Source organism: Notolepis coatsorum, assembly GCF_963971535.1.
Source record: "Notolepis coatsorum genome assembly, chromosome: 1".
NCBI lineage: Eukaryota > Metazoa > Chordata > Actinopteri > Aulopiformes > Paralepididae > Notolepis > Notolepis coatsorum.
The window spans coordinates 54614831-54686919 of record NC_140165.1 but is presented as its reverse complement, the minus strand read 5'-3'; the positions used below and the strand labels follow the sequence as shown (position 1 = coordinate 54686919).

At 45.0% G+C, this 72089-nt stretch overlaps 1 protein-coding gene across 2 annotated transcripts; it reads right to left on the bottom strand.

Annotated features, from left to right (window-relative positions):
• Positions 1–41161: 41161 nt before the first annotated feature.
• Positions 41162–70348, bottom strand: adarb1a (adenosine deaminase RNA specific B1a). Of its 2 annotated transcripts, none has more exons than XM_084323128.1 (9): positions 70278–70348; positions 67117–68060; positions 60069–60183; positions 59297–59465; positions 56732–56910; positions 55406–55574; positions 48362–48543; positions 46340–46518; positions 41162–45689 (listed from the first exon to the last, which is right to left on the bottom strand). In XM_084323128.1, exons 1-9 carry the CDS (start codon positions 70279–70281, stop codon positions 45513–45515), a joined length of 2118 nt encoding a protein of 705 aa, XP_084179254.1. In that variant the 5' UTR covers positions 70282–70348; the 3' UTR covers positions 41162–45512. The 2 variants fall into 2 exon arrangements, with proteins under 2 accessions (XP_084179254.1, XP_084179255.1); XM_084323129.1 differs by having other exon boundaries at positions 56756–56910.
• Between the last annotated feature and the right edge of the window lie 1741 nt (positions 70349–72089).

Sequence of the window (72089 nt, the reverse complement as noted above, 5' to 3'; positions counted from 1 at the left end):
TACTGCGGTATAGCCGGTGTATACCTGCAGGTGTGTTTGAGTTTTTTCTTGAGGGGTTATAGGAACAACCACCGTCTGTACCGAGATGGTGGTTGATTCCCTGGTGTGTTGGAGGAGAGTCAACTCCCGGGTTACCCGGTTGAGTGTGCCCCTGCACGTTCATGACGTCTGCCAATCATGTCAGCCTTCTCTGCCTCGACCCCTCTGGGTGTGTTTTTTTTAATGGAGGCTTTGTCATGGTGATCAACAACGCCAGCATACGCCCCTTCCGCCGGGGGGGCTGTTTTCAGCTGACTCCTTAGGCGCCTGTCTCGTCCGCAGTGCTCCAGGCTCAGGTTACAGCCTGCTGCCTGGTTTCCCCGGTGCGCTGCCTGCTTCCGTTGGTTAACCTTTTTGAGTGCTTACGGCCATGCTGACTGCCTGTTCTGCAGGGTCAGTGTGCCAGGCAGTGTGCTATTGGGGGGAAAGGGCCCGCTCTTGGAGGGGCCTTATCCGAATACGCTGGCGATGTGGGGGGCGGTGTCACTAAGTGACCACCTGGTGGGGTCTTGATGCCTGGCGTCATTGACCTCTCCGGGCCCCCTTTTTCCAGGGGATCCAGTCCCTTCAGTGGGTCTGGGTCTTCCTTCGCGCTGCGCTGCTACGGCCTTGCCACGGGGTTGGGTTTGCTCTTGACCCCGTGATTTTGGGGGCAGTAACGAGGTTTGTTCCTTCCGTTCGTTCTCTGGTGGCATGCGGGTTGTGCGTGTGTAGTCGTGGGGTCAAGCCACGGTCTGCTCACCCTGTGCGTTGAGTTGCTTGAGTTCCTCTTCGCACGGTCGGATCCGTCTCCCTCCCGTAAGCCTCCAATAGGGGGGGTATCCTCCATTAGGGAGGGTCGGGAGGCTCGGTCCTCCCTGGTCTGATGGTTGTGGGGGGCCTCAGTGGGGTACATTTGTCGGGCTATGGCTCCCGCTCAGCTCCTGTTGTGCAACTGGTGCTGAGCGAAGCCATAACGAAACAGAACGTAAGGTTATGTATATAACCAAGTTCTGTGAGTTATGGTGCGCTCAGCACCAGGACGCCGCTGCCGCCCTTGATCTCGCCTTATGGTGAAAGTTTGGGAAGGAGGCGAGTAGGTGACCACACACAGTGGTGCAGTGCTGGGCAACCGTGGTCAAACGGCGTTTGGGCTTCGAAGTGCGCGCATCCTATTATTATGCAAAGTCTAGGTGATAAGTGCCTAGACTTTGCATAATAATAGGATACCGTTTGGCCTCCGCCCATATTACGACTGCACCCCTGACCACACACCTGCTTATGAAGGTAAGCGGATGGGGGTGTGGCCAGACGAATGTTGGGATGTAAAGGTACATGGTGGAATTTTTTATTCAGTGCTCGTGCACGAAGTGAAGTACAGTGCAACTGGTGCTGAGCGCACCATAACTCACAGAACTTGGTTATATACATAACCTTACGTTAACCTTTAACTACCACACTACAGGTTAACCCTTTCACTACCCCTACACGGGGTTAACCCTTTCACTACCACACTACAAAGGGTTAACCTTTCACTACCACACTACAGAAGGTTAACCAGCCACTACCACTACAAAGGGTTAACCCTTTCAAGACCACACTACAGAAGGTTAACTCTTTCACTACCACACTACAGAAGGTTAACCTCAGCTTCTTCTGTATGGTACAGTAGCTCACACAGAGAGGACCTGAGGGCAGCCTAATGTATTTGTAACATGTTGCTCTTTATGCCAATAAACCTGTGTTATAAAGAGAATTATAAAGAGCCAGTGTGTTGTATATTATATCTTAAGGGGAGATTTCATTCCAGTGATTTACTTCAACATCCAGAGTCCTGTAGGAAGACCGGATCAGTGACATTAACACAGAGTCCTGTAGGAAGACCGGATCAGTCACATGAACACAGAGTCCTGTAGGAAGACCGGATCAGTGACATGAACACAGAGTCCTGTAGGAAGACCGGATCAGTGACATGAACACAGAGTCCTGTAGGAAGACCGGATCAGTGACATGAACACAGAGTCCTGTAGGAAGACTGGATCAGTCACATGAACACAGAGTCCTGTAGGAAGACCGGATCAGTCACATTAACACAGAGTCCTGTAGGAAGACCGGATCAGTGACATGAACACAGAGTCCTGTAGGAAGACCGGATCAGTCACATGAACACAGAGTCTGTAGGAAGACCGGATCAGTGACATTAACACAGAGTCCTGTAGGAAGACCGGATCAGTCACATGAACACAGAGTCCTGTAGGAAGACCGGATCAGTCACATGAACACAGAGTCCTGTAGGAAGACCGGATCAGTCACATGAACACAGAGTCCTGTAGGAAGACCGGATCAGTCACATGAACACAGAGTCCTGTAGGAAGACCGGATCAGTCACATTAATCGAAAGTCATCAAAATCTAACAACTGCAACGAACGAAATGATCAAAAAAGAAAAAAGTCTGTATTGTTCCTGTAAATGTGTTCATTTTTTTTTTTTTACGTTTGAAAATATTGGAGCACAGAGCGTGACGAGGTGGAACTTTGCAGGGATTATTTTTCCATCAGAAAAGACTATACCCTTCAAGAATCTCATGTGTAGAGTCCTGTAGGAAGACCGGATCAGTCACATGAACACAGAGTCCTGTAGGAAGACCGGATCAGTCACATGAACACAGAGTCCTGTAGGAAGACCGGATCAGTCACATGAACACAGAGTCCTGTAGGAAGACCGGATCAGTCACATTAATCGAAAGTCATCAAAATCTAACAACTGCAACGAACGAAATGAGCAAAAAAGAAAAAAGTCTGTATTGTTCCTGTAAATGTGTTCATTTTTTTTTTTTTTTACGTTTGAAAATATTGGAGCACAGAGCGTGACGAGGTGGAACTTTGCAGGGATTATTTTTCCATCAGAAAAGACTATACCCTTCAAGAATCTCATGTGTAGAGTCCTGTAGGAAGACCGGATCAGTCACATGAACACAGAGTCCTGTAGGAAGACCGGATCAGTCACATGAACACAGAGTCCTGTAGGAAGACCGGATCAGTCACATGAACACAGAGTCCTGTAGGAAGACCGGATCAGTCACATGAACACAGAGTCCTGTAGGAAGACCGGATCAGTCACATTAATCGAAAGTCATCAAAATCTAACAACTGCAACGAACGAAATGATCAAAAAAGAAAAAAGTCTGTATTGTTCCTGTAAATGTGTTCATTTTTTTTTTTTTACGTTTGAAAATATTGGAGCACAGAGCGTGACGAGGTGGAATTTTGCAGGGATTATTTTTCCATCAGAAAAGACTATACCCTTCAAGAATCTCATGTGTAGAGTCCTGTAGGAAGACCGGATCAGTCACATGAACACAGAGTCCTGTAGGAAGACCGGATCAGTCACATGAACACAGAGTCCTGTAGGAAGACCGGATCAGTCACATGAACACAGAGTCCTGTAGGAAGACCGGATCAGTCACATTAATCGAAAGTCATCAAAATCTAACAACTGCAACGAACGAAATGAGCAAAAAAGAAAAAAGTCTGTATTGTTCCTGTAAATGTGTTCATTTTTTTTTTTTTTTACGTTTGAAAATATTGGAGCACAGAGCGTGACGAGGTGGAACTTTGCAGGGATTATTTTTCCATCAGAAAAGACTATACCCTTCAAGAATCTCATGTGTAGAGTCCTGTAGGAAGACCGGATCAGTCACATGAACACAGAGTCCTGTAGGAAGACCGGATCAGTCACATGAACACAGAGTCCTGTAGGAAGACCGGATCAGTCACATGAACACAGAGTCCTGTAGGAAGACCGGATCAGTCACATTAATCGAAAGTCATCAAAATCTAACAACTGCAACGAACGAAATGATCAAAAAAGAAAAAAGTCTGTATTGTTCCTGTAAATGTGTTCATTTTATTTTGTTTACGTTTGAAAATATTGGAGCACAGAGCGTGACGAGGTGGAACTTTGCAGGGATTATTTTTCCATCAGAAAAGACTATACCCTTCAAGAATCTCATGTGTAGAGTCCTGTAGGAAGACCGGATCAGTCACATGAACACAGAGTCCTGTAGGAAGACCGGATCAGTCACATGAACACAGAGTCCTGTAGGAAGACCGGATCAGTCACATGAACACAGAGTCCTGTAGGAAGACCGGATCAGTCACATTAATCGAAAGTCATCAAAATCTAACAACTGCAACGAACGAAATGAGCAAAAAAGAAAAAAGTCTGTATTGTTCCTGTAAATGTGTTCATTTTTTTTTTTTTTTACGTTTAAAAATATTGGAGCACAGAGCGTGACGAGGTGGAACTTTGCAGGGATTATTTTTCCATCAGAAAAGACTATACCCTTCAAGAATCTCATGTGTACTGTACATATACATATTCATAAACAGTCAAAAATAAATCTGCTTCGGTCTGGCATGGAGTGGATGCTAACTATACACAGTTACAGTAGAAATCAAGCAGTCACTAACGGTTAATGTCCGAGAGAGCGGGACCGTCAGACGTGACTATTAGGCCGTGAGCCAGGGCCTCAAATTTGGGCCACGGGTACCATCTTGGGGGACTAACTTTCATAGTGATTTTTGGGAAGGTATACACCCCTACTGCTAGAAAAGATGTGATAGCAATGCAGCAGTTGCCTCCAAATGTGTGCCATCACCCATTTTATAACACTATACAAGCATATTTTCCAGGCCTCCTGTCCGAAATGACATGCCCCAAATTAATTCATGATAGCTCCTGAACCACAAGGCCTATATGCATGTGTCTGGTCTCCTTTGATAGGTAACAAGCTAGGACATGTGAATCCAGTGTAAGTAAACCATCTATTACCATTCCAGAGTAAATGGAGATACAATGAAGGAAAACATAATATTTGTACCCTCACCGGGTACATATTCTACATTTAAAAGGCAATATCACCATTATAAGCAAGATCCCATGGATAATAATGCAACTGAATGTGTCCTCCTACTCATTGACTACAAATATACTGTAACTCTGGATGTGATGAAAATACACAAAAAATACAACATTTATGGTACAATTTATAAAGATATCCCATTCGATCCATGGACATGACTTTTCAAGGCTGTCTAGATCTATAATTATTGTCATCTGACTCCACCCACCCATATGAAGCCAACCACTGTTCCACATCATCTAAAGTGGAGAGCCACACCCCTCGTTCATCAAGCATGGACGATTGTGATGCTAGGAGAAAGCGTAAGGAACATTTTAATCAATTAATCATGTTTTAACATGTTACTGTGCAGGTTAAGAGGTTAAGCTGTTACTGTGCAGGTTAAGATGTTACCATGTTACTGTGCAGATTAAGATGTCAAAGTACATCATCTGTGTTTAAACTGCATTTAAAGTAAACATGAGATGTTATATTACTTATACATGTCAAAATATCATGAGAGTGGATACTAGGTGTAAACGTAGCAAAGGTTGTGCATTTTAAAATGAAAACATAGTGTGGAATGTAGCCATAGATTAATATCACCTTTGCAGCACGTGATTTTTAGTGATTATAATTTTTTTTGGTTTTGTTTCAGGTACTATGGTGAGAGAGACGAGTAGAGTAGATTTGGTTCTGGAGTAGCTGAATCAATTTGCATCAGAATGGAGAGCCATACACACAGAGATTATACAGATTATACAGTGTATCATACACCAGGACACATCAAAAGAAGATGATGACCATTTAGTTAGTCCTCAAGACTATGCATCCTGGGAAACATTACTTGAAGCAGCCAAAGTGAGAAAGTATGCCCCTATTTTAGATGGTGCGAAAGAACTTGAAGAAAAAGAAGTCCCAAGAAATTTTATCTACTATCACCGAAAATGCCGAAGCCTATTCACCATGAAGAGAGACTTCAAATAAAGCATTACTGATGAAGCTGGTGAGACATCAAAAGGCCAAGGAGATCTTCATCAGAAGCAAGAGTGTATGATAAAATCAGCATTTTTTTGTGATAAGATGAAGAAGGTTCTAAAGGGCTCCCAGATGCGTGAAAAGCATCCACAAGGTCCACAAGTACATCTATGAAGCACTGATGAGGACAGTGTTCCAGAGAAGAGTGGGATGATCAAATCATTCTTGGATCATGTGAAGGACATTGATTGATTAATTGATTGAAACCTTTATTTATACTCAGGTGACCTCTGAGGCGAGGCCACCTCATTTACAGAACTGCTGAGTGTACAACAAGATAAAACAACACAACAATGTGCAGTGCAATCAGTTAAAAACAGTTACAACATGACATGGCCAGTGACTTGAACCAACAGACGGCGAACAATATGCTGCAACGTCCCCTCTTAGCTGAGCTGATAACCCTGTGGACAGACTTTCTGGAACACCTCTGTCACAACAATGGAGAGCTCTCTGCATTCTGGATGTCATACATTGACATGGTAGAGGACGTAATACTTGGCCTTCTGCGTGCCTCTCGTGAGGGGGACTGGGAGTTGCACCTCCATGCTATAAGAACCATGGTGCTTTGCCTATGATAAGATAAATTATGCCAGGTACCTGTCCCCTTACTTTGCTCAGATGACAAACCTCCCAGAGAAGCATCCTTCTGTGTATGAGGCCTTCAAGACAGGCTCATTCTCGGTGCAGCTGTCAAGTAACAACCCCTTTGGACGGATCCCTGTAGACCAGGCTAATGAAGTCACAGTTATATTATCGTACTTGGCCATCGCGTCCCGCTCTTAAGCCTATCGAGATATACCTCATCTCATGTACCTATTGTACTCCATCAACGAAGAAAACAAGTACACCCACACCTGCCGGGTCCCGCCCCTATGGAGGCGTAGCCTATAAGACAGTAGGCATGGTCACCAAACACTCTTCCTCTATTTTCGTTTCCATCATAACGGTCGCAGTGCACTTTATGTAAACTAGTTGTTATGAAAAGATTATGAGAAATTGCGTAATGTTGAAAGTTACCGGAGGTTTGCTTACCCCTGGAATCTTCGGGGCATGTTTCAGCGACACGTCGGGCCTATGTTGATGTTTCCTCGTCTGATGGCAGCAGACCAAGGATCAGCGTGCAAGGTTTCCTGCTCGGGCCAGCTTGTACACAGGTAGGCCCTGTGTCATCAGAGGCATTGATGTTAGTGTTAGTAATGCTGGTTTGTTTTGTTACACAACCATGTTGTGTGTCGGCGCCAGGGGCGGGATGGTTTGGTGAACGGTTCACTGCAGTGGACGGGTTCCAAACGATCCTGGAAGCGTGCTGCTAAACAGCTAATGCTAACGCTACATGCTAATGCTATATGCTAACACTACTGCTACGCTGTTCTAATGTCTCCGCCGTGGGATTTTTGCTGCTTTTCCCTCCTCTTGCCCGGTTCATCAATGAAGGTCAGTCGGTAGCTAATGTGGGGGTTTTGCTGAGTCCTATTTTACCCTTTTTACGGGTAAATGGGTTGTCAACAGGTTGTGCCATGACTAGGTAGGCCTAGCCAGGTAGTGTTAAACCTGTGCCCCGGCGGGGCTTTGAACGCGGTTTCCACCCGGAAGCCGATGCTTGAGGCTCGGCGGGTGGCAGTAGATCTATACTACTGCAGGACGGGACTTAGCGGCGGCCCGTGTTGTGGCTCAGCTGACGGTTTTCTGTCCATAGTAGTGTTGAACGCTATGCTATAGTAGTGTAGTGGGCTACTGTTTTGTTCTGTCTCTCCGCTACGAGAATGTCTGTCTATGCTACAGCTTTCTCTCCTCTCAACCATTCCTGCTGACGGTCAATCGGTGTCTATTGTGGGAGTAGTGCGGGGGGGGCTTTGTTTACCTTTTGGGTAAATGGGCTAAGCTAGGACTGGTGTGCTGTTGTGAATATTATGAATGAATGCGGGACTGGTTCTCTCTGGTCCGCCTCCCCTTAACGTTGTGTACATGGGCTTGCTCATTCTACAGTATTTGTGGTGTTAGTTATTTTATTCATTTAACCCCTTCATGGTGCACACCACAGTGGAGGTTGCTGTTTGCAACCACCAATGGTGCTCCGTGTTAACATCAGTCCTTTGCTTTTGACATATTGAAACAGTGCCCCGCCCGGCCGACGCCATGAGGTGGGTCGGCCTGGCGAGTGGCTGGTGGGCTGCTAAAGCCTGTACCGCCATGGTATGGAATTGGCAGCGATTAGTAACTGTTTTCGAATTGCTGTTTTTTCTATCAAAAAAATTGTGTCTGGTGGCGGGGCCTTGAGGGCCAGCCGACGTCGACACATCGGAGGTTGTTGACGTTATTAGCTTTGACCTAGCCGCAAGCTATAACCGCTCAGGGTTCCCCTCTCCGCAGGGGATTTTGGTCTTCTGCTGGAGCGCGGGCGGTATTGTCCTAGGCCCCACACCGCCTCACACCGCGCAGCCAGAAGAAGAGAGAGCACGGCCTCGTCAGCGGCAATGACGAGGCCCTCGACAGGCGGCCATGTTTCCCCCGCCAGAGGTATCCTGGGCATTGAATCGACAGGTGTCCACAAGGCCGACAGCCTTGGCGGCCGAGGGATCGGCCATGTTGGATGGGCTCGGCTTGAACAACAAGCCGTCGCCGTCCTGCCGCGAGCAGCCCGCTCTCCGATCACTCCCTCCCCCAACACCAGCGGAAAAAGGGGGCTCTGATTGTTTCCTTTGGCTGCGGGCCGCGTGCCTTCGTTGAAGCGAGGGCGGCCCCACTTTTCGCTTCTCATGGGGACAGGGGCTGACACCCAGTTGATGGCTGAGCCTGGGTCTGTCCGTGAGAATGTTGTGCTGTCAAGCGGCTCCCACACCATAAGCTGTGTTGGTTGAGCCTGGTGTTACGTCTGTCAACTATAAGTGTTGTCAGCAGGGGGGCTTGAAACCTTTTGAGGCACACAGTGCGGGCTTCCCCGGCCTCGCCTTCGCCAGGCCAGGTATCATGTTGGTACCTCCCACTCCCGCGAGATCGGCAGTGGTCTGAAATGAAGAGGTGCGCGTGATTTAGGTGGTAGTAATATCACTGCAGGGCTACGGTGTGTAGGAACCCATGGGGTCCTCACGCTTTGCATGTCCGGCTGCAGAACATCTCCTCAGCATGTTCTGGAGGGGTGTTCAGTGGGGGGGCTTTTGTCACCTAGATTGATGTCAGCTTCCCCCGTATCAAACCGGCCCTTTCTGTCGGGGTCCCCCCTTGGGTGCGATTGCCTCGTGGCTAGTGTCAGGTTCCGACCCGACTCCACGGAACGCTCTGCTCGCAAGGGTCCAGGGTTGGCTATGCACAGCGGGTGGGACCGGGCCAACTATCTACAGTTCCTGGCGGACCTGCGCCACATGGCGGCGGGTGCGTTGTGAGTGTCATCACATATGACTGCGGCAGTACCATATGTCGAGGTGGATGGAGAGAACGCTGAGGCGGGGAGTTGTGTTTACACAACCCCACCCGTTTTCGGGTTTGGTACAGACCCTATTGTCAGGGTCACCAGCAGTGACAGCTCTGGTCAACGAGATCCAATCTCTGTGGACGAAGCAAGCCATCGTTGTGGCGTTCTCCTCCCGGTGTTCTCTGGTGAGAAATCGGGAGGGGGGGGTGTCAGACCCATGCTGGACCTGTCCCATGGGAAGGTTCAGCATTTTTTGGATCGTCTCCTGCCTGTTGAACACTGTCAGGTGGGGGTCTGGTTCTCCTCCATAGACCTGTAGGATGCGTTTTCGCATCTCCGATCTTCCATCCTAAGGCTTACCTACGCTTCCTTTGCAGGGTTAGCGTATGAGTACCAGAGGCTGCCGTTCGGTTTTCTCTGGCTCCCCGCATCTTCACCAAGTGTGTGGAGGCCGCACTGGGGCCTCTGCGTCGTCAGGGGTTACGAAGTGTATTCTGCCCTGACGACGTTCTGGTCCTTCGCGGTCAAGGTGGATCGTCGGGTCTCGTACCAGGCAGGTCCCTACCAGCCTGGGGGTTTGCTGTAGACTGGAAGTAGAGTACTCCTCTTCCCAGTCAACGGTTGGAGTGCTATGGGCATCCCTCTCAGAGCGTGTTGTCGACACGCTCGGGAGGTTCCGTCCTAGGACGGTTACGGCGCTGTCTCACGTCACGTTTTTCACCGATGCCTCCCTCGCTGGTGACGCGTCGGGCCAACGCAGTAGGGGGCAGCTGGCAAACCATGCTGCCCGGTCTGCGCTACGTTCAATGTGTTGGTATTGAAAGCGGTCCTTCTGGTCCTCAAACGGTGTTGATCAGGACGGACAATACGACGTCAGTGTCGTATATCGACAGACAGGGAGGAGTACGCTCCCCCGTCTGCATCAGGCGGCGGGCGGCTGGCTATGGGCGTCCTCCATCTGCGCGGCCTGAGGGCTCCCCACATCCCCGGCAGGGTGAATGTGGGTACCGGAGTACTGTCGCGGGGCGGTCCTCATCCTGACGGGTGGGGATTACGTCCAGACATAGCCAGGCAGGTCTGGGACCGATGCCGTGCCGCCTGGGATTCTTCCCCATACATCTGTTAGGTCAGTTGTTGGGACGGGTACGTTGAGGGGCGCAGGTTCTTGATCCTGATGGTGATACCATCCGGAATACGCATGCTCCCTCCACTGTCGCGCTTTACGCGGGCAGATGGCGTATGTTCCAAGTGTGGTGTAAGGCGGGGGGCCGGGACCCAGTCTCCTGCCCCCTGGATGCTGTCCTTAGTTACCTCCAGTCTCTCCTTGATAGACTGTCGGCTTCGACGGTGAGGGTATATGCAGCAGCTATATCCTCCTATCATGAGGGATTTGAGGGGGATGTCTTGTGAAGCCACCCTCTTGTGAAGCGTTTCCTGCTTGGCGCTCGACGCGTTAAGCCGGTGCTACGCTCTTTGGCTCCGAGTTGGGATCTTCAATTAGTCTTCGGTCGGTTGTCCTTGGCCCCGTTTGAGCCTCTTGAGCAAGCGCCGTTGGAACAGCTGTCGTTCAAGACCGTGTTCTTGCTGGCCGTCACCTCCACTGAACACGTGGGTGTGCTTTGTGCTCTCTCGGTACAACCAGAGTGCCTGTCTTTCGTTCCGATTGAGGTGTCACTCTGCGGCCTAATCCTGCCTTCGTGCCTAAAAATATCCGGAGTTCTTCCGCTCCAGGGATATTGTGGTTCAGGCGTTTTCATCCGCCTCCTCACGCTAGTGAGTTAGATGCAGGCCTTCACCTGTCATGTCCGGTCCGTGCTTTGGGAATTTACCTCAGCCGTACTCAGGACCTCAGGGTCACCGATCAGCTTTTTGTCTGTCACGGTGGTTCTCGTGCCGGTAAGGCACTATCGAAACAGCGCCTGTCCCATTGGTTGTGCGAGGGCATTGCCCTCTGCTACACGTTGGCCGGGCTGGATCCCCCTGGGGGCGTCAGGGCGCACTCCACTCGTGGGGTGGCTGCCTCTGCCGCTCTCCTGGGTGGGGCCTCGGTGGAGGACATCTGTGCTGCAGCTTCATGGTCCTCCCCGGGCCCCTTTGTAAGGTTTTACCTCATGGACATGACCGGGGGTTCTGTCTCCCAGGCGGTTCTGGGGTCTGTGGCCTTTCCTGCTTCCCGTCCTTTGGTAGGGTAGCAGGAGTGTGTGGGTATGGGCCACAGTGTGTTAGGTCACACGTGGTTCCGCCTGTGCTGTGTGTTCAAGGGGTTCTAGTTCCCTCTTGCTCGCACTCAGGTGGAGTTGACTGCGCCCCTTCTTCATTAGGAAGGATGGGGTGACGGGGCTCCCCAACCCCTTGATGTGGGCTTACGGGTCCTCAGGGGGTACATTTGTCGGGCCTCGCGTCCGCTCTACCGCATATCTCGATAGGCTTAAGAGCGGGACGCGATGGCCAAGTACGATAATATAACGTAAGGTTATGTATATAACCTAGTTATATGAGTACTGGCTAAGCGTCCCGCTCTTAAGCGGCCCTGAGTTCCCTTTTGAGGGATCTTTTACTGGAAACGGGATTTTTGGCGAGGAAGAGTGTTTGGTGACCATGCCTACTGTCTTATAGTTGATGGAGTACAATAGGTACATGAGATGAGGTATATCTCGATAGGCTTAAGAGCGGGACGCTTAGCCAGTACTCATATAACTAGGTTATATACATAACCTTACGTTAACAAAGACACACAGACTCATGGAAGACATGGAAGACTTGGAAAATGATTGTGATTATTAGGTTATTAACATATGTAAAACAAAGTATGGTAGGTTTTGTATTATTATTATTATATGTTGTTCTTTACGTCTGTATAGTCTTGGCTCCCAGATAATTGGAGAGCGCCGCCAACAGCACCACAGATAGAGACTGAGAACTGTATGTACTGACGGAACTTATACAAAAAGTTATTAGTTATTTGAATTCCTGAATCAATTCTGTGATGTGATTATATGTGCCCTGGGTTTTGTATTGAGTTTTCCAAAATAAACAAATATTTTTCTGAAAACCAATAAGCGATATATCATTGTATAGGTCTAACTGAGCTGAAAATATTGATAGGTCACATGGTATGAAGCTATGTGGCCCATATATGAATGTTGAATATGCATATTGATCAATATTCATCGTTTTTTTTATTACTATTTCAATGTTTTGGGGAGATTTATGTTTTTGTAACATGGCTGTATTAAAATAAATAGTGTTTTGAGTAAAATGACCAAACAGTCAACATGTAAACGGTAACCATGGCCAAAACATCTACATCATCCGAGTAGCCTATACCTTTTTAAACGGTATCATAAATGTTGTATTTTTAATGTATTGTCATCACATTTACAGTTACATTTGTAGTCAAGGAGTAGGAGAACACATATTATCCATGCAATATTGGTTATAATGGTCATATTGCCTTTTAAATTAAGATTATGTACCTGGGAGGGTAAACATATTATGTCTTCCTTCATTGTATCTACTTGTATTGTATTTACTCTGGAATGGTAATAGATGTGGGTTAGCCCCCTTTTGTGACTGTGATGCACCGAGTGACTCGGCGTCACGAAAGGGGATAGATGTGGGTTTACTTACACTGGATGTCCTAGCTTGTTACCTATCAAAGGAGACCAGAAACATGCATATAGGCCTTATGGTTCAGGAGCTATCATGATTCATTTGGAGCATGTAATTTCGGACAGGAGGCCTGAAAAATATGCTTGGTAGTGTTATAAAATGGGTGATAGCACACATTTGGAGGCAACTGCTGCATTGCTATCACATCTTTTCTAGCAGCAGGGGTGTATACCTTCCCAAAAATCACTATAAAAGTTAGTCCGCCAAGATGGTACCGACCAACCCTACTGGCTCACGGCCTATATGAGGTAGAGCGCAAATATATTAATATACAGTATACGGGGGCTACAGTGGCAGAGGAGGTAGAGCAGTCTTCTGGTAATCCGGAGGTTCCCGGTTCGATTCCCACTCCTCCTGGGCAGTGCGTCGAAGGGTCCTTGAGCAAGACACTTAACCCCCAATTGCTCCCGGTGAGCAGGTTGGCACCTTGCATGGTCACCTCCGCCGTCGGTGTGTGAATGTGTGAGTGAATCTGAGGAACAAAATTGTAAAGCACTTTGGATAAGAGAGATATATAAATGCACCATTTACCATTTATATTCACCCACACCACAAGAAAAAAAGGTAAGTATTAATTACGAAATTACCTTGACACACACACACACACAGTATTATAAATGGGCTGAGCAGGAAAAGACGTCAGAGTCAAGGACAAGGTCCATTTTAAATTTCACCTCTCTGAGACTTACCTGCAGGGATGTCATTTGCAGATAAATCAGGAGGAAAAAAAGCAGTGTGGAGGAATATAGTGTGAAGTGGCATTTTTCACTAATCCCTCTTCACCTTGAAGCTGGTCCACTCTCCTGACAGACGGGGGGAGGGAGGGGGGGGGGATTATTCCAGACCCATCGAGCCCCTGAAGGCCGTCTGAGATGAAAGAGAACATGTCTTCTATATACTTTTGTTTTATGCAACATTTGAGCTACGGGGGAAAAGGTGGTGAAAAAAAAAAAATAAAAAAAATCATTATGGGAAGGTGCCTCGTTCTGTGTGTGTGGGGGGGGGGGGGGGGGGGTTCAGCGGTTCCCCTGGTGACGGGGAGGACAGGTAATCCACAGTTAGATTATCTCTGCCTCTCATGCTGCACAGGTGCCGACGGCTGATAGGACTCAGCAGTAATATAGGACTCAGCAGTAATATAGGACTGAGCAGTAATATAGGACTCAGCAGTAATATAGGACTCGGCAGTAATATAGGACTCGGCAGTAATATAGGACTCGGCAGTAATATAGGTCTCGGCAGTAATATAGGACTCAGCAGTAATATAGGACTCAGCAGTAATATAGGACTCAGCAGTAATATAGGACTGAGCAGTAATATAGGACTGAGCAGTAATATAGGACTCAGCAGTAATATAGGACTCAGCAGTAATATAGGACTGAGCAGTAATATAGGACTCGGCAGTAATATAGGACTCGGCAGTAATATAGGACTCGGCAGTAATATAGGACTCGGCAGTAATATAGGACTCGGCAGTAATATAGGACTGAGCAGTAATATAGGACTCAGCAGTAATATAGGACTGAGCAGTAATATAGGACTCAGCAGTAATATAGGACTGAGCAGTAATATAGGACTCAGCAGTAATATAGGACTGAGCAGTAAGGACTCGGCAGTAATATAGGACTCGGCAGTAATATAGGACTCAGCAGTAATATAGGACTCAGCAGTAATATAGGACTCGGCAGTAATATAGGACTCGGCAGTAATATAGGACTGAGCAGTAATATAGGACTGAGCAGTAATATAGGACTGAGCAGTAATAGGGCGGCTAGGTGGTGTAGTGGGCAAGGCACTCGCCACCAGTGTGGAGACGCTAGGATTCGCGTGTTCGAATCCAGCTCTCCACATTGTTTTCAGTTTAGCTGGTCGTCCGCAGTAATACACATTGGCCGTATTACGGGGAGGGAAAACTGAAGGGTGGGGATCGAACGTTGTGAACAAGCGACTCCTACAAGTCGGTTGGTGCGCCTGCGCAGTAGAATCAGGAAGTGTCGGGGGCAGTGTGAGCCTCCCACGCGTTACTCCTCGACACTGAGAGATCGAGCTGCGCAGGTGAAAAGATGCGACTGCTGTTACCTCAAGTACCGGAGGGGACTTGTGCTATGTATGACTTAGTCCACATTGCAGCCGGCTTGTGGGAGGCAAGAAACAGCGTTCGTGACAGGGGAGGGTTGAATTGGATGATACGAAATTGGGATGGGAGAAAATATAGAAAAATGGGAGAAAAAGTGGATCAAAAAAAAAAAAAGGACTGAGCAGTAATATAGGACTGAGCAGTAATATAGGACTGAGCAGTAATATAGGACTCGGCAGTAATATAGGACTGAGCAGTAATATAGGACTCGGCAGTAATATAGGACTCGGCAGTAATATAGGACTCGGCAGTAATATAGGACTGAGCAGTAATATAGGACTGAGCAGTAATATAGGACTGAGCAGTAATATAGGACTCGGCAGTAATCTAGGACTCGGCAGTAATATAGGACTCGGCAGTAATATAGGACTCAGCAGTAATATAGGACTGAGCAGTAATGTAGGACTGAGCAGTAATATAGGACTGAGCAGTAATATAGGACTGAGCAGTAATATAGGACTCGGCAGTAATATAGGACTGAGCAGTAATATAGGACTCAGCAGTAATATAGGACTCGGCAGTAATATAGGACTCAGCAGTAATATAGGACTGAGCAGTAATATAGGACTGAGCAGTAATATAGGACTGAGCAGTAATATAGGACTGAGCAGTAATATAGGACTGAGCAGTAATATAGGACTCAGCAGTAATATAGGACTCGGCAGTAATATAGGACTCGGCAGTAATATAGGACTCGGCAGTAATATAGGACTCAGCAGTAATATAGGACCCAGCAGTAATATAGGACTCAGCAGTAATATAGGACTGAGCAGTAATGTAGGACTGAGCAGTAATATAGGACTCAGCAGTAATATAGGACTGAGCAGTAATATAGGACTCAGCAGTAATATAGGACTGAGCAGTAATATAGGACTCAGCAGTAATATAGGACTGTAATATAGGACTCAGCAGTAATATAGGACTCGGCGGTAATATAGGACTCTGCAGTAATATAGGACTCGGCAGTAATATAGGACTCGGCAGTAATATAGGACTCAGCAGTAATATAGGACTCAGCAGTAATATAGGACTCGGCAGTAATATAGGACTCAGCAGTAATATAGGACTGTAATATAGGACTGAGCAGTAATATAGGACTCGGCAGTAATATAGGACTGAGCAGTAATATAGGACTCGGCAGTAATATAGGACTCGGCAGTAATATAGGACTGAGCAGTAATATAGGACTGAGCAGTAATATAGGACTGAGCAGTAATATAGGACTGAGCAGTAATATAGGACTGAGCAGTAATATAGGACTGAGCAGTAATATAGGACTGAGCAGTAATATAGGACTCGGCAGTAATATAGGACTCGGCAGTAATATAGGACTCGGCAGTAATATAGGACTGAGCAGTAATGTAGGACTGAGCAGTAATATAGGACTGAGCAGTAATATAGGACTGAGCAGTAATATAGGACTCGGCAGTAATATAGGACTGAGCAGTAATATAGGACTCAGCAGTAATATAGGACTCGGCAGTAATATAGGACTCAGCAGTAATATAGGACTGAGCAGTAATATAGGACTGAGCAGTAATATAGGACTGAGCAGTAATATAGGACTGAGCAGTAATATAGGACTCAGCAGTAATATAGGACTCAGCAGTAATATAGGACTCGGCAGTAATATAGGACTCGGCAGTAATATAGGACTCGGCAGTAATATAGGACTCAGCAGTAATATAGGACTCAGCAGTAATATAGGACTCAGCAGTAATATAGGACTGAGCAGTAATGTAGGACTGAGCAGTAATATAGGACTCAGCAGTAATATAGGACTGAGCAGTAATATAGGACTCAGCAGTAATATAGGACTGAGCAGTAATATAGGACTGAGCAGTAATATAGGACTGAGCAGTAATATAGGACTGGGCAGTAATATAGGACTCTGCAGTAATATAGGACTCAGCAGTAATATAGGACTGAGCAGTAATATAGGACTGAGCAGTAATATAGGACTCAGCAGTAATATAGGACTCAGCAGTAATATAGGACTGAGCAGTAATATAGGACTCAGCAGTAATATAGGACTCTGCAGTAATATAGGACTCGGCAGTAATATAGGACTCGGCAGTAATATAGGACTCAGCAGTAATATAGGACTGAGCAGTAATGTAGGACTGAGCAGTAATATAGGACTGAGCAGTAATGTAGGACTGAGCAGTAATATAGGACTGAGCAGTAATATAGGACTCAGCAGTAATATAGGACTCAGCAGTAATATAGGACTCAGCAGTAATATAGGACTGAGCAGTAATGTAGGACTGAGCAGTAATATAGGACTCAGCAGTAATATAGGACTGAGCAGTAATATAGGACTCAGCAGTAATATAGGACTGAGCAGTAATATAGGACTGAGCAGTAATATAGCACTGAGCAGTAAAATAGGACTGGGCAGTAATATAGGACTCTGCAGTAATATAGGACTCAGCAGTAATATAGGACTGAGCAGTAATATAGGACTCAGCAGTAATATAGGACTCAGCAGTAATATAGGACTGAGCAGTAATATAGGACTCAGCAGTAATATAGGACTCAGCAGTAATATAGGACTCGGCAGTAATATAGGACTCGGCAGTAATATAGGACTGAGCAGTAATATAGGACTCGGCAGTAATATAGGACTCAGCAGTAATATAGGACTGTAATATAGGACTCAGCAGTAATATAGGACTCGGCAGTAATATAGGACTCTGCAGTAATATAGGACTCGGCAGTAATATAGGACTCGGCAGTAATATAGGACTCAGCAGTAATATAGGACTCAGCAGTAATATAGGACTCGGCAGTAATATAGGACTCAGCAGTAATATAGGACTGTAATATAGGACTCAGCAGTAATATAGGACTCGGCGCGTCACATGGAGACAGCACAGCGGTCAGGGAGGCTGAGATAGCAGTAGATAAAGAGACAAGCAGCTGTCTGGCGTTACGTCAACAACAACAACAACAACAACAGAACTGCACCGTCCATTCCCACGGTAATTACTTCATATTCAGCTGAATAAAAAAACTATAATAATAATATAATTGTACCGGTACTGTACATCTGGCCTGTCAAGTAATTTGGAGTGGGAATGTACTAAATGTACACCTTTAACAGCAGGGAGTCTGTTGTTGGGGCAGGTTTGATTCAACGCTGAGAGGGACTCGATTTTTTTTTTTTTTTTTTTAAACTTAATTTTTTAGCGTTTATCGCTTTCCTGGTCAAGCATGACCGACAGTTGCAGGGTGAAACGGGAGAGAGAGCAGGGGGAGACATTCGGCAAATGACGGCGGGTCCGGGAATCGAACTCGGAGTCAACCAGATCCGTGACGCAGCACGGAGTCCCGCGCGAGCGCGGTAACATGGTGTGCTACTGGAGCACCCAGGGACTCGATTTTTAACCGAAACCGAAACGTTAAAACGCCAAGGTGGAGAGTGAGGGCAGTGTTGGCCGTCGCTCCACAACCAAGGAGAGGTAGAAAGCCATGTATTTTTTAAATACATTATCGTATTGTACTGGATGCTGTTTTGATTCACACTACACACAAAATGTAATTTGGATTATAAAAAAGAAACAGAAAATGCTAAATTTGGTAAATTGGTGCGTAAACCTACTGGTAGCTGTATGGTACAGTACATCCAGACATCGTTTTTCACGTCATGCACACGTAAAAGTACACAACCTCTTCAGTCTTCAACTGTACGTGTATGTGTTACTGTAATTGTGGGAAGATGGTGGTTTTGCACATTTCGTGGGAAAACAAGCCACAGCCACCAGGATCCTCTCTGTTGCCTCCTGCTCCTCCATGGCAGTGAGTGCTGGGGGGGGGGGATGGGGGTGTCGATACAGCCATTCCATATATTGCGATATTTTGTGTGCCGATATTATATGAAAGCTGAAAACTTAGATAAAACAATATTGTATATACAGTATATATATATATATTTATTGCATATATATATATATATATATATATATATATATATATATATATATATATATATATATATATATATATATATATATATATATATATATATATATAATTAGCAGATGAAACATTTGAATAAATCACAATATATCGCGGCATCTCAATATTACAATATGATGACTCTAGTATGGTGATATCGTATCGTGGTGCCTCTGGTGATTCCCCTAGTGAGTGCGCATTTAGTTTTTGATGAATAATTTAAACAGATGAAGATTTAAGCAATAATACACAAGAAGCGATCATGTATGTCATGGAACTCGGCAGAATCTGCACCTGGCTCGCTGATAACAAACTATCATTACACCTGGGTAAAACAGAGTCCATTCTCTACGGATCAAATAACAAACTCAGCAAGACAGACGGCTTCTCTGTTACAGTGGTGGGTGACAATATTGTCGCAAGGAAAGATGAAATTACATACCTGGGTTCAGGCACGCGGGAACTATAAAACGGCAGGGGGTGCTGGGGGGTCGCCAGATAAAAAAATAAAAAAATAAAAATTGCGGTCAGGCCACTGAACTTAGAAGCAGGCCAGGCCAGTGTTTCTATTTGCACCAGCGCAATAGTTAGATAACCTAGGTGGGGAACAACCAGGAGATCACTGCAACTCACACAAGTTGGATAACTATCTCTCTCTCTCTCTTGCTCTCACACACACAAAGGGAGCCGCATGTGATTGGTGGAGGCGGGATCCTTACGAAAAACTGCTAATCATTGACACATGCTAGCCTGTAATAATCCCCCCCCGAAAAATGTACTTTGCATTTGATATATTGCAAATATATGCCATCACACACACTGGCATTTAAAGGGTTATAATTATAAAATGAATATGTGGTGTTATGATCAGGGCTGAAGTTGAATAAAATATTGTATTTATCAATTACAAAAAACAGAAAATCCATAAAAATCTGTGTTGTTGCTAATATGCTAGCCTGTTTTTTAACAATAAGTTGTGATGCCATCACAAACACTGGCATTTAAAGGGTACAAATAAAAAAAATGCCTGCACCAGAATGCAGGAAATTAAGTCTTTGTAACAAAAAAATTCCTGGTGGGGGACCCCCAGACCCCCTGCTTAAAAAGTGGCCTGACTGGGGCTATATTTCCTGGCCTGAATGATTTCCCCAGTCCGGCCCTGGTTAAAAGCCTCCAATGCTTATTAGTGTGTGTGCGTTTGAACGTTTGCATGTTTCAACCATACATTTCCATTTAAAATAATTTTTTTTTACCTCCTATAATAGTGGGGGTCGCGGCTCTCTGACACCGTTTTTTTTGGGTCGCGGTCTGAAAAGTTTGGGAACCCCTGGTCTAGCCTGTACCCCCCAGACATGTTGCTGGCCCCGTCAAAACAGTATCCTATCAGCCTCTCCATGGGCAGGTCGAGGCGTAAAAGTATTTTATACACAAAAACAGCGTCTCGGCTGTTGTGTCTGGGCCGGGCATTGTAAAAACCCCAAAAGAAGTTCTGAGCTTCCAAGTTGTCATCGGCGAACTGTATATTACACGAGAATTGTTCTTTTCCAGTGAGTGACATCAGTGGTTCCGTCAGCGCTCAAGCCAAAGATTGGGCTTTTGGATGCTTTGCCTCTAATTTGTCGCTGAATATCATGGGCAAGCAGCTGTAAGATTTCGTTTTGGATGTTGTTGGACATCCAGTTGTCTCTCTTTTGGAGCCAATTCTTCAACTCGGGATCAGACTCGGTGCGCACTCTTTCCATCATGAGCTGCCATAACACCCCATCCCTATTTGCATCACCCCTCAGTGGAAGCCCCTGGCGCCCGAGGGGGGGTATAGGGGAACAGACTCAGTTAACTCTTCAATACCTGATGCTGAGGCTGAACCTGTCGTCTCTGTCTCTCTCTGACGTTTATCAGATTTAGTGGGACTGTCACTGGGACCGGCGGGACGTTTTGAAAATAAATCTGATATTTTTATTTTTTTATTTTGCGAGAGACATTCTGTGCTAGCAAAGTCTGACTACTAGCTCAAATCGACTGACTGCGCAAGCACTGTATCACAGTAGCTCAGTGGTTCGTGGCGCGTGGGAAGGGCGGGAGACGGGAGGTGAATACAATTAGTTGTTTCACCTGTCATTCAATCAGTCTGTGACAGTCTGTCATCACTCGAAAATCTACTCGGTTTTACACGTATGATTGTGTACATACAGTAGTGTAATGAATGAATGAGAACTTTATTTAACAGATTGGAGAATGGCTACAATACAGTACGGCTCAATACACACAATATTAAAATGGTGACGTGCTTTGAGCAGGATAAACTTTATACAGTGTTACAGTTATACAGTATATACAAATATATAAATACTGCAATAATTGAGAGGGGGTGCTGCAGCCCCCCCCGCACCCCCCCTTCCTGCGTCCCTGCCTGGGTTCCATCCTAGAGGCAAATCTTTCCTGTGACAAAATGGCATCCAATGTAATAAAAAAAGTCAACCAACGAACTAGATTCTTGTACCGGATCTCCTCTCTGGTAAACAAGAATACCCTGAAGACTTTAAGGACCAGCCACGTATATATACGTGTTTCGGTGCCATGCGTTGTGGACCAGTGGACGTATATAGCCGTGGCAAGTTGTTATTGTTTTATTCCATATTAATAACCGGATCAAGATCCCCGATCGACTCTGCAGATCTACCCGCCTCTGTGGAATCGGCAACATGCAATACCGGCCAGATCCTCTTAGGGGTGCTATCGCTCCACTGCAGTATCATTGTGGGCGAATGGAATTATTTTTTTACCCTCCAACAGAGTATCATATTACTCTGATCACAAACCAACAGCATGCACCGTGTATCACGTTTCGAAGCAGAGATTTCACCATGGAATAAGGGGATTTATCATCAACCAATGGACATATCGATCTACCAGATGCCGATCGATAACGGGGAAATGCTGCCGGGTATCACAGGGGCTGACGGTAAGACATTTATCACCTAATTTATAGCCGGATCGGAGCTTGATGTGCAACGCAAGCAATCGATCTGTGAATGTGGCTACTTACACAGACACTCTATTGGTAATCAATAATACTAATCGATGTCCCCCGCTGCCCCCCTTCCATCCATAGATGCTCTGGGATAGTCCGGATCATAAGCCGTTTGTTATTTCATTAGCATATATACAACGGAAATGCCGTTGAATATAACGTTAGTAGCCTTTAGCTCTATAACTAGCTTTCCAGAAAATAGATGATACGAAATCTGCGATAAAGTGTTACGATTAGTCCTACGCTTCTTTGGCATGATGGACCCAGATGACAGAGTGGAGATTGATGAGACCGGAGACAGAATGTGACGATGAACAGTTTACTTAAAGACAAGGTACATACACGACTAACACACAGGTAACATTTAACAATGACCGCGCACAGCAGGGCAGGACAGACAGGACTATATACACAAGACTAATTGACAAGACACAGAGGGTAATTTACAAACAAGACACAGGTGTGGTAGACAGAAACAATAGAGCACAGAGTACGGGGAAAACAATAACAAACAACCAGACTAAAACATAATTACAAACCACAGACAGGGGAACACAAGACTAACAAAGTGGAGACAACAGATAATAAACACAACAAACACAACTGACAATAAATAACAATAAGTTGGTGTGTGAGCTGATGCCAGATTGGCATCAGCCCACCGGGTGGAAATGTAGACTGAGGGTTATTGTTAATGGGAGGTACTTGTGATGAATATGACTGTCTGAGTCCTGGTCCCACAGGGCCAGGACCGGAGGAAGTGTTACAGTACCCCGCCCTCGAAGGTCGACTCCCAGGCGACCCAACAGGCCCCCCGGGAACGGGGAGGGTGGGGGGGACGGAAGCCGCATCGGCGAAAAGAGGAGGGGGGAGGATGGGGGTTCGAGGGACGGGGCCTGCGGGAACAGGAACGGGGGGAGGGGGCTGACGAGGAGGGCTGGAGCAGGGAAGGATGGGAGGAAGAGGCGACGGCTCCGGAGCGCGACCTGGGGCTGGGGTCTCCACGGTGGCGAGACCCCCCGCCGAACCCCGAACCGGAGGCTCCCTGGCGACAGGACGCGGTGCAGGACCCCCAACCGGGGTCCCTCCGGCAGCGGAATCCGACGTCGTCCTCCAGGTCTGCCATGGTGGTGGCTCGTCCTCTGGAACCTCCCAGGGCGGAGGAGACCTCGACCAGGCCGGCGAGGAAGACCTGCGGTCCTGGGAACCCCTTCCCCTGGGGCTGTGGCGTCGGGATCCGCGCCCCGTCCCCGACGCTCCCCTGCGGACCAGGCGACTCCCCACCCAGGGATCCAGCACCGGGGTGGCCGCGGCGCAAGCACCCGATGTCATCGGCGCCGCTGGCCCAGCCACTGCGTCCCATGGTGCCAGACCCAGAGCGGTCGCCTGGTCGGCACGCAGGACGGAGGCGCCCAGGATCCCGAGCGCGAAGCTGGCTCCGTCTCTCCTCTCTGCCGGGTCCAAGTTCGGCGCGGTCATTCTGTTACGATTAGTCCTACGCTTCTTTGGCATGATGGACCCAGATGACAGAGTGGAGATTGATGAGACCGGAGACAGAATGTGACGATGAACAGTTTACTTAAAGACAAGGTACATACACGACTAACACACAGGTAACATTTAACAATGACCGCGCACAGCAGGGCAGGACAGACAGGACTATATACACAAGACTAATTGACAAGACACAGAGGGTAATTTACAAACAAGACACAGGTGTGGTAGACAGAAACAATAGAGCACAGAGTACGGGGAAAACAATAACAAACAACCAGACTAAAACATAATTACAAACCACAGACAGGGGAACACAAGACTAACAAAGTGGAGACAACAGATAATAAACACAACAAACACAACTGACAATAAATAACAATAAGTTGGTGTGTGAGCTGATGCCAGATTGGCATCAGCCCACCGGGTGGAAATGTAGACTGAGGGTTATTGTTAATGGGAGGTACTTGTGATGAATATGACTGTCTGAGTCCTGGTCCCACAGGGCCAGGACCGGAGGAAGTGTTACAATAAAGCTTATATTCACGGTGCTTTAAAATGACAACCTACAGATGGATTTTTTTTCTTTAAGCCATTCTGAAGGGACGGTTTATGCACTCAATTGACAATGAGAATGGACAGATAGCAACACTATAAAGTATAGATATAGCTGTTAGAAAACCCACGTTTGTTTACATTCCCCGGTCCTCTCTAGCCACTAATTAGACTAAGCCCATCGGTCGTCAAAGTGTTAACAGCAACTTGCAATGGGCCTGGTCTACAAGATACACTACACCACTCAGGTACCCATGTACATGTCGAAATACTTTATTATTATGCCACAACAATGTGGAACGCCCTCAGTCCCGGCGCCATGGCCGGGCATTAGGGGGCCGGGCCCGCCCACTGAGTCAGCTGTGCCCACCCTGGTAAATTTTTTTTTTTTTTTTTTTTTTTTCAATCTAAGTCAACTATCCAAATCCTTAGTCGGGGACAGCCCTAGTGGGCGCTGATGTCAACAACAACACTACTGAAGCTAGCACGGCACTCTGTGAGAATTCGTTTTCTACCCTCAAGAACGTCTTTACAGAACATCGCCTTAGTATGCTTCATCGACGCAACTAAGGCCAATTTAATTCAGTTGGCATTTGAGAAGGACTTAACAAAAAAGTTCAGGAATGAGTGGAGGGGCCGTGTTTTAAGAATATTTCACTCTGTCCCCAAACACCGCTTGCCTCTCTACTTATGATGGTGAGTAGCCTGTGGAGGAATTTTGTTTGCTTTTTTATGCACCTTATTTTTCAAGTCAAGTCAAGAGTTTTATTTGTCACGGCATACGAGTATACAATGAAATGCGGGTGGTCTTGCCCGCAACAATGTGCAATACAGTGGGTACAACATATAATAGAATCCAATAAAAAAAAAAATTGTGCAATAACAGGTAACAGGTAACATGGTGTGACATCATTTTGTCAGTTCAGTTCAGTTTGTCAGTGAATTCAGAAGTGTTGAATAAATGGAGACTTTTCAAAGATATAAAATAGAATAGAATAGAATAGAAATGTATTATCCTGAGGGAAATTTGACACTGCAAATCACTCAACATTAAACATTTAGACAGAACAAGTCACAAATAAGAATAACAAAACAAATGGCCTAAGAATAGAATAAAATGAAATAGAATAAAAATTGAATAAAAGATACAGTAAATAAATACAGTAAAAATATACTGAAGTCTACAGTAGGTGTAATAATGCACAGTGCTGTTTAAAAAGTAAGAGTCCAGGAAGATGGTAATTGTCACTCTGTGCTCAGTGATGCAGTGAGGCACAGTGATGCATTGTATAGTCTGATGGCTGTCGGAATGAAGGACTTCCTGTGCCGTTCAGTGCTGCATTTAGGTAGTGTGAGCCTATAACATGCTTCTCCTGTCAGCCAAGTCTGTGTATAGTGGGTGGGAGGGGTTTTCCCTGATGGCCTGGAGCTTAGCAAGGTTCCTCCTCTCCGCCACCCTCGCTAGAGTCCAGCTCCACCCCAACCACGCTACTGGCCTTCTTGACCAACATATCCAGCCTGTTTGTGTCCCCTGCTCTCAGTCCGCTGCCCCAGCAGGTCTGTTATATATATATCCGTTCAGTCTGTTTTTGTATAAGTGAAAGTTCTTAAGATAGAGAGAAATTAGATTTTTCAATTGCCTCTCTGCTGTTTAGTTCAGCACCGTGGGCAGCGCCAAGCAAGCCACAGCGCCGCTGTCCCAGCTGAAACGTATAAAAGGGAACCTGTGTTGAAAAACCATTGTGCCCCCCCGAGAACATTTTATGCCCCCCCACTAATTTGTTTCTGCAGCCTGGTCTGAACGCCCTACCCACAGCCATAAAAAAATGTGAATCCCTACCCACATTCAAAACCGCTCTCAAAGAACACCTATACGGGAGGCTGCAATTCTAAACTGGCCACCATAAATGTCCAACCCCCCCCCCCCTCCTAATGGACAGTCTCCTCCCCACAGTATGTATATATTTTCTCCTACACACCCACCCCCTTCTAATGTACAGTCTCCTCCCCATCATATGTATATATTTTCTGTTAGGATATCTGGGTAACAGTACTGTATATTTGCATATCGTATATGTCACAAATGTAACAGTAGCCTACTATATACCTGTATGTCCCTATGTCATAAATGTCATGTATGTTGTGTATGTCATAAATGTCTATGAATTGAAAATGGGGGACCCTGATGTAAACAAGACAAACGTCTTTCTCTGGTCTGCCTCGCCTTAACAATTGTGTGTATTGAGCCGTACTGTATTGTACCCATTCTGCAATCTGTTAAATAAAGTATTCACTCATTCATTCATGAATATTGCCATGGCTGTTTTGATGTGACTCGAGCCTGTGGCAATATTCATGACATAGCACAGGCTTCGAGTGTATTATTGCTTTTATACAGCAGGTTTCACCGTCTGGGAAAAAATAGGATGAATACAGACAATTCTAGGCTCTTTTATATCGATTTCAGTGAACTTGGCGTAGAATTATTTTCCTAAAGACGTCTCGTTGCTATGGAATTTCATATGGAGTAGGCCATCAACAAGCTTGGCAACGCAAACTAATTATATTAGTCTAATGCAAGAGAAAGTCGGAGAAAATCATCAGCACCTTGTTTCATTGTGGCTTTTCTCCAGCGCATCTAGGTCGTATTTCGTTGGATTGGCATGTATAATAATGCTGTTTTTCTGAATACCGGTAGATGTAGGCAGTACGTCCTTTTTATCTATCCACGCGTTTATGGTTAACGGGTACAGTGCGAAACTTTCTACAACATTCTAAAGCCAGCGCAGTGGTATATTCATGGTGATTTAACCGTGAGTCTATCATGAATATACTCACTGTTTAGAACGCTCTCGACCAATCACAATGCGTGGTTGGAACTACCCGTTGTATAAAGGGGCGACAGTGGCTCAAGATGGAGGGTTCCCCCTCTTGGGGGGGCCCTCCAAGAGAGGATATGATGTTTGTATTGTGATTGTATGACAAGAGGAGCAGAGAAGAAGGAGACAGAGACGATAGAAATGTGTTTTGAAGATGAGAAGAAGAAGAGGAGTGTAAACTTTCTCAAGTGTGGGCGAAGCAAGAATTGTGGAGGGCAGTAATACGCCACGATGCGTCTACACTGCCGGAAATTCAAATAAGAAGAAGAAGAAGATAGCAGGCGATGAGATGGAGGGTTCCCCCTCTTGGGGGGGCCCTCCAAGAGAGGAGATGATGTTTGTATTGTGATTGTATGACAAGAGGAGCAGAGAAGAAGGAGACAGAGACGATAGAAATGTGTTTTGAAGATGAGAAGAAGAAGAAGAGGAGTGTAAACTTTCTCAAGTTTGGGCGAAGCAAGAATTGTGGAGGGCAGTAATACGCCACGATGCGTCTACACTGCCGGAAATTCAAATAAGAAGAAGAAGAAGGAGGTAGAGCAGTCGTCTGGCAATCCGGAGGGTCCCGGTTCGATTCCTGCTCCTCCCGGGCAGCGTGTCGATGTGTCCTTGAGCAAGACACTTAACCCCTAACTGCTCCCGATGAGCAGGTTGGCACCTTGCATGGTTGCCTCCGCCGTCGGTGTGTGAATGTGTGAGTGAATGGGTAAAATGTGCGTAACAAATTGTAAAGCGCTTTGGATAAAAGCGCTATATAAAAAAGCAACCATTTACCATTTATAAATCAAGATATCTATTTTAGGTCAGGGCCTGGCCTCGAGTGAGGTTAAGGTTTGGTTTCCAAACAAACATGTGAATAAGATGCTGAGAACTGAATCAGGACATGAACCAGTGTTCACTGTATTGGGAGGAGCCAGAGGAAGCGACCACACTGATCCATCACCCGGCGGAGATGAAGCAGACGGAAGGTTCCGCTGTCCGTTGGTTTGTTTTTAATTAGAACGTAGCTGACGCTAATCGTGCGCTTGCTGAAACAACAGCTTTGCATCAGTCAGTTCCAAAAGTTCATCGTCTCTGAACGTTTCTATCCATCAACGCGGATACAGATCTTGCGGGAGACGGACCCGTCATCAGCCCCGTCCGACAAACGGATGGAGAAATAATTCAAAACAAACAGACAGACAGCAACCATGGATCAGTGTTGCCTTTTAAACAGTCCGACCTCGCTTAGAATATGTAGAACGTACTAATCCGCCACAGGAAAAAAAGGTACATATTGTACGTTATGTTATAGCCATAAGTAGTATATGTATGAATTGTACTGATATATAATGTGTACATATTACAAATAAGTACATACAGTATATTACATACAAAAAAAGATTACGCTTTTAACGTTTTCAGAAAACGTTTGAGTTCCCGTGTTGGGGAACGAACCCGGCCCTTGCATGGGAGGCAAGTGCCTTTACCTCCAGACTACGGAGACACTTTTCCAATAGCTTCACCCTAACCATAACCATAATCACACTGTTACCTTAAACTAACCCTAACCATAATCACACTGTTACCTTAAACTAACCCTAACCTTAACGAAGGTTATCCTATAATACCCTAGTTATATGATTGGCGTAGCTTTTCTGCTTCGCCTATGGGATACACTCAGCGCCTGTGCGCGTCCAATGAAAACTTCTCACATGTACCTTCCATTTGCCTGACCATGCCCACCTCCAGCCACTCAAAGCCTAGGTGTGCAGTCTACTTCTTCCTTCCGAGACTGAATTTCAGCTAAACCCAGCCAAGGGTCCTCAGGGCTGCGATTAAAGCAGAAAAGCTACGCCAATCATATAACTAGGGTTATAGGATAACCTTAGTTATATTTCATTGGCTACGCTTTTCTGCTTCGCCTATGCGAAGCAGGGCGCATAGCCCCGACAAATGCACCCCCTGAGGTCCCTTCACGACAATCAGAAAAACATGGGGTGGGGTCCGACCCCCTCACACCTCCTAACGAGGAGCGGAGAGAAGGACACCAAAACCGCCGTCTACCCCACCATGCACCCCGCCAGCCGCCCGGCAGCGGGATGCAGAAGGGGTTCCAGCACTCCTCCTTTGGCCATGGCCACAACAGAACCCCCCCCCCCCCCGAAGGTTCCGATGAGGACCAAAAGTCCTCACCCGGATTCATGACAGCGCCCTACCCCCCCCCCCCCCCCCCCCAGGGCCACCGTGCTCCCTATCGAGCCGAGCGCCGAGAGAGGGAGTGCGCACGTGCTTGACCGATGAGCCACAGAGGGCTGACCACTTCCGCAACGGATTTGATTTCCGGGGTTGGCCTGTGTTTTGCCGGGGGAGCTTGTGGACGCGACAATAGTGGTGGTTGTAGGGTGTTTGAGCTTGTAGCGCTAGTTAGCTCATAGCTACCCAGCTTGTTAGCCAGCATGAATACCCGATTTAAAATGGTTCTCTCCTCCTTGTATACCCTTGTCCTCACAAGTATTCTGCCAGGGAACTTATGGACATGACAATAGTATTTATAAGGTGTTTGATCATTGTGTCGTTGTACATATTGTGTATACACCGTTGCGTTAGAAGCTAACGATAGCTGCGAGCTAACTAGGCTACAAGCTCAAACACCCTACAACCACCACTATTGTCGCGTCCACAAGCTCCCCCGGCAGAACACCCGCAAGGACAAAGGCACACAAAGAGGAGAGAACCACCCCAAATCGGGCACTCATGCCGGCCAACAAGCGACCTGCGTCTATGCCTTCTACATTGGGCATTCATGCTGGCTAACAAGCTGGGTGTCGGGATGGCGTTAGCACAACAATAGCTACCAGGCTAAGCTGCGTTAGCTTCTAACGGTGTACACAATATGTACAACGACACAATGATTTACATTATTACATATGGTAACGTGGTTGTGGCTTTTACAAATAGTGGTTAGCTTTAGAGATGGATGGCTATGATCACGGAGCAATAGTGCTGTTAGGTGAAACAGATAGAGCTTCATTCATCACTAGGCTAGTAGTAGCAAGGCTCTCTGGCTGCCACTAGCTGTGTGTGACTCTCAGGCGTAAGCGGGGTAAGGGGGGCGTGCTAGCGTAGGGTCACGTGGGCTTAGTGGCCAATCAGGCCAACCCCGGAAATCAAATCCGTTGCGGAAGTGGTACACGCGACCAGTACAGCAGAGCATGGCTGACACCTGGCGGACACTAGGATAAGACCGACCCCGCCCGGCACGGCCAAGGCGAGTCCTGTGTCCCCTAACGCAGCTGCCCTCGTAAAACAGACAGGGGGTGTGCGTCCTGGCCGTAAGTCACAGAGGCGCTAGAGGGACTGACCGGCCGAGAGCAGCATTCCACTGGCCCCCCCCCCCCTGTGACCACAGGCCTGCCCCGTGACCCTCTCTTGGGGGTCTCTGGCTGCGTCTAACCAGACGAGCCCTCTCACCGAGCCCCCCAGGGGTTACAGGGACCTACAGGCTGACTAATACCATAGTACTGTCAGCCCGGACGAGGGAAACCTACATAAAAAACCCTCCTTCCCATCTGTACACATAGAAAACGCTGTTTCTATGCTGTTCCGACAGATCCGGGGGCGTGCCCGGTTCCTACGGCAGTGTTGAAAAACACCCTGAACCCGGGAGCACTGACCTCTAATTACCAATACGTTAGGCCGTAGGGAGGCAGAATAGGCCCACTACCTCCCCACCGTATTGGGCCGGCACCCCACGTTAGAGGGAGTCGGCGAAGTCTGCCACGTGAGATGTGACACAGCCCAGTGGCCGAAGTCCCACATCAATGATTGACCAACCAATTGAAAACTACCTTTTCAATCCAACTTAACAGCTTGGAGAACGGGTACTCCCCCGCACGCTCAATACACACAGCTGTAAAAAACAATCAGAGATGTGGAACTCAGTCTAAACCCTCTACTCGTCATCCACTCACATACGAGTCGGGGAGAAAAACACAGCACAGTACCACTGTGCGTCTTTCAACCCCATATTCGAATGACAAGCAGGGCCACTCTGTGTGGGCAGACGTCATCCCCCTTTGCAGCAGTAGGGGGGGCTGTCTAACAGCCCATCCCGAGGATGGAAACCTTCACCATGCCTCCTCCCAAAATCAACCGATCGGGAGACATGCATGGCATGGGTCTGATCACTCCCCCCGTGCTCACAGAAAACAGGGGCAGACCCTTCAACCAGTCCCCATTACTGGGACCGGAAAATCGACCTATTTCGCCAACAAAATTCAGAATGAAACCGATTTTGTCTGGCCGTCATGGCTGTGACACCTGCTGTATCACAGCAGAGCCAGAAACAGAACAAGACGAAAAAGGAACTTTGAATAAACAACCGGAACCGGGGAGGTGCGCACGCAACTCCCCTGGTTGCTAACGCCAGAGCCAGCAAGGGTCCCCATATATCGGCAGACGGATAGCGGGGAACCCCCCCCTTTTTTTTTTTTTTATAATCTTTTTCCCCCTCCTTTTTCCTCCGATTTTCTCCCATCCCAATGTTAGTCGTTATGCCAATTCCCAACCCCCTTCCTGGTCACTGCGCACTTACCCCCCACAGTCGGTCTGGGAGAGTGGAGGCTACCACGTGCTTCCTCCGACACACGTCCAGCCAATCAACCGCTTCTTTTCACCTGGCAGCGCGGATTCTCACTGAGAGGGCGTAGCGTGTGGAAGGATCACACTATCCCACTTAGATCCTATCCGTGCTTAGCAGGCGCCCCGACCGAACTGTAGGAGTCGCTGTTTACAACGACCCGGACCCACCCCGCCAGCTTCTCCCACCCTCTAATACTGCCAATTGTATTAGTGTGAACGGCCAGCCAAGCTGGTGACAACCCCGGAGCTGTGAGCTGGATTCGAACAGGCGAACCCAGCCGCTCCGGGGTTGGTGACGAACGCAATCTCTGTTACGCTACCTGACCGCCACGGGGAACCCCTTCTATGCAAAGGACAGATATGTAAATACAGATATGTAAATACCATACGTCACCGCTTACCTTCTCCCAGTGGGAGCGGCAACGCGGCGTGTTGTCCGCGCTCATGGTTGACCAGAGGAGCCGGATGTAAGATATTTAATGAACAAATATAGTACAGCCCCACACATCAGGCCTTCGCCCAAAGTCGAAGACCGAAACGTTATATACACATAAGAATAGATTGTAAAGGACCCCCTTCAGGCATAACGTCGGTACCAATTTGAAACAACGGGACCAGACACCGCCCGCCTGCCTCCAGGCTGAGCACCACCGGATACAGCGGCTTCAACATTATAAACAACACAGACTGCAGGGTCACTGAACAATCTAGTATCAGACAGTCAGAAATCATACCAGGTACCGTACTTTTCGCACTATAAGCCGCACCTGACTATAAGCCGCAGCAGCTAAATTGAATGATGTGTACATATATAAGCCGCACTGGACTATAAGCCGCAGGTGTTTTAATGTTTAATTACCATATGTAATTAGCATTGGGACACAATACTGTCGGACAAATAACAAGAATTAACTAATTTACAAGTTGTATTAAGTTTAGCAAATAAGGGAACAGATAAATAACATTTCAATGCAGTCAAAAAAGCAATATTTAGATTTTTACATTTTCGGGTTTGGTCACGTTGAGTCACATATAAGCCGCACCGTTATATAAGCCGCAGGGTCGAAAAATTGGGGAAAAAGCTGCGGCTTATAGTCCGAAAAGTACGGTATATTCTTATGGGGGATAAGACTAAAACGTCATATCCACCACACACGATCAAGCACAATGCCCCCACCGAGTGTAACGCCAGTTCCCATTCTTCAAATAAAAAGAAATGAAACTCCAAGCACCGCTCGCAATTCTCCGGGCTAAACGCCAGGAGGCAGCGGGGTCAAAGCATATTACAATAATAGAATCGGTGGGGCACTTGACCAAAACCAGTATACCAGACAGTAGGGCTGACCCCTATTAGTCAATTAGTCGCAGAGGCACTGAAAGAGGATTTCACCCATCTAATGAACACACTAGACTAGACAAATATCAAGATGTATCCATCAGTGGACCAATTGCATGCTTTTGCAGAGGACAAGAAGCCTTCAGCCGACTCCTTCAGACATTAAGCACCCCCCACAGCCCAAATGGAATGATACAAATTTGTAAAGATTTTAAATTTAACAAAAAAATTATTAATATACATTTTTTTTGTCGACCAATAGTCGACTAACGGCAAATTTTGGCCAATCATAGTCGACCATCCAAATCCTTAGTCGGGGACAGCCCTACCAGACAGTCATTTTACATTACTGAAAAAGGACCTGCTGACGGAAAAGGCACGAGACACGCCACCATTTCACCTCCGAGAGGAGAGGTAAAATGGCATATTCCATGGGGGATATGACTAAAACGTCATATCACAACACACATGATTAGGTTCAAAGGCCCCCGCTAAGCGTAATGCCAGTTCAAGTTTTCAATAGAAAAGATGGAACCTCAAGCACCGCTCGCAGCTCCCCGGGCTAAACGCCAGGGGGCAGCGGGTTCAAAGTGCATTACAATAATAATAGGACGGAGGGCCACTGACCAAATCCAACACATCACCTTTCTCTACTGAAAAAGGACCTGCTGACGGAAAAGGCCACATCAGACATGGTAACGGAGGAATAATTGCACGTCTGTTGAACAGAACCCACGGTCTTTTATTACAAAAAAACAACGTAAACAACAACAAACATCGTATGTACAGTGCAAAGAATAGAGGAATTATGTACAACGTGGGCGAGAGGGGGGAACGCTTTCCAGCGTCCCACTACCACAGTCGCACCCAACAATAGGTACATAAAACCACCCAGGGCAACAGGGAAACCCGTTACCTCCTTCTATTCACCTCCTTTGTGTCGTGGCCCGTCCACGGTTCCCCCGAAGGGCGAACCTGTAGTCCCGGTCTTCCGGGGGACAACAATTGTATCGACAGATTGCAGAATGGGTACAATGCAGTACGCCTCAATACACACAATTGTCAGGTGGATGTAGCCCAGGGCACGACATAGTCTCATTCCTCTGGGCACCCCATCTTCAATTTACCATATATATATACTCCCCGTCGTCGTGCTATTACATAACACGAGTGACGAGTGTGGACATACGAGACACATTTCAATATGTATATGTGACAGTGACGGTATATGTCCTAAACGGCCCCTCATATCATTCCCCGACCTCCTGAACACGAGTGGGGAATGTGGACACACCGTATGGCCCCGCGCAGCACTTTACTAAACAGGTGGCCTGTAGCTGTTCCGCAACCGTTCCTACTTCCGGGGTAGGCCTGATTGGCCCCGACAGGCACGTGACCCGCCGCGGCCACGCCCCGCGGCAGCCCCAGGAGCAAGCGCGCTACTGCTGGAGTTCGCTTCGCCTTTCACATCGCTGCCGTTGGCGAAAGCAGACAAATGAATGACTAATTCTGTCAGAAATAACGTAACTAATGCTTATTATGTCTGCGGGGTACAGTAAACGTTTCTCCCGGTACATTCTGAAGAGCACACCGCTGTATGTTGGTGAACCAGCGGGCTGTATGTTGGAGAACCAGCGGTCTTCCTCACTCGAGTGAGACTAAAGCCGTGCACAGCTCAGCCCTGTGAGACGCTTATGTCTGCGGGGTACAGTAAACGTTTCTCCCGGTACATTCTGAAGAGCACACCGCTGTATGTTGGAGAACCAGCGGGCTGTATGTTGGAGAACCAGCGGTCTTCCTCACTCGAGTGAGACTAAAGCCGTGCACAGCTCAGCCCTGTGAGACGCTTATGTCTGCGGGTTACAGTACACGTTTCTCCCGGTACATTCTGAAGAGCACACCGCTGTATGTTGGAGAACCAGCGGTCTTCCTCACTCGAGTGAGACTAAAGCCGTGCACAGCTCAGCCCTGTGAGACGCTTATGTCTGCGGGGTACAGTAAACGTTTCTCCCGGTACATTCTGAAGAGCACACCGCTGTATGTTGTAGAACCAGCGGTCTTCCTCACTCGAGTGAGACTAAAGCCGTGCACTGCACAGTCTCTAACAGTGTAACAGTAAGAAGCATTTTGGATAAAAGTATTCTGTACTTCTGTATGACAACAATGTATGCCTTTCAAATGTTAAATGATTAAATGATACACAGCGAAATCTACGTTCTCGCCTCTCATCCTGCTCTCATCCTGCTTTCGCCAACGGCAGCGATGTGAAAGGCGAAGCGAACTCCAGCAGTAGCGCGCTTGCTCCTGGGGCTGCCGCGGGGCGTGGCCGCGGCGGGTCACGTGCCTGTCGGGGCCAATCAGGCCTACCCCGGAAGTAGGAACGGTTGCGGAACAGCTACAGGCAAACAGGTGATACACGGCGCGAGCCAGCATGACATATAGATTGACATAATATCGATTGAAAATCGTATTAACAGATCGCAGAATGGGTACAAAGCAGCACGCCTCAATACCATAATTGGTAGAGGGATGTAGACCAGGGGAAGATAGTCTTATGTTCCCCAGTGTACCTCATTCACAATACACCATATACATATATAAAAATATGTCTAAACATACAATTCCCACGTTGACGTGATACATAACACGAAGGGAAAAAGCCCAGGCCAATAACCATAATCACAGTTATCGGTACCTTAAACCAGGGGTTCCCAAACTTTTCAGGCCGGGGCCCAGAAAATAAGGCGTCAGAGAGCCGCGGCCCAATGCACATCGTCTGGCTTTTTTTTTTTTTTTTTTTTTGCCAGGTGACCGATTTTTTAAGCCAAATATCACTTCAATCCTATTAAGTTAGTTCAAGTTAGTTATTCATTTATATGTGCTATTTATGAGAGGGCTAACTTGTTGCAAAATAATAATGATAATTATAATAGCCTCATTAAAATACTATTGTTGCTTCGGTTGTTTTCAGCGTTTTATGTGCATAATCTGTTATTTAGTTTGAAATGTTCGTTGAAATAAGTCGATTTTTCGTTTTTGTTTATTTATTAAGTTAATATAAAACCATATAGTCACATTTTAGAATACAATAGAAAATAATTTTAGAATACAACTAGAAACACTGTCCTGGCCTGCTTCTAAGTTCAGTGGCCTGACAAAAATAAAATAAAAATAAAAAATAAAAAAATAAAAAAATAAAAAATAAAAAAAATGTTTTTTTTTTTTTTTTTTTTTTAATCATCTCGCGGCCCACCCGTGGCTGCTCGCGGCCCACCTTTGGGTCGCGACCCCGACTTTGGGAACCACTGCCTTAAACTAACCATAACCCTAATTTAATATTTTAACCATAACCGTTAAAACAAACCATAATCATATATTGCTGTTCAGTCTAGTGGTGATGGCACTCGCTTGCGACCACAATCGTTGGTTCGTCTCTCCGTTTCTTTTGGACTTTTGCCGATACAAAACGTAAATATATCACTTCCAGGGGTGTAAAAAGTACCCATAAATTATACTTAAGTGAAAGTATGGGTACCGTCTCAAAATCTGACTCAAGTAAAAGTCAAAGTATCTGGCTAAAAACACACTTGAGTAAAAGTAAAAAAGTCCTACTTTTAAATGTACTTAAGTACTCAAAAGTAAAAGTAAAAATTGTTTTGAAAGGGATAGACCAGGGGTCTCAAACTCATTCCATCGTGGGCCAAGTTTTCATTTAAACTATACATTGCACCAGGTGAGTTAGTTGAAGAGGTGAGCCAATTAGTGAAATCTTCAGCTGGTGTTTAGGCAAGGCTGGAATGAAACCAAGCATACACTCTGCCCACAATGGAATGTGTTCTGCGATAGACAATGCTGAAATGAAAGAACAGAGGACACTTTTTTTGCATTAAAATGATTGAATTCACTTCTCCATTGAAGGTAAACTAACATGGACGGCATTCACATCACAGCATGAATAATATCACAATATTAAAAACAGAATGGTGTATCCTGAATAATATCACAATATTAAAGGCAGAATACTGGAGTACCCTGAATAATATCACAATATTAAAGGCAGAATACTGGAGTACCCTGAATAATATCACAATATTAAAGACAGAATACTGGAGTACCCTGAATAATATCACAATATTAACCACAGCATAATGCGGATCTGACTGTCTATTCTTCTGATAGCAGGTGTTTAATCAAAGATCCCCGCTTTTCTAGGACCAATCAGCATAGTATGGGCGGGTTCATTTTCCATTGATGGGGATTTGATTGGCTGTTTACCTGCGGTCGCAGGATTAATAACTTTAACGTTAGTTCGGCCAGATAAACAATTAAAATATACTAATTAAAATGGTTGGACCTGTGAGATTTGTACTTTGTAGGTCTGCATTTTAAATGTAAGGAGTAAAAAGTATGTTTTTTTTCTCTGAAATGTAATGGAGTAAAAGTACAAAGTATACAAACCTAATAATACTCAAGTAAAGTACAAATCCCCCAAAACAGTACTTAAGTATTGTAACGAAGTACAATTACTCAAGTACTTTACACCCCTTATACCACAAGTAAATATATTACTTATGGCTATAACATAACGTACATTATGTACCTTTTTTCCTGTGGTCGATTAGCACTTTATTTATGCTTTCTGAGACCTTTAATTAAAACAAGGTCTCAGAAATCTCACATTTACCAACCTGACAAGGAATGTAGATGTCTTGGGAAATCAAGTCTCCTCTCATTTAGCACAACATATACTGTACACCACTCCAACAGTCTTATGATGTAAGGTCTAACACCACTCCAACAGTCTTATGATGTAAGGTCTAACAGCACTCCAACAGACAGTCTTATGATGTAAGGTCTAACAGCACTCCAACAGTCTTATGATGTAAGGTCTCTAACAGCACTCCAACAGTGTTATGATGTAAGGTCTCTAACAGCACTCCAACAGTCTTATGATGTTAGGTCTAACAGCACTCCAACAGTCTTATGATGTAAGGTCTCTAACAGCACTCCAACAGTCTTATGATGTAAGGTCTCTAAATTCACTTAACACTTTCAGTGCGGGCTTAAGTCGTTCAGTGCTGATTTTAATACCCTATTCAATGGAGCTGTATGTTGCCTGTAAAAGGCATACTGGGACGCGTGTAGCTTATTGCCAGCGGAAGAGTGCAAGAATGCTTCCGCATTCGTCACCGCACGCCAGTACGGTAATGCGCCTTTCCTTTCGCCCCGCTCAGACAAATGCATGTAGTACATTGCAACACAACGCAGCATTTCCGCATACATTGCAACGAATCACTTGGAGTTTGAAAGTGATATCAGAAGAAACTACTCAACCTCGGCTGTCTTTAACTAGCAGGACGCTAGTGGGCTAGTCGCTAAAATATATATCGTTTTATATATAATTGTACCAACACAGATATTAGGCAGTACACACATTGTCCTGCAATACATGTACAGTGAATGCACAGCTACATTCGCCATATATTTCTATCGCTGCTGCGGTCTACAGTGAAATGCAATATTATTATTATTATTGTAAAGATTATCATTACAATCGCAGCCTGGAGAGGCAATGTTACAAGTGTACGAGGGTTGTGTGCAAAGAGCACAGCCTCTCAATTTGCACAACGTGCACAAAATAATAATTGTAATGATCTTTACAATAATAATAATATTGCATTTCACTGTAGACCGCAGCAGCGATAAAAATATATGGCGAATGTAGCTGTGCATTCACTGTACATGTATTGCAGGACAATGTGTGTACTGCCTAATATCTGTGTTGGTACAATTATATATAAAACGATATATATATTTGAGCGACTAGCCCACTAGCGAGGCAACCTCCTGCACCATCGCAGCAGCGCCGAGCGTGGCGATACAAGCGGGCTGCTCTGAGGAAAGGAGCCCCTTCACGCTAGTGGGCTAGTCGCTCAAATATATATATCGTTTTATATATAATTGTACCAACACAGATATTAGGCAGTACACACATTGTCCTGCAATACATGTACAGTGAATGCACAGCTACATTCGCCATATATTTCTATCGCTGCTGCGGTCTACAGTGAAATGCAATATTATTATTATTGTAAAGATCATTACAATTATTATTTTGTGCACGTTGTGCAAATTGAGAGGCTGTGCTCTTTGCACACAACCCTCGTACACTTGTAACATTGCCTCTCCAGGCTGCGATTGTAATGATAATCTTTACAATAATAATAATAATATTTTTCACTGTAGACCGCAGCAGCGATAGAAATATATGGCGAATGTAGCTGTGCATTCACTGTACATGTATTGCAGGACAATGTGTGTACTGCCTAATATCTGTGTTGGTACAATTATATATAAAACGATATATATTTTAGCGACTAGCCCACTAGCGTCCTGCTAGTTAAAGACAGCCGAGGTTGAGTAGTTTCTTCTGATATCACTTTCAAACTCCAAGTGATTCGTTGCAATGTACGCGGAAATGCTGCGTTGTGTTGCAATGTACTACATGCATTTGTCTGAGCGGGGCGAAAGGAAAGGCGCATATCCGTACTGGTGACGAATGCGGAAGCATTCTTGCACTCTTCCGCTGGCAATAAGCTACACGCTACTGGGACTCCGAAGGTGCAGTACCGGCCAGACCCTCCCAGGCGGCGGTATCGAGCACCCTTTGAAAACTTTTATCTTCGGCTGTGCATCGATTATATGGATCCGGGTCGCGTGTTGCTTTTTAACAGCGGAGGAGTGCAAGAATGTGACAATGTGACCATGTGACCGCGGCAGCGCGGAAATAGGCTGTCTATTGCCATTCTCTAAGACAAACGCTAACCTTAACCAGCTCCTTAACAGCGCCTAAACTTAACCCTTCTAACCTTAACCAACTCCGAAACAATGCCTAACCTTAACCATGCCTAACCTTAACCATAGAAAGAATATTGCCATTCTCTAAGACAAACTCTAACCTTAACCAGCTCCTTAACAGCGCCTAAACTTAATCCTTCTAACCTTAACCAACTCCATGCCTAACCTTAACCGGCGAAAGAATACATGTTAAAAAAAAAAAAAAATTGATGGGATTCGAACTTGTCACCAACGGACCGCAGGATCGCAGCGCTGCCAGGTGAGCTAAGCTTCGAATGAAAATCATCGCGGATTACGGCTACATAATGCTGCAAGCTCTGCCGCTCCGCTCCGCGGCCGTGTCGCAGCCAATCAGGGAAAACGCGGAAGCACTCGGCAGCACTCCTCCGCTGTTAATAAGCAATAGGCATCCGGGTCGCGTGTATATTTTCCCTAACGCACTCTCACTTCCGCGATCTGATTGGCCACTGACGTTTCTCTCAGCGTCAATCGCGTTACGCCTAGTTATGCCTCTAACAGCCTGCTAGCTAGCTAACGCCTAGTTCTATCACTGGTTAAGCTTGGCGACTCTTTCGAAGTTGGTTAAGGTTAGAGTTTGGAATCAGGGCTGGTGGTCTATCGCCCTGCTCTAAACCAAACTCTAACCATAACCAACTTCGAAAGAGTTGCCAAGCTTAACCAGTGATATAACTAGGCGTTACGCGATTGGCGCTGAGAGAAACGTCAGTGGCCAATCAGATCACGGAACCCGAACGCAGAAGTGAAAGTGCGTTAGGGAAAATATACACGCGCCCGGGTCGGCTATTTTTCTCCGGGCAAGACAAGAATCAAATACTCCAGATTCATGATGTGTGGTGGATTATGTTGGCGACACGATGGACATCAATACTTGGAATGGCGATCAGATAATTGGAATATTCTTTTTGGGGTACATCCTAGTCAAGGTAAGGGCTATACGATATCAATCTTGCATTGATCCAAGCATGTTTTCAATGCGATCCGACAGTGTGTTTAACGTTAGTACACAACATATGCCGTTGATGGCGATCAAAGCATCAAAAAACTACCCCCCCCCCCCTTTCATGCATTCATGATGAAACATAATACTTATCATATCCATTTGATTTTTTTTTATTATAGCGTGTGTAGGGACAAAACGCCAATGGATTTAGTATAATACATGTTGCGGCCTCCCAGGAATTAGCCCGGATCATTCCGAAATAACACTCATATTCACCACGGTATAAAACGGGAACGTATGGATGGAAAGATTATTTCTTTTTTGCATCTTGAACGGAAGGTTCTTACTGTCAAATGACCATGGTATTGTATCCATAGCTATAATATAGAATATAGTTATAGCTCTACAAACAAGGTGACGGATCCCCATCGATCTACTGGTGGCGTCGCATGGTTTCACACGGTCTCGGAGGAAGCAGCACTATTCAACAGTCACTCTTCGATTCCACCAAGTCTTTTAAAAACTTTAAAAAGACAAGCCATACAAAACGACTACAGTATATTAGCATTTTTATTAACTCAGAGATCAGACTTTTCTCATATTTCTACATGTATGCTTTTAAATTCATCTGCTTTTGATGTATCTTTTTCTTTTATGTTTTTTTTCTTTTCTTCATGCTTTACAGTGAGAGCTCATGCATTAGACCTCATTATTCAATCTGGATATACTACATGGGCGAGTCAATAACAAAAGTGCATGAACCCGTACAGGACTGCAGAGGCTCAACCAACCAATCAACGGAGGCCTCGTGCTGAATGTCTGCATACTCTAGATATCTCTCTTCCAACATGGCTGCCTGTAACCATCGGTAATGAAGACTTTCAAAAGAAAATGCCTAATTTACGTGCAGCGGCAGTTGTTTGGAACATTGGAAAAGCGTGATATTACCGATCAACCACGACCCATTTACGAGCCGGTAAAATATACGATATATATATTTGTCTTATATTAACACAGAGATAGTCGTTTTGTACAAGTTGTTGTCTTATTACTGGATCTCATGAACAAGTCGCAGTGGAACAGTAACACCAGGCTTCTCCAGTGTTTCACCCACGCCACTGTCACACGGAAACCGGGTATTTTCTTTTGAAAGTCGTCACCAACCGTGTAGGAGGATGCCGACTTTGGAAGAAAGACGACTACGCGAAGACGTCCTCGCCCGGGGCCTCCATCGCCGACACAGTGGTCAGAAAGGACAAAAGAAGACAGCCTTCCCATTCATTCAAATCGGCTTCACCTCAAGTAAAAAAAGAAAGAAAAAAACTAAACAAAATAAAAATAAAAGGTAGTTATTATTGGTCCCCTTTTTAAAAAGGTGCCAATGGCACGTCCTGTAGAAATGTAATTAGGCCGGTACCTCCAAAAAAATGCTGAGGTACTTCAGCCTAAAGCAAGGTATGGTTTCTGAATAGGAAAAGGTTTTGTTTGCACGTCCTCAAAGTTAAACACGCATGGTTTTTCTTCTTCTTAACCCCCCCCCCCACACACACACACATTAGCAACCTCAGAACAACCCAAGGATGGACATTCCAAAAAAAGTATTTTTTCTTTCGTTTTTTTTTTCTTAGAAGAGGACAATTCAGGCTACGTTGAAACTATATAAGTTATTATGTACAGTGTGATGATCATGTTGTATGATCGAAGAGGTTGAGGTTAAAAGACAGAGGTGTAGGAGATTCTCACAGCTCTAAAAATAATAATAATAAAAAAAAAAACATTAGATGTCGCGACACAAAGTACGAGAACGGGAGGGGGGAGGGAGACGGACACGAAGACATCCACAATGGAATCAACAAAAAACACAAGAGGTTGTATAAACACGTCACACTTTACACTAAATCGGTTACAGAAGCGTGTAGATAAAATCTTGATCATTCAAAAAAAATTTAAAAAGAAAATAAAATAAATAGAAATTCCAGGAAACATTTATTTTTCTTTTCTTTTGTCATTTTTCTTTTTTTAACACGGTAACCACAAAGAAATACGTTGAAGGTAGAAATCTGGGGAGGGGGGGGGGTCAAACTAAAATTGTCCCAAATAAAAAGAACAACCAAATGAAATGACATGTTGACATGATACTGACATCATCTTTGGTGAGACTCGGTGGGGAGCGGGGGCTGTGTGACTCGAAGGTCATCTTACGAGTCGACACTCGTGTCCCGTTACCAGGCAACGTCTAAGAGCGACTTCTACTGACAGAATTGATCGACCTCGATAGTGGCTGGATTGATGGAATAAAAAATTAAAATTAAAAAGATACAGCCAGACAAAAGTTGCAGCGCTTTGGCTCTGCTGTAAATGACTGCATATGGACGATCACATTGAGAAGTGTTCATTTAACTTGAATTGCATAAGATTTCGCTCTTGCTTTATACTACCAGTGCAACAGAGCTTGAGTCAAAAATGCGCTTTTAAATGCAGGAAAATGCAGAACAGTAGGGAGAGCTGTACATTGGGGAGACAGGACATCGAGATGGGGAAAGAGGCATGCTTGCATAGCACTGAGCCACGCTGTTCTATCATCTAAGTTTAAAAACTGTGTGTGTGTAGCAGTGGTGGGAGTAAGTCACACGTTTTGCAAGTCACAAGTCTTAACCTTCAAGTCTCAAGCCAAGTCCCGAGTTACTGTGTTTAGAATGAAGTCAAGCAAGACGAGTCACAAGTTAGGGCTGTCTTAAATACTTCAAAGCTTCGTTCGATGGGCATGGGATTCGAATATGAAAATAAAATTTCGAATAATAAATTTTTTTATCTCAAAGCTTCGAATTAAAATTGAATATCTGCCCCGAAGTTTCGAATTCCAAAACAAATTCAAAGGTCAGCCCTATCACAAGTCGCTCAGGTCAAGTCGTTCACAAGACAAGTCACGTGACATTCTAATGATCTTCCAGTTTCCATATTTATTTCAACTGAAAGACAGTTGGTCATGGTTGAGTTTTATTTTGATCATTAACCAAAACTGCTCCAGTCAGTGTGTAAACCATAGAGCATGAATCTTACCGATTTAATAATTAGTTTCTGTTAGCTAAAATGCAACGTTAGCTTAGTAACGTTTCAGGAGAACATTAACATTGGCCATATTCACATGGTGGCCATTTTTTGCTGCAGTCTTGTTGGCTCACGCTCAGGTTGGGATTCCTTTCTACCTGCGTTCTGGTAATGGCTGCCGTGTGAATGTGGTCAAGGCCTGTCTGTGTGTTTTTGAATGTTGTGACTGTTGTGTCAGTTCTTGCTGCTCCTCCTCAACACAATTCTTAAAAGGACCAATAGGTGGCCGTTGACTTTGGACAGAACTTATTTTCAAATCCTTAAACCTTTCCAATCACAACGCATCAGGATGCCTCCAGAGCCACGGCAGGCAGCTATGTGTTCGCAGCAGACCTTTCTGTAACATGCAACTGTTACACGCATAACAAGCGTAGCGTGCAACTGTTACGCGCATAACAAGTGCACGCGTGTCATTTGACTTTGTTGTTTTAGCTCCTGCCCCTTAATGGAACAGATTTATTTTAATTTGTGTCAAATATCTTTTTTCTTCTATTGATTACCGTTGAGATAACATTCATACTCAATCTAGTCAAATGAGTTATTTTCGAGTCATCCATCTCAATTCAACGTCTCGAGTCATACAGAGTCTTTTATCAATTCTAGTCAAGCGAATCCTCAGTCCCACCTCTGGTAATGTTGACGTAACCATCCGTGTGCAAACGCAGACCTAACTACTACTGTCATTCAGCACACAGAAAGTATTAACATTATATTCTTTAGTATTTTATGTGTATCATTTGCCGTAAAAAGGAATAGAAGAGATTCATACGAGCGGAATTTCTAGGTTAAAACTTTTGCTATGAATCACAACAGGTCTGTGTCAGTGCAATACCTTCAAATTTACAGTAGGGTTAAAAACTAAATAAAACAACGCTTTTTAAGAGTGCAAGAGGACATTCTCAAGTTATCACACCATATGGAATCTAGGAGGAGGAGGAAAGCAAAAATATTTTAACGACAGCAAAAAACGTTTAACATACTGTTGATTTCCTATGGAATTTGGTATAATCATACAGGCAAACTAAATCATATACTTACAATAATGTGTGAAGCTTTCAATTCACAACTTCAAAATTTGTTTACATTTTCATTCTCTATAAAGTTGCATAATCTGTCAAATTATAACAATCGTGATTTCATTTCATTTTTTAAAAGCGACGATAACGACATTATTACTGGCCCGGGGGGGAGCTAGCACAGGGTTATAAAAAATTAAATAAAAAAATTAAAATAATAAAATACAATTAGAGTGGAATGCAAAATACAGAGCATAAATTAGAATATCCTGGACAGTCAGTATTTGGTGCCTCTCCTCTCAGCAGCACACCATGCAGACCTCCTCCGTGACGCCAGTCCAGCCAGAGGTGCTCCGTCACCCACCGCAGGCTCAGACAGACCAGTTCCACGTAGGACTTTGTCTCCTGGCAAATCAAAGTTAGTTCCAGGAAGTAAAAGCAAGCAAATTGACCCTTTTATTTATGCATTTCTTTGTCGTCGTCCCGTCGTTCCCTGGCGTACGCGGCGACTCAGGTGGCGAGGGAGAACTGGTCCTGCTCGCTGGGCTTCTTCACCCAGGCGCCCAGGCCCGCCTTGTGGAACGCCTTAATCAGGGTCAGCTTGGCGGAGTGGTACTCCTCCGCCGCCTGCTTGGCCTCGTGGTACGTGGCGGGCTTCACCACTCGGATCCTCAGCGTCGAGGAGAGCTTTGGGGGGAGAGAGAGCGAGAGAGGAGAGAAAGAGATGGAGGGAGATAGAGAGAGAAAGAGGAGAGAGGGAGGGAGAGAGACGGAGAGAGACAGAGAGGGAGGGGAGAGACGAGACAGAGAGAGAGGAGGGAGACAGAGGGAGAGAGAGGAGAGGAGAGAGAGAGAGATTTCCATTAAAGAAAAAAATATATATATAAATGGTGCATTTATATAGCAGCTTTTATCCAAAGCGCTTTACAATTTGTTCACTCACACATTCACGGCAGAGGCAACCATGCAAGGTGCCGACCTGCTCATCAGGAGCAATTAGGGGTTAAGTGTCTTGCTCAAGGACACTTCGACACACTGCCCGGGAGGAGCTGGAATCGAACCGGGAACCTCCGAATTACCAGAAGACTGCTCTACCTCCCGAGCCACTGTTGCCCCCGGTCACCAATATACAGGAGTAAATTGACCTGTCAAGCTCCGCCCCCTTTTCCCAGGGAAGCAATAGTTGTGATGGAGAAAAGAGGGCGGGGCTTGAGATAGGTGAAGCTAGTATTACCACAGAACAGGACTCTCACAGACCCACAGAATACAACTTCTGCCAAGCCAATTGGCTTTTTTCAGATTTTTGTAAGACTTTAGGTGTGTTTGATTCGCGGTACCTTGCAGTGCAGGCGCCCGAAGCGGCTATAAAGGGCCTGTTTGCAGAGTCTGGAGGGCCGGCCCAGGTCGTCTTTCCCAGTGGTGGCGTTGATCACCTCCAGCGCCTGGTCTCCCACCGTCCAGTTGACGCTGAAGTTCGGTGCTTTCCCCGGCTGCCGAGCTTCTGCGTTGCTTATTCCTGGGGAACGCGGCACACAGTTCAGAAAGTGGTACCGTACGGTTCTGCTCCGGTCAGAGTCCGTTCACAAAACACCATTTCTATCCTTCACTGAGCTTGAAAAGGTGATGCATCCTTTTATCCAATCTCTGTGATTCTCTCTTCTCAAGTTCAAAGCCAGAATTCCCTTTCCCCTTCTACTGCAAAACGCAGCAACCAGGCTTAGTTTGAACCAAATCTAAGGGACGAGATCCTAGCACCATTAACATTAGCCTCACTGCATTCGTTCAGAATTCATTAAAGATTGTATTGATCATCTTCACGGCTAATGTGTGGTTATTCCTGATCCCTGATCTTTTAATCCCCTATGAGACTGAGAGCCTCTGCTGCCGATAGCAAATACTTATTTAAATATTTCACACCAGAAAGACACATTTCTTGAATTTTATAAACACAAGAAATATATTATTGAACAATTAATTCAACAGAAAATATCCCAAGAAATTTAAATCGGAAATGAATGCTAAATGAAAGTGCATGGAGCCCTCTGCTATCAACTAACACTTTCCATGAGCCCTGCCCATAATGTCCTTTCAAATGGATGACACTGACGGGCCAAGGATGACAAATGGAGCCCCGACTCCTAGGTTTGTGTGGGTGTGCACGCGCGCGATGCATCATCGTCTTTAGAACGTTTGGGTTCTCAACATTCCAATCAAGTTCAAGTTTGTTTATTATTTGTCATAATAAAATACAGAATACTTTATGATGAAATGCTTGTTTCTGTATGAGCCCCTGAGAGAGTGCTACATACAGTAAAAAAAGTAAGTATTAAAAAAAATAAAAAAAAAATTAACTCATTCAACGCCAGTCACGAGTATAGTCGGGTTAACTCGCCAAACGTTCAGCACCAATCATGAGTATAGTCGTGTTTTAATTGTTATTTCTTTTATTAGCAATATCCATTAATTTTCATCCATCCAGCCTGATGTTATCATTGGGAATGGGTCTGAGCTCGCAAAAGGGCAAATGCCACCGCCTACGCCTTCCAGCTGGTATTGCACTCCATTAGAAATGGTGTAGTTTCTTTTCTGGGACGATCCGAACCGTGCAGGCGGGGTTAAAATACTCAGACGAGGCAGGCCATTAGAACGATGGGATGGAACAGTAACCCCGTCCGCCCGTTCATGTGTAACGCTCTGTAATGTGGGACGGACCTCCACGAGCAGTATTTGGAATGGCGATCAGATAATTGGATTATTTCTTTTGCATTACATCAGATCCCAGGTAAGGACTCTATATATAAAATCTTGCGTTGATCTGATATTTCTTTCTACCCCGATCGAAGCTGTGTGTTTGGACTCTGTGTATGCCGTTTACTGTTAGTGGCGGGGCGGGGGCGCGCCGCGGTCGAAGCAACATTCCATATATACACGAGACATAATACCAATAATCTAGCATTGATTTCAGGAATATTCGATAATCAGGCAAAAAATGACAACGTGTTTAGTGTATTCCACTAAAGGGCTATTATCACGTCTTTTCCTGGAATTACTCAGAAGCACCCAAACTATATTCATAGTCAAAACGGAAATGTACGGATGAAAAAACTATCCGTTTTGTACATGTTGACTGGAAGCAACTCACTGACAATCGACGGGTGTACCCATAGCTAAGATATATTTTAAGCACTCGCAAATCTCGCAGTCCCCCCATTGATTAAAGCGATGGCGTAATAGCGCCCTCTGGCGCATTAAGCGATGGTGCAGAATGAGTTAAGAAGTGAGTAAAAAGTAAGTAAAGGAATGTTCAGTCAATATACATAATACAATACAGCGTAAATCACACGCTCCTCCGTCCTCACCGCTGAGCAGAGGCCGGTTGAGGCTGAAGTTCTCCGGCAGGTCCTCGATCTCGGTGATCCTCTGGTACATGGCCCGGGAGAGGTGGTCGGCGTGGTAGAGGCTGCCCAGTATGATGCTGGCGTAGTAGATGGGCTCCGTGAAGTAGCTCATCAGAGAACCCTGGATCCCCACCACGTTCCACCTGGGGGTCGGAGAAGGGCGCGTCACCATCACACACTCGGAAAGGTCTTCATTGCCAAGTAGGTTTTTGCACATACAAGGGTTTTTGTTTTGGTCGTTTGGTGCAACATTTAGGTAGAATGATGGTAGAATATTTAATATTTATATATTAAATATATAAACTAAATAAAAATAGAATAGAATATAGGGTTGAAGGGGACAGCAGCATGAATTGATGTAGATGGAAACATAGCAATACTTATAAGTATATATAACACATATAACAATAGTTAAGGACCGATACCTCATTTCATTGAGATGTAATCAACACAACACAAGGATTCAATGTAATAGATCCTAATATGAGAAATTACGTGATTTAATGTTCCATGTATTTTTTTATTTAATGTTCCATGCTTATTTTATGCCTAATGTTATGTCTGCACTTTATGCCCATGTGTTTATCACTGCTGTGGAGCACTTTGGGCTGCAATTCTTTTATGAAAGGTGCCATACTAACAGGGGAGGAAATTAGGCCACTTTACTGGCCAAATGCTAGTATTTTTTACGTTTGGCTGGTAAAAAAAATCAGATACCCGTCAGTTGGCTGGTAAGCCAAAAAGTTAGTTTCCTCCCCTGCTGGCGAGTATACAAAAAAATAAAACATTCTGCAATCACTGCACTGGCAAACGGTGCGCGTCTTCTGAGTGTTCGCTTTAGTTGACAGTGCCACGAGAGCACTGCACAAGACCACCCGCGGACATATAATGTTTAATAAACGTTTGCGCAGTACTGGCCAACCCGCGGACATATAATAATAAAAGTCACGCGGTACTAGGCTAGCCATCAGGAGCACTTGCAAACAGATAACGTTAAACACAGCAGAAGATGGAAAACAGACAGACTGACCAACGGGGAACTGCATCCAACCCTAGTACAACCCTCGAGTATAAGTTACTAAGGACACATTTAAATCACAGAGGTGTAATGTTAGTCTACTGGAACTGTATACAGTGGTTAGCTTCTAGTTAGCGTTTTAGCTATAGCTGCTTGCTAGCTAACGTTAGCTAGGTGTATCTGTTATGACTATAATGTTTCCAAAAAAGCACCGGACTACGACGTAAGGTTAGACAATTTATTTCATGCTCAAAAGCCCCTGGCTTGCACATCGCAGTCACGAAAGGGGCTAGCTCAACCAGTGCACTGTGCACAACAGCACACCAACCACAACACTTGACGGTACTTCACAGCACTGTCGTAAGACCACCGTGCTGTCTTAAAGGCACAGTGTGCCTACCCAGATGCATACACAACATTGACGTGGCTTGACATACAAAGAAGTAATTATCACAATTAGCGATTTTTTTTGTCTGGTAAAAAATCTGTTTGGCTGGTAAAAAAAATCAGATACTCGCCAGTTGGCTGGTAAGCCAAAAAGTTAGTTTCCTCCCCTGCATACTAATACAGTTCACGTATGTGCTCAAATGAAACAGCAGGGTGAAGTGGCCCGTTGGTGCCAGAGGGTCCCTGCAGTTATTCTGGTAACATGGTGTTTGAAAGAAACACCTGGCAGAGGCCTTGGTTGACTCCCATCATGGACACAAAACAGTTTAAATCAGTCACAGGCAGTGGGGAATCTGCTTTCACAAACAGTATACATTTTTTTAAATCAACGTCATTGTTCTGGAGAATTTCTATGATAATGCGATTCTGGCCAGGGGGGATGGGGGGCATATCTGTGTCACGGGCTCCCTGCCGATTAATCAAAAGACCCAATCAACCCCCCCCCCCCCCCCATGCCCCTGATGACACCTGGAGCACGGCTGCTGTGACAGAGAGAAACGAGTGATTGCAGCGTGACAAGTGACACAATTTAGCCTCTTTACAACACATAATCAGAATAATTGCCATTCCAATCCGACTAAGTGGGAAAACGCTTTTCCCCCCTCCGCACTTACTGTAAAATCGGACGTGCGATGAACAAAAGTTAAAGCACTCCTGCCATCTCACGTCCTGCTCTGAAAGGTGAGCCCTGGGCTAAGTTCAGAGTTCTGCTGATGTCATCGTGTACAATTTAAATGGTTCATATTAGGGATGGAACAGTTAGTAGTAAAAATAAATCATAAATGTTCAATATAGGTTTCTTCTCTCTTTCTCACAGAGCAAACATAATAACAATATATTGTTTTTATATGTGTAATATGGACCTCGAGTCTGGGAGAAAGTCTTCATCATCAAACAAACCTGCCTACAATATTTAACGAATGCAGACACCATCTATTACCATTCATTATAATTACACTCGCACAACATACAGAGATCATCCACGGTCTGTGTGAAATTAAGAAAAAGCCCAACTGTGTCAAGTCACTAGCCTACCAAGTTCAAGTTCTTTAATAGTTGTCATACAGAAGTACAGAATACTTTCATACAAAATGCTTCTTACTGTTACGCTCCAGAGACTGTGCTAGACAAGATAGTATCAAATAACATAATAACATAATATAGCATGAATTTAGAAGAAGAAAATGAGGTCACAGTGTTCGGTATAGACATATGTACAATGTTCTGAGTTACCATATAATATACAATACACAATACTATGCAGTGTACTAATGTACAGTACTATCTAGTGCAAAGCAGAAATGGGATGAGGTACAATTTTAGGTACAATTTACAGTAAGGTGTACGAGTTGTAGTGCAATCCTTCATCCATAAATATAAAGTGTGGGGAGTGGGTGCTACAGTGTGTTTGTTTAAAGTGGGTGTGTGCTATAAAGTGTGTGGAGTGGGTGCTACAGTGTGTTTGTTTAAAGTGAGTGTGTGCGTGTGGATGTGTGTGCTATGTGCGTTTGGTGGTTGTTGTTGTGTAGTGTTCATTCATTGTTCGTTTAGCAGCCTGATGGCCTGGGGATAGAAGCTACTTCTGAGTCTTTCTGTGCTCGCCTTGAGACTCCGGTATCGCTTGCCTGACCGCAGCAGTTCAAAGAGGCAGTTGTTCGGGTGACTGGAGTCTTTAATGATTCTCTTAGCCTTGCCCTTGCAACGCTTGTAGTAAATGTTCTGGAGGGTGGGGAGCCCCCCTCCAATTGTGCGTTCGGCTGAACGTGTCACTCTTTGTAGTCTGCTTCGGTCTTGTGCAGTGCTATTCCCAAACCAGGAGGTGATGTTGCCGGTCAAGATGCTCTCTATTGTACATGAGTAGAAGTTCTTAAGGATCTTCTGGCTGACTTGGAACTTCCTTAGGCGCCTGAGGAAGTAGAGGCGTTGTCGTGCCTTCTTCACCACACTGTTAATGTGTGTGGTCCATGTCAAGTCCTCGGATATGTAGGCTCCGAGGTACTTGAAGCTGTTGACTCTCTCAACCGGTGCCCCGTCGATGCTGAGGGGGCTGTAGTCCTTGACCCCCGACCTCCTGAAGTCCACAATCATCTCCTTTGTTTTGCTGACGTTCAGGGAGAGGCTGTTTTCCTGGCACCATCCCGCCAGGACCTTGACCTCTTCCAGGTAGGCCCTCTCGTCGTTGGCAGAGATCAGGCCCACCACCACTGTGTCGTCAGCAAATTTGACGATTGTATTGCTACTCCGCTGAGCCACACAGTCGTGTGTGTACAGGGAGTAGAGGAGGGGACTCAGAACACAGCCCTGGGGGGCCCCTATGTTGAGGGTGATGGATGAGGAGGTGCAGTTGCCTGCTCTCACCACCTGGGGTCTGCCAGTCAGGAAGTCCAAGACCCACTGGCAGAGGTCATAGCCCAAGCCCAGGTCCCTGAGCTTGGCTATGAGTATGGAGGGGACTATGGTATTGAATGCCGAGCTGTAGTCGATGAATAGCATTCTCACATAGTTCCCCTGCCTCTTGTCCAGGTGTGATGCTGCTGTGTGCAGCACATGGGATATGGCGTCCTCCGTGGACCTGTTGGGGCGGTATGCAAATTGCAGGGGGTCCATGTTGATGGGGAGGGAGGAGCAGTAGCCCTTTACTAGCTTCTCAAAGTACTTCATGGCTATGGAGGTGAGAGCTACAGGGCGGTAGTCGTTGAGGCAAGCAGGCTTGGATTTTTTGGGTACAGGGATAATAGTGGACTTCTTCAGGCAGGTGGGGATGACAGCCTGTTCTAAGGACAGGTTAAATATGTCAGTGAATACTGGGGCCAGTTGGTCGGCACAGACTTTTAGGACGCGGCCGGGGATGCCGTCCGGACCTGCTGCCTTCCTGATATTCACTTTTTTAAAGGTCCGCCTCACCTCATGCTCTGTTACCCTGAACACTGCGCCTCCATCAGCAGCCGACCCCCCCCCCCCCATTGCCGAGGCTTGTGAGCTGGTGTTGTTATTACCAGCATCAAACCTCGCATAGAAGGTATTGAGGTCGTTTGCTAAGGAGATGTCACTGTTCAGTTTGAGGGAGGCGCCTTTGTAGTCTGTCATCGTTTTGAGCCCCTGCCACATAGCTCTAGAGTCAGCTTGTTCAAACTGGAGTTCAATTTTATCCCTGTAGCGCCGTTTGGCCTCTGACACTGTCCTCCTTACGTTGTGTCGCGCCACCTTGTGGTCATTCATGTTGCCTGCCACTAGGCCGTCATTGTATGCTTTGGTGCGCTCTCTCAGAGCTTCACGGACGGATTTGTCTACCCAGGGTTTTTGATTTGGGTAAACTTTCATTTTGGTAGTGGGGATTGTTTCTTTCACCCTAGTACAAACATAGTCCAGCACTGTCTCCGTGTAGACATTAATGTTATCTGTGTCGCGGAACACATTCCAGTCTGTGTAGTGAAACACTGACCGGATCGTCTCTTCTGACGTCAGATCCCATTTCTGCACCTCTCGCGAGACTACGGGAGTACTTTTAATTCTCTGTTTGTACTTTGGTGAAAGAAAAATTGACGCGTGATCTGATTTACCAAAGCCACTATCAGAATGAGCCTTGTAGCCACCTTTAAATTGCGTGTAACAGTGATCTAGGATGTTACCGCCTCTGGTGTTGCAAGTCACATGCTGATAGAAGTCAGGCAATACCTTTCTCAGATTGGCGCTATTGAAATCTCCCAGTACTAAAATGGCGGCGTTAACGTTAGCCACTTGTATTCTATTTACCTCGTCGTGTAGTCTGGAGAGCGCAACCTTGTTGCTGGCTTGCGGTGGAATATACACTCCGATCAGGACGATCGCCGTTAACTCCCTCGGGAGGAAGAAAGGACGACACTTGATGGTTATATATTCCAGTTCTGGGGAGCAGTGGTTGGATAATTCCTTCACGTTCGTTGGATCGCTCCAATTTTTGTTAAACATGAAGGCAATACCTCCTCCACGTTGTTTACCGGACTCTGATGACCGATCCTTGCGATGGATAAAGAAGTGATCCGCTGGTTGAATTGCGTGATCTGGAACCTCCGGTGTGAGCCATGTTTCGGTGAAGCAGAGGACATTGCAGTCCCTAACGTCTCTTTGATATTGAATCCTTGCTCGGATGTCATCCAGTTTATTGTCAATTGACTGTACATTGGCTAGCAATATACTGGGCAGTGGTGTACGGTGGCGTCTGGATCTCAGCCTGTTACGGATCCCAGCCCTCTTTCCTCGTCGTCTTTTCCTGGGCTCTGGGAACAAAGGATCTGGTCCTAATCTCCGGAGAATTTCTTCAGGCCATTGATGCGGTTCGGAAAGCTGATCCAGCGAGTAATCCAGTTGGTAAGTTTCCCGTAATCCAATGTCTATGAGTGACTGACGGTCATATACATTAAATGCACCAACAGTTGGTACGCACAAAACTCTAAAAACTATAAATATTAACAAAAGTAAACACAGTCTCGACGGAGCGAACAGAGAGGCAGCCGGTCGGAGCGGCGCCATCATGTAAAGCTGGACAGCTGACAAGACAGTAGCCTAAGCAGGACTGAAGTGTATTGAAAGCAGATCTCCCTGCACTATTCCTATTACACTAGCACACTATTACACAAGCATTCATTAAAATAGAATATTTGTTGTTGATCGATTAGAACATTTTTGGAGAATGAGGGTCCTTGGCCTGCTATAGTTTCATCCAAATTGACCCTGTAGTTTGCGAGACTAGCTGCGGACAGAGGAATACACAAACATATACGACCAAAAGCATAACCCCCCCCCCCCCCCAAGGCTACCACCTGATGGAGGTAAATATTAAATTTTTTAACCTTTTAACCTTTTAATTATCCAGGCAAGCAATTAAGAACAAATTCTTATATACAAAGGCAGCCTGTCCAAAAAACAAAGGCCTTTTGTGGGAAGGGGGGGGGGGGGGAGGCTGCAACAAAAACAAGGTTATGTACAAGCATACAAGTTAGGGATGCTCGATATTGGCTTTTTTACCGATACCGATATTGTCCAACTCATAATTTCCGATACCGATATCAACCGATACAGATATATGCAGGGTTTCCCCCCCCCCCAAAAAACAGAATAATTTCAGGTAATTAACATTACATATCTCTTGTCGTGTAATTAACACAACATTATGCATACTTTGACAATAAATAAAATAATAATTTGTTCTTACTTGCTTGCCTGGGTAAATAAAGGTTAAATAAATGTAAAAAAAGAAAAGAAAATATATATATATATTTTTTTTTAAAAAGCGATACCGATATTTTCCGATATCACATTTTTATGCCAATATCGGACATCCCTAATACAAGTAAATAAAATACTAAATGACAGTAGCAATAGTATACAAGGACAACAATAAATAAGGGAGAGAGGGAAAAAGAGAAAGGAAGAGTGAGAACCAGAGGGAGAGTGAGAACCAGAGGGAGAGAGAGAAGAAATGGGGAGAGGTAGGTTAGGGGGCTTAGGGGGAGGAGAGAATAGTCTGAGGGCTATGCATGAGAAATATAGTACACACACACCTGGCGATCTTGTCACTGCAGGACATGGTGAGCAGCCTCTCTCCCTGGAGCACCCCGTCCCACGTCTGGATGGTGTTGCTGGACCGCACAGGGATGGTTCCCTCCCCCGACTCTATCTTGGTGCGCAGCTGACCGCGAGCTTTCCTGTTGGGATGTCTGTCCCCCTGATCTGTGGGGTGGGAACGACATTGAGAGAAATTTCTACTGTATCTAGCCACCAGCATGGCAGTGGTGCCACAAGGGCGTCATTTTCTGTGATTATGGGCACCGTGGTGCTGTTGCTAGGGACACGGTCTGCATTTTATATTTATATTTATGTTGGAACCCCATGTTCCGGAACGCTGCCTCAGATCCACGGATAAGGTCCTCCTGGTTCCTTACAAAACTAGCCTGGTCACCCGGGGGGGCCGGGGACCCATGCTCTCGAACGCCTTGCCCTTGGATCTTAGGCTAGCAGAGTCTTAAGTCAGTTTTAAAAACACATCTGTATATTAAATGTTTTTCCTAAGGTTATGGGTTTAGGTCAGCTCTGATTGCATAAACTGTTTTACCAATCTGCCTACAAATCCTGTTTGAAAGGTTTTTTGTCTCTTTTTCTCTTGTTTTATTTTCCATAAAAATATGTTTCGCCTTTGCTGATGTTTGCTGTTTTGAACATGTCTGTAAAGCACTTTGTAACTTTGTTTGGAAAAGCGCAAAAAAAAATTATTCATATAGTGCTTTTATCTAAAGCGCTTTACAACTTGTGCCTCACATCCACACACCGACGGCGGAGGCAACGATGCAAGGTGCCGACCTGCTCATCGGGAGCAGTTAGGGGTTAAGTGTCTTGCTCAAGGAGGAGCCAGAATCGAACCCGGGAACAGTCTGATTACTAGACGAGTGCTCTCTAACTCCTGAGCCACTGTCGCCCCCCTCATAAGTACCATCAGCATGGCCAAAGTGGACCAAATGGAACACCCTCTTGCATATTGACCATATTCTTTGGAATTCAGGTTGGGCTTCCTTTCCCACACTGTTCCCATCTTAGGTGGAAAGGTGCCTCCACTTCCCAGTAAGGGTGGGGGGAAAGAATCGACACAACAATACTTTTGTGAAATTTTCCATGCTGATATTAGATCGATACATGCATCGATATTCATAAAAACAATCCTGTTTTACTGCATTAATTGTCTGAAAACATGACCTTATTAGATAAAACAGATGATGTTTATATATTTACAGTATATTGCAGATGTTAACAAACTTTTCCGTTGGGGACGTCATTTGCAGTTGTAAAAAAGGTAAATAAATGTGTAAGTGTGACATTACAACATGTTGACTCACTGGTCAACCCGCCCAGCCACTCACCCTCCACCCCGGCCTCGTGTGGGGAGAAGATGCGGGCGTCTCCGCAGGGGGAGGTGCTGATGTAGAGGTGGAACTGGACGTTCTCCTTCAGCCTGAAGCCCTGCTTGTTGTCACACCGGGTGAAGATGGACTTCTGCTGCTCCTCTTTGTTGTTGCTGTGTTCGCAGAAGACGGATGATGCAGTGAGTGTGATAAAGAGGTGGCACCCGCCCCACGGCACGCCGTTAAGGTTTTATTCTCCCGCTATATATATATATATATATTAGGGGTGTAATGGTACACAAAAACCACGGTACGGTACGTACCTCGGTTTTGAAGTCAAGGTTCGGTATGGGTTTTCGGTACAGTGGGGGGAAAGTTTGGCTTTCCATGTTCCACTCAGGGGTGATGTAGTGTGCAGTAACTAATTGTACTTGTAGGGCTGTCAACGAATATTCTATATTGAAATTAATAATCGACTTGTAATTATTATTTTTTTTATAATAATAATTATATTAGATTGTGAAAAAAACAGCCCGGTACGGATACGTGTACCTTTACACCCCTAATATATATACATGTCATTTCAAAACGCATGGTACATTTAATTGAGATTATTAATTGTATAGGCTTTTATAATCTATAGATATTTTTTTTATCTTAATTTAATATATATATATTTTTTATAAATGATACATCCACAGAGCTTTTAGAAAGGTGTGGAATAAAAAGTTTTACTCCCCACCCCCGATTTTTTTTATTAACTCATTGGACGCCAGACCCGATGATAGTCGGGTTAACTCGCCATCGCTTGAGCGCCAATCACGAGTATAGTCGGGTTTTAATCGTTATTTCTTTTATTAGCGATATCCATTCATTTTCATCCATCCAGCCTGATGTTATCGTTGGGAATGGGTCTGAGCTCGCAAAAGGGCAAATACCGCTCCCTACGCCTTCCGGCTGGTATTGCACTCCACTGGGAATGGTATATATTTTTTTCTGGGACGATCCAAGCCGTGCAGGCGTGGTTTAAATAATCAGGCGAGGTAACCTGATTTCAACGATAGATCTGCGAGGCTGCCCCCCCCCCCCCCTCATATGCAATGCTGTTGAACGTGGCACGGACCTCCGCGCCCAGTACTTCAAATGGCGATCAGATAATTGGATTATTTCTTTTGCATTACATCAGATACAAGGTAAGAACATTATATATAAATTTGATCGTTGATCTGATATGTATTTCTACCCGATCGACGCTGTATCTGTCTAAACAACATTGCATGCGTGCACGAGGAAGGATAATAATTATGATCTAGCGTTTGATTTCAGGAAGATTCGATAATCAGCCGAACGTGTTTTGTGTATTCCACTAAAGGGCTATTATCGCGGCTTTCTCTGGAATTACTAGAAATCACCAAAACTATATTCATATTCAAAACGGAAATGTACAGATGAAAAAACAATCCGTTTTGTACATGTTGACTGCAAGCAACTCACTGATAATCGAAGAGTGTATTAGACCCATAGCCATAATTTAAGATATATTTTAAGCACTCTTGATTAAAGCGGTGGCCATCTAGACCTATATCGGGCATATAGCTCCGGCGCTGAATGAGTTAATGAATTTATCATTCAAAATGTTTTGGCGGGTCCTAAATTAATGTTGTTGTTTACATGTTGCAGGCATGTATCCCTTCCCTACTTCCCATTTCCTCACGTGGAACACACCCGATTGGATAAATGATGCTGGTGCTCTAGTGTGACATCTAATGGTTGAATGTTATCTATATATTCTAGCATATTTAATAAACTTGTTCTACAGTATATCTACACTGTTTACATTTTGTTATTATTTTTGATATGAGAACTTTTATCAGTTGTGTCTTGTAATGCCTGTGTGGGCTGGTGACCAAAAGAGGCATATGACACTATCAATCAATCAATCAATCAATCAACCAATCAATCAACCAACCAATACATTTACCAATCAACCAACCAATCCATTTACCAATCAATCAACCAATACATTTACCAATCAATCAATCAATCCATTTACCAATCAATCAATCAATCAATCCATTTACCAATCAATCAATCAATCCATTTACCAATCAATCAATCCATTTACCAATCAATCAATCAATCAATCAATCCATTTACCAATCAATCAATCCATTTACCAATCAATCAATCCATTTACCAATCAATCAATCCATTTACCAATCAATCAACCCATTTACCAACCAACCCATTTACCAACCAACCAACCAACCCATTTACCAACCAACCCATTTACCAACCAACCAACCAACCCATTTACCAACCAACCCGTTTACCAACCAACCAACCAACCCATTTACCAACCAACCCATTTACCAACCAACCAACCAACCCATTTACCAACCAACCCATTTACCAACCAACCAACCAACCCATTTACCAACCAACCAACCAACCCATTTACCAACCAACCAACCAACCAACCAACCAACCAACCAACCAACCAACCAACCAACCAACCAACCTACCTACCTATCTACCTATCTAACCAGTGCGACTCACTTGAGGAAATGATCCAGCTGGCAGTACAGGTATCTGACGAGGGAGCGTCGAGCTATGATCTCGGCATGGCAGTCATTCAGCGCCAGGCCGCGGTCGCTCATGTACTCCCCGTTTATACACTTTGTTCCCGTGGAGACGCAGATGACCTGGGCCTCCTTCACGTCTGAGCCTGAAACACGGGAGTTTGAATCAACAGAGAGGTGTCAAGAGTCCGGTAGTTCATAATCTTACACTACCCAAGTGTTGGGAATGTCACTCAAAATAATAGTAACACTTTTTCACACGTTGAAAGAAAGCCGAACATGGCACCAAGGCACCGCTGGTTTAATACTGTAAAACGTCCTGTGAATGTTGACTGCAAACAAGTCATTGATAAGCGACGGGCAGATTAGACACATAGCCATAATTTAAAACATAGATTAGGCGTTTTTAACGCCAACATTGAAGTGGATGATGGCATTCAACAGGGTAAAATGTAAACAAGGTCGGCACTGAAACTGTTAATGATGTCCTGACTTCTAATGCAACGCGAGGCCACTTGCAGACCAAGGCGGTGAACGCTGCCACAGCTCAAATGAAGTGTAAGAACCACCAGATAAAAAGTGCATGGTGGCGTCTAGGATACAGGGAAGAACAAAGCTTCTTCTCCTCAATCTACTTAAGTGGGATTTTAAAGATATTTTGAAGATATTACATACAAATGTAATATGTTCCACAATCTTCACTGTTGATCGGTTAAGAGTAAAAATCAAGCCCATGGACCCGTCCGTACCTGTTGTCATGACAACACCTGCCAGGACTTTCCGTCGCGCGTGCGGAGACGTGAAGTTGTCCGTCAGCTCGCTGAACTTGTCCACGACCAGACGGGAGACAGCATCTGCCAGGACCTGAGACAGCAGACCAGACACACGTTACACAACAAGAGGGACAGACAGAAGAACAGAACCTTCTAGAGGTGAACAAATATAGAGATAGAATATAGAGGTGAAAGAATATAGATAGAATATAGAGATGGAATAGATAGAATATAGAGGTGAAAGAATATAGAGGTGAAAGAATAGAGATAGAATAGGGGTGAAAGAATAGATAGAATATATAGGTGAAAGGATAGAATAGAGGTGAAAGAAGAGATATAATATAGAGGTAAACAAATATAGATAGAATATAGAGGTGAAAGAATATAGATAGAATAATAATATAGAGGTGAAAGAATATAGAGGTGAAGGAATATATAGAATATAGAGGTGAAAAGGGGCGGCTAGGTGGTGTAGTGGGCAAGGCACTCGCCACCAGTGTGGAGACGCTAGGATTCGCGTGTTCGAATCCAGCTCTCCACATTGTTTTTCAGTTTGGCTGGTCGTCCGCAGTAATACACATTGGCCGTATTACGGGGAGGGAAAACTGAAGGGTGGGGATCGAACGTTGTGAACAAGCGACTCCTACAAGTCGGTTGGTGCGCCTGCGCAGTAGAATCAGGAAGTGTCGGGGGCAGCGTGAGCCTCCCACGCGTTACTCCTCGACACTGAGAGATCGAGCTGCGCAGGTGAAAAGATGCGACAGGCTGCCTCCTCGTGTACCGGAGGGGAAGCGTGTATATTTTCCCTAACGGAGTTGCACTTCCGCAACCAACTAACCATAACCCTAAACGTAACCAACTTCGAAAGAGTCGCCAAGCTTAACCAGTTTGTTAGGAGTAACGCAATTGGCGCTGAAAAAAACGTCAGTGGCCACTCAGATCGCGCAAACCGAACACGGTAGTAAAACTCTGTTAGGGAAAATATACATGCGGAGGGGACACGTGATGCAAGGCTTCTATCCTCACTACAGCCGACCAGTGGGAGGCATAGTCTAGTAACGTTCAAGACAGGGGAGGGAAGAATTGGAAATACGAAATTGGGATGGGAGAAAAATTGAAAATGGGGAGAAAAAGTGGATAAAAAAGAAGAAGCAGAACGCCTTAGAAGCAGAACGCCTTAGAAGAAGAATGCCTTAGAAGCAGAAAGCCTTAGAAGCAGAATGCCTTAGAAGCAGAACGCCTTAGAAGCAGAACGCCTTAGAAGCAGAACGCCTTAGAAGAAGAATGCCTTAGAAGAAGAACGCCTTAGAAGCAGAACGCCTTAGAAGCAGAATGCCTTAGAAGCAGAACGCCTTAGAAGCAGAACGCCGTTAGAAGAACACTGTAGAAGAACACCGTAGAAGCAGAACACCGTAGAAGCAGAACACCTTCATCAGACTGAATCCCAACCTGAGCATGACATTAGAGCAAAATGGCCGGCGTGTGAATATGGACAATGTTATGGCAAGAGGCCTTCTTATCAACGCCGACAGTATTACGGACTATTTCAATTAAGCCCGGCTTTGCGTTCGGCGTGAATGACAACCAGACATTGGAGGGGCTTATAGGAGTCAAATCCCCCGCTCCACTGACTGATCTGTAACTAAAACAGACCAACAGGGGGGGGGGGGGGGGGGGGGCAGGTGGACGATGACACACGCTTGTATAATCAATAGCTGTGTTTGAATAGCGTTCAGGAGTTGATGTTAATTAAGATAACTGCGTACCCCCCTCCCCTATTGTTATCTGCGGGAAGGGAATACAGGCAGGGATTAAGTGACGTGTAAATGGTTTCCCAGTACACAAAGCATTGAACTTCTACAATAGAACGCTGTCACCCCTCCCCCAGCCCTTCTCCATTCTCAATCAGCCATTGTCAGTTTTTTTCCCATCTCTGATGAGCGGCGACCGTGGTCCGTATGCTCGTTAAAAACAGAGAGATTTGATGAGGCGTTGGCCGTGTCACGGTTAAACAAACATCTCACCGTCGAACCAAATCGCAAAAACCAAACCCCTTCCAGCGGCATTCATCCCTTCCGCATGTGATCATAACTCTCAGCGAGCCGTTAGGGTTGGTCGTGTAAATTAGCCGTCGTTGGGAGTCGTGAAGACTCTGGTCGGGTCGTTCCAAAACAAACAAACAAACAAACTTGAAGCTAAAACACCCATTTCTGAGTTGATTGTGTGAGGGAAATGTTATCTATGTCCATCCGTATTTAAATCTCTGTACAGCTCGACTAGTTAACACTGTGAGTGCCAACGACGAGAATTCTCGTTATTTCATGTCAGTGCCAATGATGAGAAATCTTGTTATTTATTAATCGTTATTTTTTTTATTAGCGATTTCCATTCATTTTTCATCAATCTAGCCTCACGTTACCACTGGGACTCTCTCTGAGCTCGAACAGGGGAAATACCGCCCCCTATCGTCTCCCGGATGGTAATGCACCCTTTGGAATGGACTGAATGAAAACGCATGGGGGAAAGAAAATCCGGAATCCACATTTTACTTGTCAGGCATGTAATCCGAGCCGATTGCAGTCTTTGTGGTCCCTCAGAACTAGGGCTGACCTTCGAATTTTTTTTTGGCAATCGAAGCTTCGGGGGCGAGCTTCGATTTTAATTCGAAGCTTCGAATTAAAAAAATATATTAATAATTTTTTTTTTTTTTATATCATTTTTTTTTTTTATCTATATGTTGTGGGACTTGTACAGCACTTTGGTAAACTTTGTTGTTTTTAAATGTGCTCTATAAATAAAGTGGATTGGATTAATGAATTAAGTAGCCCCTTTCGTGACTGTGACGCAGCCAACACAGTGTGATTTAATTCAAGGTGGATCGCTGTTGTCGTTTGAACAACTTCAGATTTCATGGGAACTACCAATACCCCAAATCAAGAATGTTTAAGATGAATGAAGTAAGATTTTGATTATTTGAAATATGGCCTGTGTAGAGTAGACTAAACTATGCACAGAATTATGTCAGTCTACAAGGTCCGGATTCTACATGGTCCGGCAATGTAGACTCCACTACAGACCAATTATCAGTGAATGTTCATGCATTTTTAAGAAGGGCTACTTCCACAAAAAAACAAAGAACTCACCAAAACATCTCGGTAGCACCTTATCTAAATGTTCTATTTCATATATGGAGATTCATATTTATTTATGTATTGCATGCATTTCTACATTTTATTTCCTATTTTGTTTATTCATCCCAGTATCTTTCTTTCTTATGTGTGGAATTCTACAAGGCATTTACATTAACATTTACATTTAGTCATTTAGCTGACGCTTTTATCCAAAGCGACTTACAAGTTCTGTACGACAGGTCATCAGGAAGGATACAACTCTATCAGCTGAGTAACAATATTCATCAAAGTGTTGCGTGTTACAGTGTAGGTTAGTTTATTAGGACAAGTGCATGACAGTAAGGTTAGTTAGGGTTAGATTTATTTTATTTTATTTTTTAAATTTTATTTCAGATAATGGTTGAAGAAGTGCGTCTTTAGTCGACGGCGAAAGATTGGATGGGATTCGGCTGTCCTAACTGGGGTGGGTAGTTCATTCCACCATTGTGGGGCAAGGACTGACAATATAGGCGTGTAGGTGGTGTATATGTGTTTGAGGATGATATCCTTCAAACAGGCAATAGTGATGATATAATTTGGGCAGTGCTGAGCTGGGTTACTTTCCTCCAGTGTATTTGTCCCCCGGCCCCACCCAATGGCCCCATGCACACACACACACACTGAAGTAAAAATAAAAAATAAATTTGAAAAAAAAAATGATTTTATATATATATATATATATATATTTTTTTTTTTAACTTCGAAGCTTGTGCCATCGAACAAAGCTTCGAAGTATTTAAGACAGCCCTACTCAGAACAGCGTGGAATATGTGTTTCGAGCACCCAGCGTTGGATCAATAAACGCGATCGATATTTGGAATAGCAATCAGGAATTGGAATAATCTTTTTGGAGAACATCTGATCTGAGGTAAGGAATCTATTTTACCAGTCTTGGGGTAATCAGAACTTTTTTCACAGATATATCAACGTGTCCCCTATGTGTGTATGTGTGTGTGAGTGCTGATCAGGAAATAAGATAAACGATTTTTCAGCCCGCTTCTCTAGCGTGCATAAGTACACATATACTATCGATAATGTAGCGTTTATTTTAAAACGATTAATAAATAGGCCTAAAAATTACAACGTTTTTTGTGTATTCCAGTAAAGGGTGATTCCTGCAGAATAACTTTTTTTCCCTGTAAATCTCCAAAAACGAGTTTTTCAAAATGGTATAAAATGGAAATGTACCGATGAAAAAACAATCCGTTTCGACAATGTTGACTGGAAGCAAGTCATTGATAAGCGACTGGCGTATTAGACACATAGCCATAATTTAAGATATAGTTTATGCGTTCGCAAATGTGCTCGCCCTCTCATTGAATAGAGCGTTGGCTCAAGCGCTAAATCGTGCGCCCCCTGCTGGCACTCAAAGTGTTAATATGATCAACTAGTATACAGCTTTAAGACACTAGGCTACAGTCTTAACACAGTGTCTCTTTAACCCTTTGGGTGCCGTTAACATAGAACTACGTTTCTGTCGCCCGACGGTTGAGTGCCGGAAACGTAAAACTACGTTTTTCTCACACAGTGTTTCCCACAGGATTTTCAGAGACTATGGGGGGTGAACCTCCGACCCCCCGGTACTTATAATATATATATATATTTTTACATTTTAAAGTTAAATGCATCAATCTAGTCCACTTTGAGAGCAAAATAAAGAGGCTAGATCTATGATGAACTTTGTGCTCAAAACACAAAATCGACTAGAGCAGTGCTTCCCAATCCTCTCCTCGAAGCACCCCAGCCGTTCAATGTATTTGTTAAATTCCACCACCAGCACACCTGATTCAACTTAACTAGCCCTTTATTAGTTGAATCAGGTGTGCTGGTGGTGGAATTGAACAAATACATGGAATGGCTGGGGTGTCTCGAGGAGAGGTTTGGGAACCACTGGACTAGAGCATACATTTGAGCCATCAAAGAAATTAAGCAAAAGTGGTTACCTGTGTTGAACTGGTTTATTTGTTTGAAAATAAAAAAATATAGTGGATTACTATTACGACTACTACCACTGCCAATACTACTGATACATCCATATTGGCAAACTTTATATTTAAAAAAAATAGTAAAAAAAATAAAAAGAATTAAATGTATTACATTTTTTTTAATTACAGTCTAGGTAATTAATGGGAAACCCTGTCACGGTATTTCTTTTATTCGCTATTGCCATTCATAATTCAGCGGGGCACCTTGTGCATGCTGTTCTGAGTATCCGCGCTCCAGGGCCCATTTCATGTATGCACGAGGAGACATAATAATGATAATCTAAGATTCGATAATCTGGCGAAAAATTACAACGTTATAAGTAGGGATTTCCCGATCCGATCACGTGATCGGGATCGGCGTCGATCACGTGCTTTTCAGAGGATCGGGGATCGGGAAAAAATAATAATAAAAATCTGCAGTCAAAAAAAGAAAAATTTTATTCAACAAACATGACCATGTCCACGTCTTAAACTCATACGGAGGCCTTAGTTTTGGTTTTAAATTACATATAATATATCATCATTAATGTATTTATTGTCACAGAGCAGAATAATTGTCCACAACAAACACATTCCCCTTTAATTTACACCGTTGCAACAAACACATTCCCTTTAATTTAGACCGGCTACACGCTACACGCTACACGCTCCACATCACAACAGTACAACACGTCGCTCCCGAAACATGGTTAATATCCACTGACTTGAGCAGCTAGACTTAATGTCAGAGGTTTGGAACTAAGCATTTTAAAATAGAAAGTCAAGCCAGTTGCAATGTTTGCAAGGAGGACAGGCTGGAGGCGAAGTTTTCAGACTAACTTTTCACCTGGAGGATAACGTGACTGAGGATTATCGTCGGCGTTTCAGACCAGAATGGACCATTACGTAAGTCGAACACTGAATGTATACTAATGTGCAAACATATATTGAAACTTTTAATATTTCTCATATGAAGCAGAAGCACATTTCTCAGGGTGAATGTAATAACAAAAGCCTCCGCGCTCGCGCCCCGGACTATAGGCAACAGATGGGCTTGTCTCGCTCTGCCAGTTTCTGACAAAAATGCGTCAAAATTGATTACTAATGTGAAAGATCGGATCGGAAACGATCGGATCGATAGATATTTAAAATCACATGATCGGGATTGGATCGGAAGCAAAAAAAGGCGATCGGGACATCCCTAGTTATAAATGAATTACACAAAAACACAATTTGTGTCTTTTTCCTGGAATTACTCAGAAGCACCCAAACTATATTCATATTCAAACCGGTATAAAACGGAAATGTACGGATGAAAAAATTCTCAGTTTTTTGCACATTGACCAGAAGCAACTCACTGACAATTGATGGCGTTATTAGACCCATAGCTATAATATAAAATATAGGTTTAGCTCTACAAACAAGGTGAGCGTTTACATGGGGTTAATGGACGGCAAGGCCAGATGCACTTCCCAGAAGGGGCGTGGCACTCAATGTGTTAACAACGACCATGGTTAGGAGATGACATTTGGCCTATCTCTTCAGTTCTAGAGTGAAGACATAACATAAGCCCTAGAGCCGTCTTTGTTATTCATTCTCTCACTAGGGCATATTTTGTTTACCTTTTCTGTCATATCTGGTATCTTATGTACGTCATATCGATTATGTATTTAATGTGTGTCTGACCAAGAGCTCTTTGTCACTTTCTGGTCAGACGCTTTGTGTGTACACATGTATCTCCGATTATAAAATGATCACTTTTTCTATGGCTATGGCTGCAGAAATAAACTACGTTCTATACTTTTATATACAAATTGACTCGAATTCCTACAGCTTACCGTCATTGGCTCATTTATATACTCCACAACAATAGTTTCCAGCGGGGCTTACCTGTGGCAGGTGAAGCTGCAGTCCCTCTCTGGGTATGGGCTGTCGTGACGGCGCCTGGTCCAGCTGCATGTTAAAGAGGGCAGAGAGAGCGGCCTGGGCAGCGCGGGCCTTGGCCAGCTTCTTGTTACGTCCGGAACCCTGGAAGTTCTGGGCGTCCACCGTGACCGACATGACAAAGTTCTTGGCGTGGCTCTCGCCGCTCTCCGACACAAAGTCGTACTTGAGGCCCGGCCGCAGCTCGTTGAGGATCATGACGGGGTTCTTGCCGCTCGTCGGGGAGACGAAGGCGGCGGCGGCGGACGGCGGAGGCAGGGGCGCCTGGGCCAGGCAGTTGGGGGCGGGGGAGGCGAGCGGGTACTCGACCCCCAGGGAGCTGAAGGAGCCGTTGCCGTTGGAGGCCAGGTAAAAGGGGTCGTCCGCCGGCGCGGCGGGCGTCTCGAACCCGTTGAAGAGCATGTCCGGGAAGTCGGCCTGGTCGGAGGTGAAGTCCGTGTGGACGGTCAGCGTCCGGCCCATGGCCAGGTGGGCCTCGGAGGCGTTGGGGAACTGGACAAAGGAGCGCAGGGCCTTCTCGGCCGCGTTCAGCTTGGCCTTCTTCTTGGTGGGGCCCGAGCCCTCGAACAGCTGCCCATTGACCTCCACTGTCATCAGGAAGACGGGCGCGTGGACCGGCCCGGTCTGAGAGAGCAGCTGGTACTGCAGGCCCGGCTTGATCTCGTTGAGCTGCATGAGGGCATTCTTGGGCAAGACGGGCCCCGGCATTTTCTTACGCTTCTTGGGCCGGTACTTGGAGTGCGCGTGGCCGTTATTGCCCTCCTCGAGGGGCCGCTTCCTGCTGCCCCCCGCGCTCCCATTGGGGAGCTGAGTGGCCTCGGCCCCTGCCCCTTCTTTAGAGAAGAGGTTGTCCGAGTTGCGGTTTTCCTTAACGTCGGTGCTGCAGGAACCTGCGGTGCCCAGAAAGAGTAACTTACAACGCCTTCGTTGCAGGATCTTGTAAATGTAAAATTTAGAGATTCCTTTATCTATCTTTGTAACTGAACATGTGATGTGTGTTCCTGGGGGACACTGGCATAATCAAGTTAGACTGTGGCCATTACGGGGTAAGAAATATTTATCACATTAAAATGTTAATTAATCATATTATTATCATGTAATAAAGAAAATTATATATCGATACAATTACTGATTTAGGCTATGGAAATTGTAATTAGTAGTTCCTATACTATAAATATAACACCAAATAACAAAACAAGAGAATTAAACCAGTGTAACAAAGCAACAGTTCATCATTTAATTTGTTGTTGTTGTTGCAACAATAAGTATCCTAATGCAATTGTAGCCCAATAGCAGGACGTTTTGGAACACATATCACTAGGCCCTGTTAACAAAGCTGACAGAACTTTATGTAAATTTTCATTTATAACATCCTCCAGCAAAAGCTCGATAGGTTACTCCTTTCGGTGCTCAGGACAGAGAATAATACGCAGGTTTAGGAGGAGGAGAAAGAGGAGGAGGGGAGGGGGGTGTCTGGGAAACTGGGGAAAAAGGAAGGAGCAGGGTTAAACAAGGGTGTTATCTTTTACAACGTGCCAGAGGAAGACTGCCACGGAACATCTCAGGATACAATTGATTAGCGATATAATAGGTCACTTCATGTGGGAAAAAGAGTAGAAGACAGAGACAGGCTACAAACAAGAAGACTAGCTTATCTATATGTAAGGCGCTCGGGGATTACAAGGCTGTCACATTTTGCTTATGGCAGACAGGGAATTTAGCAGTAGTTTCATGATTGTACGAATAACTCAACAGTCACAGAAGCACAGTGGCTGCATGGAATCTGTGCACGTTGAGACGTCAACAACAAGCCTGGGGAGGAAGAGGTTAACAAGACAAACAGCAGTAATGCCCTGAGCAGAGGGAGAGAGAGGGGGAGAGGGGAGAGAAAGAGAGAGATGAGTGAGAGACTTGAGCTTGACCGTATCATTTCCCCCGACTAAATAGCTGTCTTATCGAGCCTATAGTGGCATTTTTCTCTGAATAATAATAATAATAAAAGAAAAGAAACCTCAGGCTTCAAGATGTCGTATGGTCCTTTTTTTATGTTCTTGCTCATTCTGTTGGTTTGGGCCTCCCTGCGTGTTTTAACTTAAAGAATCCTTTCCTTCACAAAACCCCATTCCTGGGCTCATGCTGGGTCAGGCGGCTGGGAAATAACGCTGAGATAAGAGTCGCCGTCTCCATTCTGAGGTGGCCCTCAGGGAGGCTTTAGGACGTTCTTTGTTGAGAGCGGGGGGGTCAGGCTTAGGACTCCCATCGTCCAAACACGAGCAGATACACCCTGACCCCCGGGATTAAGCTCCGAGAGCCTGGTTCCTGAGCCTGGACGCCACATTTTAAAGGACAACTGTCCTTTAGGAAGATGAGGGAGGAGGGACGTGTAGGCGGCATGTTCACACTTAGCATGAACATCCGTTACATAACCTAGAACTGAGGGCGTGTAAAAGGTATACAATGTCACCGGAATGTGACGACACTGCTCGTAACAAAACAGGCACTAGGGATGGGCAGCAATTTTCGAATATTCGATTGGTCGCTAAATTATATATATACATTTGTTTTTTTTATAGTTTATACGAATATTTCCCTTGTTTTTTACCGGAAATTGAGAGGGGACCCTATTAACTGTTACACTGCTGAACGGCATGCTGGGTACAGCTGGGAGAACAGACAAGAAAAGATATTTTGTAGACATTATTTAGGGATTTATCATTGGGAAAATGGAATATCGGCTATTGTAACAATTCTGCCGCATGGAAATTGAAAAGCGTTCCATTTTTGGTTGAAATAAAATTAGGCGATTTCTTTTTATGATTAATTGGGAATATTTTCATGTTGAGCTATAGATTGTGGATGAATAAGCACAGAAAGGTACACCATGCAAATGTTAATGCTTTATTTGTTTTAAACTAGACGATTTAGAAATGGGCAAATGCATTGCGTTGGACAGAGGGTGGAACACGAAAAACGGCAAACCACTACACCTCCCTATTGAAAAGCAATTTTGTGAGTTTTGCCCATCCCTAATAGGCACCCATGTACAAGGTCACATCAAGGTCACAGCAAGGTCACACGCAGAGGGTGTTGCCGTGACGTGGACTCACTCATGTTCTCCTCCTCCTCTCCCTCCAGGGTGAGCAGCCTCTGTTGGCTTCGAGGCGGCCGCGCTCCTGTCCGACCTGCAGGGAACATACAGACAAAGCCCTCGCTGTTAGGACAATTAAACTCACCCTCAAGAGGGTGACCTCCACACTGTGAGACTTCAGTCTGGGTATTCAGGGTATGCCCCCTCCCCGACATTTTGTAATGGTGGGTGCTGAAGTCGCTGTCCACGCTTTGCACCGGCGTTCTCGCTATCCACATGGATTAGTGGGCGGCTGGGCGCCCCCTGCTGTGATGCCATAGTCGGGGAAACACTGGGATTTCTCTTCACCAAGCATTATGGAGGACTACAAAGGGTTAACCCTTTCACTAACGCACTACAAAGGGTTAACACTTTCACTACCACACTACAAAGGGTTAACGCTTTCCCTACCACACTACAAAGGGTTAACGCTTTCCCTACCAACTACAGAGGGTTAACCCTTTCACTACCGCACTACAAAGGGTTAACACTTTCACTACCACACTACAAAGGATTAACCCTTTCACTACCACACACTACAGATGGGTTAACCCTTTCACTACCACAGTACACAGTTAACCCTTTCACTACCATGCTACAAATGGTTAACCCTTTCACTACCACACTACAGAAGATTAACCTTCTGTAGTGTGGTAGTGAAAGGTTAACCTTCTGTAGTGTAAGCTACCAAGCTGGTTTAAAGTAACCATTTGTTTGAATGCCCTGCTAACAAGCCATTTATGTAGAACTGAAAATTATACATTTTAAGAATTCAAATAATGTTCTCAGGACAGTCACCGTCAGTATTTGTGAACACGCACCACTCTCTCCAAAAGCTAGAAATCAGAGAGAGAACCCTCCAATCTGTGATTGTGATGTAGATCTACATTTTACATTGAGGGTTCTCTCTGATTTCCAGGTATAGAAGACAGTGGTGCGTGTTCACAAATCCTGACTGAACTGTCCTGGGGCGCAGGAAGAACATATGGGAGTTCTTAAAATAGGTTGCATTCCACTTTAAGTGCAAAAGAAACAGACAGATATTTGGCATAGAGAAAGGCCAGACTGATACTCAAAATGCCAGAGTATCCTTTTCACTTATTAGCAAGTGGGGAACTGAGTGTCACAGAAGGGCTGAGCTAGCATAATTTTTGTGTTGCAAGCAGGGAGCGGAATTAACTTTTTGACTCACCGGCCAGTGGCGGGTAGATGGGAAGAATCTACCCGCCAAGCATATTTCTTACCCGCCAACTTTTTTTTGATACAATTTTTTTTTATTATTATTTTATATAGATTTTCTTTTAATAAAATATATATATTATATAATCATACTTGTGATTGTGTTATCTGCGAGACATCGCCACCTCGCTGTCTGCAAACAGCTCCACTGTCTGTGTGTATACTCGAGTGGCCTCCAGCTCCAGCAAGGATTCTCCGGGGGTGCAGCTGGACCCTAAACGCTACATTCAGCATGCAAAAGAATTCTCCGGCGCTGCACCTGGGCCCTAGTCAGCAGCCCTCACTCATGCGATGTAAACCAGGGACTCGAATACGCATGTTGTTGTTGTAGGACATTGATGCCAAGAGCTATCTGTAGCTACTGCTGGATGGCGTTGGGACAACGCCTCAGTGAACTATTTAGTTTACTGCGACATTTCGTAGTGACTAGTTACCTAGCCAACGGAGGTATTATGCACTGGACTATTGCTGGAGGATTTGTTGATGTCGGGAGCTATCCGTAGCTAGCCGGCTGGATAACGTTACACAATGCCTCGTGTATTAAACTAAGTGA

Bases quoted from the DNA above. Each gene is read 5' to 3' on its own strand.
- adarb1a (XM_084323128.1), bottom strand. The intron at 48,544-55,405 runs GTGTGTGTGTAC...TCCGACCCCCAG, and splicing joins TGCAGTGACAAGATCGCCAG to GTGGAACGTGGTGGGGATCC. The intron at 46,519-48,361 runs GTGAGGACGGAG...CGCGTTCCCCAG, and splicing joins CAACCGGCCTCTGCTCAGCG to GAATAAGCAACGCAGAAGCT.